The 72,089-nt window shown below is 36.4% G+C and overlaps 3 protein-coding genes and 1 long non-coding RNA gene across 5 annotated transcripts in view; 3 read left to right on the top strand and 1 right to left on the bottom strand.

Moving 5' to 3' along the window:
- Positions 1 to 3,110: 3,110 nt before the first annotated feature.
- bco2l (beta-carotene 15, 15-dioxygenase 2, like) lies at positions 3,111 to 24,058 on the bottom strand. The gene is made up of 12 exons (XM_038274804.1): positions 23,955 to 24,058; positions 22,127 to 22,304; positions 20,362 to 20,573; positions 13,986 to 14,101; positions 13,748 to 13,850; positions 12,532 to 12,669; positions 9,701 to 9,861; positions 8,712 to 8,882; positions 5,598 to 5,735; positions 4,690 to 4,872; positions 4,452 to 4,562; positions 3,111 to 3,657 (listed from the first exon to the last, which is right to left on the bottom strand). Exons 1-12 carry the CDS (start codon positions 23,986 to 23,988, stop codon positions 3,541 to 3,543), a joined length of 1,662 nt encoding a protein of 553 aa, XP_038130732.1. The 5' UTR covers positions 23,989 to 24,058; the 3' UTR covers positions 3,111 to 3,540.
- Positions 24,059 to 30,755: 6,697 nt separating this feature from the next.
- ela3l (elastase 3 like) lies at positions 30,756 to 36,366 on the top strand. The gene is made up of 8 exons (XM_038274800.1): positions 30,756 to 30,913; positions 31,354 to 31,442; positions 31,659 to 31,756; positions 31,984 to 32,112; positions 33,818 to 33,954; positions 34,271 to 34,416; positions 34,778 to 34,930; positions 36,285 to 36,366. Exons 1-8 carry the CDS (start codon positions 30,874 to 30,876, stop codon positions 36,300 to 36,302), a joined length of 810 nt encoding a protein of 269 aa, XP_038130728.1. The 5' UTR covers positions 30,756 to 30,873; the 3' UTR covers positions 36,303 to 36,366.
- Positions 36,367 to 45,422: 9,056 nt separating this feature from the next.
- Positions 45,423 to 55,995, top strand: LOC119776396. Its single transcript, XR_005279777.1, has 2 exons — positions 45,423 to 45,774; positions 54,265 to 55,995. It is a non-coding gene; the product is annotated as an uncharacterized LOC119776396 (long non-coding RNA).
- Positions 55,996 to 70,328: 14,333 nt separating this feature from the next.
- LOC119776429 (protein FAM219A-like) overlaps positions 70,329 to 72,089 on the top strand; it is a 4,808-nt gene continuing 3,047 nt past the window's right edge. The window contains exons 1-2 of one of the 2 annotated variants that reach the window (XM_038274828.1): positions 70,329 to 70,555; positions 72,081 to 72,089. The exon at positions 72,081 to 72,089 is cut by the window's right edge and continues 91 nt beyond it. In XM_038274828.1, the coding sequence (XP_038130756.1) occupies positions 70,529 to 70,555; positions 72,081 to 72,089 (36 nt within the window). In that variant the 5' untranslated portion in view covers positions 70,329 to 70,528. Of the gene's footprint in view, positions 70,607 to 72,080 lie in introns of both variants that reach the window. The other variant, XM_038274823.1, reaches the window with a different exon arrangement.

The following is a 72,089-nucleotide window of genomic DNA, read 5'->3' as shown; positions in this document are numbered from 1 at the left end:
TCCGTCCATGAACGTTAAACAAGACAGGATTTTAAAGCTTGTAGAAGAAATTATACAGTGTACAGATAGAAGAGAGAGATAAGAAGATTTTGGACCTGGAAAGGAGAGTTGAGGATTTGCAGCAGTACACAAGAATTAATGATGTGGTCGTGATTAGGCTCAAGATTAATCTCTGATCATGCGCGCAAGCAGAGACCATTGGCAGCGAAGAGGAGCTCAGCAAGAATTTTTGTAGATTGTCTTTTTTTCACATTGAATCTCTCAGATTCTCTAACAAATTTTTGTCACCACAAAAATGCATTTTTTAACTAATGGTTTTAACCAAACACAACTAAAATAACAAAAAATGGAAAGGAAACCAATGAAAACTCGAAAAGAAAACAAAAACAGATCCAAAACCATGACCGGCCCTTTGTGAAAAATTTACATCTGTGATAAAAAAAAAATTTTTTTTTGTTTAGATTTAATCAGTCACACCCAGGTTCATTTGTCAACTTATCTCAAAAGCAGATCATTATGTTGCAATCTAAGTAAATCCAAGAACAGACAGGTAGCAGTCATTGACATCTATCAGTTTATCCACCATTTCAAAGGCTTTGTGATTCCAGTGAACTACAGTGAGAGCCATTGTCCAAAAAATGAGGAGACATGAAACATTAGTTACATTTCCTATATGGTCAATCTACCAGTGTACTTGGAAACGAAGAGAGAAAACATCAAAAGCTTTGCAGGCCTCACTTGCCTCTGTTAAGCTAGAAGTTTCTGAATCAACAAAAATAATTTAAAGAAAGATATTCTTTATAAAGTCTCAAGGGGAAAACCAATGCTGACCAAAACACATTAAAAAGCATAGCGGTGGCGCAGGCAGTGGTGTGGAAGCCATGTCCTTAGTTTATCCATCCTAGGTTTATTTGCCCCTCTATTTGAACATCTGTCTCACTTCACTCCATGATTCAAGACATTTGTATGTTTTGTTGTTGCTGTGAAACATGTTAACATTGTCAAGAACAGTTGTCCCACGATTCAAGGAAAGAGAAAAGACAGTGGGATTACTCAAAAATAGTTTTCTTCTAAAATGGATCTGCGTCTAAGGCAGGAAGCCCTGCAGAAAGGAAATGCAGGTTAGTGACCACGTCAATCTGACCGAGGATTATGAATGTGTGAGTCACTAACCCGGTTTTATAGTTAAGTCCGTGCCCAGATAATGAGGTTGATTCCATGCAGAATAATCCAAAGGGAAAAGTCAAAGCCAATATCGAGGACGTGCTCAGGATTTAGAACAAGAAGATCATAGGCCAAAGAGGCTCAGAGGGGACATCCACGTCAGTAACAAAAATCAGTTCTAGGTAGGTTAATAGGAAGAATCCGGCAGGAGTCCGAAGACAAGTCAGGCAAACCAATCAGAACAGAAACAGACAGGCTAAGAGGACCAGAAGCAGAATGGGTCAGGATTAGGCAATCAGAACACAATCAGGTACGCTAGAGAGCTCTCAGCAAAGGCATGAATAATCTGGCACTGATGACTGGTTGGAAGGCTGATCAAATAGAAGCTGGAGCAGGTGGATGAGATGAGCGGTAATCAGAAACTGGGCAGAGGTAGGAAGGAGAATGAAATGGGTAATCAAGACAGTCAACAGAGCCAGGATCATGACAGTGATTGTATAAAGGACATCAGCAAGTTTAGTTGTGAATGATTGAACATTTTTGAAGTAGTTTTATAGAAGTCTGGACATCATCTGATTGAAACGTTTTTTATGACCTTAAATAAGTAATTCATGCTTTAAAAAAAACTGTGTCTGAATTTAAAAAGAACAAAAAAGAAAAAAGAGAGGGCCAACATTCAGTCACATGATTTAAAAGACTTGTTGATAGTTATCACACATGCCAGTGCTGCATTTAAGTTAGTTTTTTCTCTTTAACATGGCAATTTTAATTTCAAACTAAATGTTACTTTTTTGTGAAAATTAATTTGAGTCTGAAACTTTAGGTGTGACACAAACAGAACATTGAATTCATCTGAAAAGGGAAAAAGATTTAATATTGTTGAATCTAGAAACACCTACAGTAAAGATACTGCAAAAATAAGCTTAATTTCTTTCCATGCCTCTTTGACTACTCTGACCCAACCTCATATAATAGACATTGGATGAATATAATACTGTGCACAAAACAAACACAAAAAAACATTCCTCATGCATAAGCAGACAAGCACCCGCAGAAGTTAAACATAATTGATTAGATCAGGACTTATGTGCTAATTAATTTGTATCATGGGTAACCCATAAAGCCATTTATTGGGTTACAGAGCAGGAGGAGAGAATAATGACAAAAAAAGAGGTTTTATTAATTCCCTTGGTTTATGTGAAGCTGCAATGTAATTGGTAAATTAATCACAATATCATATTATGGTCTTGCTCCATTCTGTTCTATTCAGTCAAGAGTAGTAGGGTTGGGTTAAAGATTAAACCTCTGTACAACATATATTTTTTTGATGCTTGGAGTTTGCTATGGTAAAATACCATAAACTTACTAAAACTGTAAGTTAAAAATAGTTTTCAAAGCACAGAAAAATGCAAAGGTGATAATATATTCATATATATGCATAACAACATTTATAACACTATTTTTAAAAAAAGGCTTGAAAAGAGAGCAAATATGCCTTAAATCAATTCATTTAAATCAGTGCAGGATAAAAAAAAAGACCAGTTAAGTCTCGGTTTGAAGTACAGAAGTGCACTTTCTCATTACGGGTTGGACCTGTGTTTTTTCTCAGCTCACACTTTACTACGCGCTTCTGTGTTTCTCATATGAGGAAATAAATGTCACTGTGTATATGTCCAAAAGCTTTGTTTTTTGGTTGTTTTGAGCAAGACAAAACACAATCGCAATGCAACCTCCGCCCGACTCTTTGAAAGCTATTGACCAGCTTGATCCATTTGTTTTGCAGCCATTTCAGACCTTGTTCATTTTTATCACATTACTGTGACAGAAATTGAATTTCCACTGATGCATTTTTATGTTTCCTAAGTGCAGTTTTCTTCTCTCTGGGAGTATAGTGTTTCCAGTGGTGTGGTGAGGCAAAAACACTTTAAAAGAAAGAAGGAAACAAATTTCATTTGAAAATGTACATTGATTTTAATGTTTTGTTTTCTAGTGAAAATCTAAATCCTTGCAAGCAACTACAAGATCCTCAGTCCTTTTGTTTTGAAATTGGTGTTACAAATACTTGCCAAAGGAATCAACAAATAACTGCCTTGAATGTATCTTAAAGAATTCATCTATCTAACTGATACACTGGGATCCAGTTTGGAAGTGCATCAATCTCTTTCAAAGAAAAACAAACAAATACTATGAGTCTGCAGTTTTGTCCCTGCTCTTGCTTCTTCTCCTTGGTGCCTATAAGTACTCCTATTTTTTTTTTTATCACAGGCGTGTTTACAGGCAGTGATATCAAGAGAAATATTCCATCCTGTGGATAAAGTAGCTGGCTTGCTGGTTTACTTTCAGCAATTTGCTGCAGAGCTCCAAAAAGTGGCACATCTAGCCCATCTTGTTAAACACTCCATGGGTCCCATACGGGATATTGACAGGGACTTCAGCTCTGCCCAGCTCAGCGAAGGTCTTAGCATCCAGAACAAGGAAGAACGTACTTTTCCCCTGGAAGCAGATGCAGAGGAAATATAATGTGATATGTAAAAATAAATAAATAAAGGGGTTACAAAAAGAACACTCCCACTAAAAGCAGCAGTTCATCCATCCTTGCCTTCAACATTATAAATAGGAGGGACAAAGAATCTTCATATTGTCTTCTTTGCACACTTAATGTTATACACAAAAGCTTTAATTCGCAAAGTGTACTACTCTACAAACACAAAGGGAGAGATAACAGATACAGTTGTCAAAATGTTGGAACTTTTGAAAATGTGGTGTGAATAGTTAGTTATTTTCTTGCAGAATTGCCTTTTGCTTATGCTACAGCCATACATCTTTGATATGCTGTGTGGATGATGTCTGCAGGGGATGTGCAGTGTTTACAGTACATTTTACAGGAAGGCCAAAGAGTTCAACTTTGATCTCACATATCTGAACAGAGCACTTTTTTTCTATATATTTGCAATGTCCCTTACCAGGGAAACCCTATTTCTATTTTCTTTCTTCTTACAACACTGACATTAAGTCTAATGCTTGTCCAATGTGTCAACTCAGGTTAGCAGGCTTGTTTCTGTGGGTCTTAAGTTGTGCCAAACTTTATGTTGAGAATATAGTTTAAACAGTGACATGTTGAAAGGTTGTTTATTGTATAGACTAACCCACCATTATTTTTTATGTTGGTTTTTGTGTAGGTATAATGAAACCCTTAGAAATACACTGAACTTTATGAATACTTTGGAAAGGCACTGTGAGTCGTCAATCAGCACTGCTGTTTCGTGCAGAGTGTTTTGTTAAATTACCTTTCTAGGAGTGATAATGACTGACAGGACCACTCCATCATCTTCCTCAGTAGCATTGGGTGAGGCAACGAAGACAGGCTCAGACGGGTACAAGCCTGGATAGCGCCACACCTAAACAGGGAGATTACAAACTTTTTATCTGAGCAACTTCAGGTGGGAAATTCACCTGAAAGTTATTTTTTAAGCTATTCAATTTCACCACTAACTCTGTCTAAGTAATCTATGGATAATAAAGTACCTTAAGCTCTTTGGTATGGACGTCCATCTTGAGCAATGAATCAGCAAAGACATGCCCAAAGCCACATGCATAGAAGTAACGGTAAGGTCTGCCATTGTACTTGTCATAATTGATCTGAGGGAACTCAAGGCCACCATACTGCAGCAGCTCATCACTGTGAAGCTCCTCATGGGTCACGTAAACCTGTTGGGCAAGAATTTAATGCAGAGGGGAGATTCTTCCTTAAAGGCCTAATATACATCGCACTGGTGTCTTGGGATGTTGAAAACTCAATTCCTGCCTGTTAAAGATAAATGGATACCCGCAGTAAACCTTTCTTTGAATAGAACATAGATCCATTTCTGCATAAACTCTGTTCCAATGAACTTGAAATTATAATATTTTGTTGTTCTCACAGGTTACCAGCAACACATTTCTGTCATTTTCAGCGGAATGTAACACAAGTTCGTCTAAGAGCCAATACTGAGGAAAAAAAAAAACTATTGCTAGGGTAGTCATGACAACTAAAACATCACCTTTTCTTTCTTTATTGTGCCATAAGAAAACTGTGCACAAAGAGTGTGTGCGTGTGTGTGTGGGTGTGTGTGTGTGTGTGTGTGTGTGTGTGTGTGTGTGTGTGTGTGTGTGTGTGTGTGTGTGTGTGTGTGTGTGTGGTGTGTGTGGGCCTCCCAGAAGCTATTAAATGGCAATTGTTCACTGCATGGTGGACATCATTTTTGCCTGTGATAAGTCATGAAATTACTGTCTTGCAGAAAGTAGCTTATCTCATTATGCTGGGTAATTGCTTGGAATGTGTGGGAGAGAATTGCCTGTATTTATCATGATTATAGGTCTGATTTTTTACACTTAAACATATTACTTTGGAACTGCAATGACCATACAGAAATGTGAATACTGTATAATCCCACCTCCTTGGAGTCTGTCTTCTTTGCTGTGGCTTTACAGTTTGGCAGCATGACAAGGTTTTGATCCAAAGGAGTTTGTTCATCCACATTTAGAGGCAGGACATATCTCCTTGGGAGGTTTCTGCACAAGGAATTGTAAAACTGCCAAACAAAAAAAAAAAAAAAAAAAAATATATATATATATATATATATAATTGATCAGACATCAGAGAAAATACAGCACGTTTGGCTACTTCTAATACAGATGTTTTTTGAAAAGTAAAAATCAAAACAAAGTAGATGGAAAAATCAGATTTGTTTTTAATGAAAGATTGCAGCCAACATTTTCAGTAATTTTAAAATCAAATGTTTTACAAGCTCAAAGCCCCAGAAACTAAAGTGAAAAATATTCGAGAACCTTTCATTTTATTTAACAAACATTGCATGAAAGCCAGATTGTTTTGACTATACTGAGAGTGCCTTACAAATGTTAACATGGCAAACCAGATTAATAATGTGTTGCATGCTCTTTAAATACTACAGACTACAGTTACCTTCCAATCTGATTGGACAAAGGGACACCTAGTGCCCGAATACCAAAGGTCAGTGTTATCCAATCTTCTTACCAATTAAAACTCTCACGAGGCGCCATGAGAAACCACAACTTATGTTTGTAGTGCTAATGCTATTACTCTTTTAACAGCTTAGTCCTGGATTCTGATTAAACAGATACGTGTGTTCCTTCCCCAGAGCTGCAATGTTGTTTTGGTTCAGCTGTTAGATCCGCAGCTCTTGCTTTAGTTACAGGTTTATGTTTTTTTATGCAGAACAGCAGGCACGTGCAGAGGGGGGGGGCTAAGGGGGCTTGAGCACCTGCCCCTTTTGCTCCATGATCCCAATGTGCCCTTTTTTTTTTTTTTTTTTTTTTTTTTTTATTTGACACATGTACTGAAATTATTATTATTATCTTTTCTTTTTTTGGCAAGAAAAACAATACAATAAGCCCTCCGGTCACATTGTTACCTTTGACCTTTTGCCGGTGACGACGCACTTGCCTCTCGCACAGTCAGATAAGGCGGCTAACTGCGGAGCTAAAGGTAGCGAACATTCCACATTACACTGTGGCCGCTGCTCATTTGGCCCTAAGCAAGATCAACCATGATCGGACGGATGGCTATGTCTTCAGTCTGCACCGCCTCTCCAATGTCAACCTGAATAGACATGTAAGTGAAACCAAATGAGCCCCATGGATGATGCAGTATTGTTTGATCTAAAACACTGTTTACTCTGTGCTTTTAGTCTTTTACATTGAAAATTATGTTTTTTAATTCACAAAAAACTGTTCTGTAATGATTACAGAACAGTTTTTTTGTGAATTAAAAAACATAATTTTTGGTGAAAATACTGGAGTAGGCTTCCTACTTGTCAGACAACGGAAAACTTTGAACGTTGTATAATTTCTCTACTTTAGCAAAGAGTAGCGGTTTAAACGGAGGAAAGTATAGGACGCGGCGCGCCTTTCTCTGAAGAACTACTGAGCGGGAGGAGACAGCCAGGTGAGGAAAAGCTGTTCTTATCTATCGATTCAGTATTTTTATCATACAGACATTAGGCTGTTGTTCTTGTGCTATGAGCTAGCTGCTAGCTAATGACTTTGCTAGCAAAGCAAGATAACTAAAAAGCTTCCCTGTGTCGTTAATGATAGTAGGACATTCTTCAGTATTACTTATGCAATAGGGGCACATCGCCCGTCAAAAACCTATCATCACCATAATGGATATATGTCTGATTTTCTAATTTCCTTTGCTGCATGATGTACATTTCATTTATTCTAGCGTTAGGTAAATGTATCTTGAAGGAGAAATCATCCAGAACTACCATGATAGATATATGATAGATATAATGTATGAAGCTGGTGAAAACAAAACTGCGCAGCTTATGCAAGGAGGATCGGTTGTCGACCTTCTTTTGTTGGCAATCGAGAAGGATGTGCCAATCATTCACAGTGAGGTTATTAACATTTTTAAAGACATGGCTAACAGAAAACTGCTGCTGTGAACAAAAGAGAACAAAAATACCAAAAATGCTTAAAAGTTGGAAATTTGTTTTTAAACAGTAAAATCACCATGACGGAAAATACGTTTTTGGATCATAATCTTGGATTTAGTTTGGGGGAAAAAGAAAGGCAAGAGACTGAAATCAATAAGACATTGACCTTCACTCAACACAGAAAAGATGAGACAATGAGGAAAAAAAGAAAAGAGAAACTGACAAGAAAAAACGAAGAGGAAAGATTGAAGAAAATGTATATAGGTACTTACAAAATACACTAAGACACAAACAGAGTAGGCTTTTCTCATGGTGACGTGCATTAATAAATTGTTTGTTTTGTTCTTTTTTTTTCTGCAGTTCCACGTTAAAGTTTGATGCAGCAGCTCTGCTTTTCTGAATGGACCGTCTCCATCTCCACTGTCAGTACAGTAAACCAGGCAGACATTCTTTTTTATAGATTACAGTACACTAAAAGGTTGCATTGTGAACTTGTATGCATTTTTAACAGTTTAATTCTGTAAAGACAAAATATGTCTGGTGGTCCAGCTCTGATTTACATCTTTGGCTAAATTGCAGGTTTAAATATTGTAATACTTTCCTATAACAAAATAGACCTGCAGAAAGAAATTACTAATAAAATATTTTACATATGCATAGTTCTATGTTCTATGTAGAGATTTCCCTTAGCTTTGATTGTATGTCTCACAATTTTGTAATTTATCATTGTTCATTAAACTCTGAAAGCTATGTGACTTTGTTAATATTCTGTCCTAAAATGCGATAAGATGTACCCTTTTTTTTTTTTGAGCACCTGCCCCTTTAGTGGTCTCTGCACAGCCCTGCAGAACAGTTACATTATTCCTTGTTTTGCTTACATTATTTCCTCTACTTTTACTGTATACTGTATTAATTCCTTACATTTACACTTGTGACTGAATGAGGAAAGGTTAATGCGCTTAAAACATTTGTATGACACTGTGAAAAAATGCAAACAAACCGCATAAATTAAATATGATTTTTATTTATTTTGTAATATTTGTTAGGGATCATATTATTCTTAGCCCATATTTGAAAGAATTGTTTAACCTTATCCATGTCCTCCCCCGATTCCCGCCGCAGGTTTTCTAGAGTGAAGTCCCCAATGACCACACCATCGTCCCCGCAGCACATGTCCATCACCAGGTAGCCGTTGTCTTCAAAGGCGTTGATCTGATGCAGTGTGAACATTGGTGCTGCTCGGTACTTCACTTCACTCCTCTGTTGGATCAGTCAGAGTTATTAAATAATAGGAGGTGCTGGTTATGCAAAAGACCTTCAGATAAAAAAAACTTGAGGGAAGAGTGCCGTTTCTGTCTGAGGACATTCCATCTTATGTTCTAGTGCACCTTAACTTTTTCAGGAGTGTTTTTCCCTGAGTTTATTGGGTGCGCTGTGTAATGAGACAAAGAAATTGAGAGTAACGATGTTTGAGGAAAAGCTCCAAGCACCCAAGTGTGTCTTCATCAGGATAAATAAGAAGAAAATTGTAATTGTGCTGGCATAGATCTTTGCACAGCCTTCACATTTTTGTTATTACTTTTTCAGCAGCTACGTGATACTCTAGGTTTTATGCTTTATACTTCAATATACTTTTTGAATTAGGTGGGATAGAAAAGGTTTTGGCTTTCTAAAGTGCTTTAACAAATAGGAAAAATGCTGATCTGGGGATTTTTGTCAAAAGGGTTTTTAGATATTATTATCTTCCTTTCTGGATGAAAACTAAAATATATAAAAGATCATTATGGATGAGCTGTTGTAGCAGCAACTTTGACAATTTCAAAACTGCTGCATATTATTGAGATGCAAGATTATTTGGGCCACGAAATGACATCAAGGTTCACAAATAAAAAAAGTTATAGATTTAAAAAAAAACATTGGTAATATGTAAAATCTACAAATGTCAGTAAAGAAAAAAATTTGTTGCTCAAAATGTTGCTTAGCGTTAAAATGTTTCTTTAACTGCATGTCCTCTAGAAATTGCAAGATAACTTTATCACACAAATATTTTCGAACAGCTCAAAGGTATGGTCACAAACCTTGCCAGTGTGTCTGTCAACCAGGTGGAATATGGTGTCATACTCTGGCTCCCAGCTCAGTATTTCTTGAAAACTCTGTCCCATAATCTTGAACAGCATGAACTTCAGCACATTCAGCTTTATAGGCTGCTCCACGAACACAATGTAGTTCTCCGACATGACTGGAGAGGAATAGAACCATGCAGAGAGAAATTCATACTTTACATTCAAAAAACAAGCTGAGGAACTGCTCATGTTTTAATCTGTGTTTAGAGCACATGGGAGTCTCCCAGGCTTCTAAGTAAAGGCTAACTTCACCTTAATATTCAAGTGAGAGGTTTACACATTCCCTTGACCTGCAGGAATGAACTGTTAATTCAGGGCTTAAATAATTCATCTGAAATGATCATATTCGGGTTTATACAGCTTAAACCTGCAGTCATTTTTTTAGGCAAATAAACAAGTTAAATTTTCTATTGTATTTGCCCTAAGCATGTTCAAATATATAGATACAACTCGGTTCTGTAGTCAAATGCGCCTTTAAAAGTTGCAAAGAAACAGCTTTATTTTTATAGAGGAATTAGTCCAAATTGGTAGAGCTGATTCTAATTGATTATTCTTGCAAAGGCCTGTTTTTTTAGCACAGCTTTTATTTCTATGAAACTAGAATTACATGTTTTGAGCAATGGGCAATCATTGAACTGTAGTGTTAGCATAATATATATAGCTATATATATATATATATATTCTCCTTTTGGAAAAGTAAGGTGTTTCCAAGTTGAAACTATGTGCTCCAAATTGCTAAGTCTGTGCTGAAACTAACATGCCAAGAATGGAGCTCAAATATATAGCCACTGTTATACTAGAAAGTGCTTGATGGCTGTAACATGCATATATTTAATAAGCAGCTGTTAAGGGATATTTATCCATATGTTTCTAGAATTTCTTCACATCACTATTTGTTTAGCTTTTACTATCTAAAATAAGAAATTATCGCCTATTGCTTGTTTAAAGATATGTGATGTATTTTATTTGCACAATAAAAGATCTAGTCTGTCATTAAACGTTTGACTAAAACTGTTAAGTCACATAAAATATCTGCAAACAAATTCTAAATCAGTAACCTCTTCTGGAAAAGTCATGCACAAAAGCAATAAAACTGATCTCACTTACAGCAACACCTTGTGGTCTTTGAGGAGGACTTCTGTAGTTGCACATACACAGTCAAACAGCTGCACACTATTCAGTCCCTTCATCCATAACTCTATTATCTTAGTATGCACTTTTTGAAGCTCGGAAACTAAAGGGATCAAAATCAGTTTCCTATGTTACACTTCTGAGGTAAAAGTTTAGAAAAAAAAAAGGATTTCTGACATGGCCAGAAAGGAGCCCGAACACAATTTGACTCCCTCTGACTAATGTAATTTTAGGTTTGCTGTGCAACTGCACAATGCTTTCCTGACTTGTGGGATTTCTCGGTGCCCAGAAGTCTGGTGGGACAGGGTGGTCCGCCAGAAATATAGACTGAGATGTGATCAGGGAACAAATGGAGCAACGCTGTGTTAAATCAGCCAAAAAATGGAGTCTTATTTGGTTTAGCTGACTGGTATTGGCCAAGAGCTTGATTTTTAATGGCTACTTTGTTGCCCCTATGGGTATCAGCTGACCTGTAATGTCCAATCATACGCTGTGCAACCATTAAAACTGACTCCTCCACATTTTAGTCTGCCGACAGTCTTTCAAATGCTGCAGCAACTTTCCGCACTGCCCTAGACTCCATGCTGTGCTCTAAGCTTTTGATACTGCTGAATTTACCAAGATTCGTGTTCCTGTGTTTGTTTGTCAAAGGGTTTATTTCTCCCACCCCAAATCTTTTTGCTGCTTGGATATTGTTTTCTTTTGTTGAGGACTCCCACAAAGAGCAGAGCCTATAAATATAACTGTAAATGATTGTCAGTGTTAATCCCTAGAGAGCAAAGTATGCATACAAAGATAAATAAACATAAATGACAACAAGATATATATAAAAAAATAAATGACTACTTTGTAAAGCATTGGAAATTAGTTCTTGGACTTAAGCCAAGAGGGAGACTACATTAAAATTTCTACCTTTTTCTGCCTTTTAAGGAATTAGACCTATTATATCGAGCAAAACAGTAATCAATATTTACTCCCCTAAATATATTTACATTCTGTCCCACTGAAAGAACTAATTTCAATTCATTTTATTAGAATTTTAGACCATCACAAATCAGTGGCTATCTGATGCCCCTTTTCAAAACCTTCTTCAACCTTTTTGATATCGTCTTCTAACTCAGTATTTAGATCAATTTGCTTTTCCATCAAGGCCTGAGAAGTTCAGCTTTCCTCACTGAAGACTAGCATCTCTGCAGCACAATGCTGCCACTACTATGTTTTATTGTAGGAAAATTTCGGCTGTTGTACTCTGCAAAATTTGCTGCACATTTTGTCTGTTTCGTTTGAAACCTCATCGACAGCTTTATCAAAAACAATATTAATAATGGAGTATTTGTATCATTTTCCATCCTCTTTAGAATTATGTGATACTTTGTTTAGTCTGTCACATAAATCCAGTGTCTCTTAAAGTGGAAGGGGTCTTAATATATTTAAGGCCACTGTAAAATATTAGGAGGGCAACAAAAATGGGGCTTGCTTTATGAATTGTGGCTAGAATAATAGACAGAGAGTGACTTGTGTTTGAGTGCAGCGGGACCTCTCTCTCATTAAAGCAACATTTCCACAGTAATCACCCATTTAAGTTCAGTATGCATCTAAGCTGCAGGTGAGGAACTGAGAGGGTGTCACTTATCATGCCGAAGTGTGCATCTCACCAAAACTGTGATAATAAGAAGGTTTTGTAGATTCAGCTGCAGGGATAGAGCAGATCACTTCAGCTCCAGTGAGGTCTGCTGAGTCTTCCTCAGATGTTTTCTCTAAGGGAGGGACTCGGATGATGGTGTAGAAAAAACCTGGAAGAAGCCCCCCCCAACACAGAAAAAAACCCCAACAGATTTTGTTGTCATGCTGTTGTGCACACATTTGCACAGATAACTTCGAGTAAATCAAAAAGAGTAAATATTAGGCAAGCTAATGAATGACTAAAGCACAGATGTGATTTCAGGTCTCAGAGTTTGCAAATTACTCAAAAGCAATCTGAGCAGATTTACAACATTCTGAATAGCATTTATACCTTTTCAATTTCTTTACATGTTGTAACATTAGAAGAACTGTAAAACATTTATGTAATCACATGGATTTTATGTTTAACACAATTGTGCCTGAGAAGCAGGAGAATTGTTTTTTTTTTTATTAAAAAAAATTGATTTTCCACAAGCTCTGTAGGTAGTAGAAAACATTTTAAGAGAAAATTGCTCTAGTGACATGAGACCAAAGCTGAGCATTTTTTAGCCTAAACGCAATGCACTTGAAAACTAACGCTAAACCCTCCATCATTTAGGGCACCAAGAGTCCTAAGTGTACAACCAATGCTACATTGCAGTTGTTTAGTGCAAAACATATTCATGCATGGAATGCCTAAACCAGGTTCAGGTCTGAATATAGCAATGAAACTGTGGTAGGATTTAAAAATGATGTTTATAAAAGACCCCCCCCCCCTTTCAGTTTGTCTGAGCATGAGCTATTTTGCAAACAAAACCGAAAAAAAGAACTTGCTGATAGAAAGCTGATAGGGACGTATCCCAATAGACATGCAGCTGTAACTGCAGTGAAAAGTACTTCTACAATATTGACTCAAGGGGGGCACAGTTGTCAGATTTCTACTTGTAAACCATTTTGTAAAGAACATATAATTTTCCCTCCACTTCTCAACTACATTACTTTCTGCTGTTGTACCACAAATAATCCCAATGCAAGTATTTGAAGTTTATGTTTTAACATGACAAAATATGGAAAGGTTTATGAATGAATATTGTAAGACTTTGTAACTGCAGGTGTGAAAAGCAACAGCAAAAGAATTGCTTGCTTCTGTTAATGGCTGAGATTCATGGGTTTATAAAGGAAGTGATACAATCAAATAAAATAAATCACCATCCCTGCTGTAGGAGTTGCCCATGTTGTATGTAGCTCCCTGCTGGTCATAGTGTGGGTGTGCTGTAGCTGAGTTAACAGCAATATACTGACTCCAGTCCACCTGACAAAGAAATAACAATAAAAATACCTTTTATCCTTTATCCTTGTCCTATTTATCTTAAGGAAAATCAGTCTCTGCCTTCTTATCAGCTTTCTACATTAAAAAAGATACTTTGTCTAACCTTTAACTACCCACCTTCTCCTTTGTCTCCAAGGTTTGCGGATCCACTCTTCTCATAAAGTTGGTTTCTGTGCTGACATAATAGTCTCCCTTGTACTTGACAAAGTTCACATTAGCGTTATCTGTGGGCTCTGTTCACACATGTGGATGACAAGAACATAAAGTGTTTAAATATAATTGTATCTTTCTCACATACGTCACAAAAAGCAGATTTTTTTAATTTGACTGAAGCTTTAAGTCACAGTTTTCATTCATCTTTCCTTTGCAGTGTACATTCATAAATTTTTCTTCTTTTCTGAATAATGATTATAATAATGGATACAAATGCTTCCTTATTAAGACTTATGACTTATATTCATTTATGCCTGACCTTAACCCAAAGTAAATTCAAATTGTGCCTCTAAAATGACCCCCTAGCGTAAATATGGGAGTCCAGAACAATAGGACCAGTCTTTGGTTCTCACAAAGCCTTTTGGTACTCAGAAGGTTAGTAAATATACCAAAAACAGCCCTAAATAGGTAATATAAAACTGTACTCACACAAAAACACACACTGACTTTCTTAAATAGATGCCAACCTTTCATTATTCCTACTATGCAGTCAAGGGCAAATACAGTAAAATTTAGATAGATCATTTTTATTTTCTCTGACCAAAGTATTTAAACACTAAACAATGTATGAACATAAGAAATATGTGCTTAAGAGTTATTTTTATTTCATTCATCAAGGACATTCCTGGGCTTGAACATTCACCCCACGGAGCTCCCAAGGGCAGCCCAGTAATCTCTCAACACAATCCTTCTTCGCCTCATAGCACCACTTCGCACTTCAGCAACTGATACTAACATATATTATTATTTAATTTTTCTTTTTTCTTTTTTTTTTTTTGGGGGGGGGGGGGTTAAAGAAATGTAAAACAAAAGCAGTGTTCTTTTTAATAAACTAACACAGTCAGAGTGAGCTAAGAGAGTAAAAGTCCAGGCATCAATTTCATATTAAAAATAGGATAATAAATAATTTTACTTTATTGATCTCACATTGGACAAATTTACCTCTGCATTTAAAACATCCCCTATGGGAGTAATGGGCTGCCATCATGGGGCGCCCGGGGAGCAATCAGGGATTACAGGTCTTGCTTAGAGACCCAGAGTGGCAGTCTGTTGGAGTGGAGTCAAACTCAGAACTTCAGGATTCCAAGCTCTATGCCCAAAACACTAGGCCGCCACTCCCCAGGACTGAAAGGAGAAATCATGATGTAAGTGTGCATGATTTGCTTCTAACTGAACTATTATTTAAGAGCACTTCAATACTCTTTACAAAATCATACATCAGAAAACCAAACATATGTCTGATCTGTTAAGTGCCATTTCTGTTCTGTTGGCTCTGGTGTTTAAGAGCAGCCCAGATTGCCTTAAGGCGGCACCTTGTGTTACATAACCTATTTAGTAATGGATCCAATCCTCTCATGTTACAAAGCTGTTTTTTTTGAGAAAACCACTGAGCAATGATCTAAAAAAAAACAACATCTAATATATCTCAAATTAAAGCTACAGTGTGTAATTTTAAGCAACATCTGCAGACTGCAGCAACATGAACCACTCCCCCCATAACCTCTTCAAGTGATAAAGTGGTTGTTTTTTTAAAATTGAAAATGTTATAAATGATATATATACACACACATATATATAAATATATATATATATATATATATATATATATATATATATATATATATAATCTGTAATACTCCCTGCAAGAATTATAATAAAGCTATTTATATGCATAAATTAAGCGGAACACTATCGTGATGGCCGTACTGCTCCACTCATGAAAGCAAAATCTGTTGGTCTCTTTTTGGCATCAAGACAATTATTCTTATTGTCACATTGCCAGACAGGACACCATAAAAACAAAAACAAAAAACAAATCATAAATAGTCTGTGACTGTTTAGGATATACGTTATATATGGGCCTTACTTGCTCCAATGAAGTCTTCCTCCAAACATGGAAGACCTGCTTCTATGTAATTATAATAGCAATTTCTAAGGCAACGCAAACAAAAATATTGAGACTTTCAGTTATGGATGTTAAGAAATGACATACTTATTTACACTGTGTGTCATTTCTGTCGTAAACCCCTGTATTACATGCTGTAGCTTTAAGCTTACACTTGGGTCAGAGGTTATGCAGAGTGGTTAGGTAACATTTGCTTTTTTGTGACGTTGGCAGAAAGGTCATGACTCATTAACATAAGATCCAGCCCCTATCTATGGAATGTGAAAAACAGGATCTTCTATGGTGACAGGTGGAATAAAGAAGCCTCGAAATATGATGTCATAGAGAGATTACAAAAAAAAACACAAAAAAGGGATACTGCTCTTTCACAAATCTAAATAGAAATAATGTGGCAGAGACCAGTCAATGCATTGATAATTTTTGATAGAAAATTAAAGTTTCATCTTCAACACTACACATATTTAAGGTAAATATTATTTGTGGGTCTATGGAGGATTAAGGTGGATAAAATTAAATAAATGAAAAGATTAGTAGAACTAAATGAATAAATACAGCATTAAATAAATAAGTGTAAATGTATAATGGAGCTAATAAATGTACCATGAAAAGATCAAAGTAGAAATTAATAAACGAACATAGCAATAAATGTACCAATAAATAATGAATGTACCATTTGTTTATTTAATACATTGTCAAAGCTTTAATACAGGATGTTCTTTTTCCGGGTTGATCATCAAAGTGGTCCTCTTAATTGTCAGTCATTGTGGTGATATGTTTACTTAAGGCCTTCTTACTGTACATGATCACCCCCATGACATAGTGGAAAAATTGCAAATCTTCTTTTAGAAAGTAAGCTTGTATGAGTGATGCCAGCAGAAAGTTTTAAACAGAGCGTGTACGTAGAGAAATAGGCTAGTGCATGCTCTCAGACACGTTTTTTTTTTTTCACACATTTAATAGGTGATCCCTCTCAGGAGCGGGTGTAGGGTTGTGCTTGTGCATTTTTTTTAAGTGGAGAGGGTGGTTCTTTTCAAAAATTCGCAAAAATCCTGCACTATATCTTTAAATAGTTGCATTTACTATTAAATTGTGAAATGCAGAACAAAATAAATAAATCTGCATTTAATACTCATATATTTCTTTTGAATTTAGACATTAATTAACATTAGTTTTTTAAATATAAATCAGTTGATATATGCATTTCATTATTTTCTCCACAAAGGAAATTATGTTTTCACACGTTTGTGTGTTTGTCTGTCTGTGTACAGAATAACTTGGTGATGATCAACATCAAAATGTGGATGCAGGATTTCTTTAAAGGATTTTTTTTAACAAGAATTCCTGGAAGGCAGCTGCATTGACATTGGTATGCGGAAAAATGTGAAGCAGTACTAGCAGACTTTCATCTGAGAAGAGGATTTGGACAACTTAGCAGCATTACGGTGGTTGCTCTTGCTCAGTATGATACTTCTGATGTCTCGGGTTCTGGGGTGGCAAGACTTAAGGAATTCAACATTTGTTATCAGAGTATTCTTTGAGACAACTTCTCAAGAACTGATGTTGTTGAACATGTCTTTAATTTTCTTTTACCACGCTATTTATTTTTTCATTGCGAAGGCAAAAAAATAGAGGCAAGTGCTATTGTTGTTCTGGGGACCTCACTCAGAAGTCTCACAGGACATGGCTTGACCAAGCCTGGTGATTCAAGGCCATCCCCCAGGGGGACGATTACCTGAAAGGGGAACTATGAGGAAAAGGTGCAAAGAAGATTTGGCAGCAGTTAGATGTAGTGAGCTCGGTAACCTGAACTACAGACACTGCCTCTGGGGGACGTGGAATGTCATCTTGTCACAGGAGCCTGTGGTTGAGTAGGAGGTGGAGTAACACTGGCTTGAACATGTCTGCCTCACCTCCGCACACAGACTAAGCTTTGGATCCCGGCTCCTTAAGAGCTACTGGACTCTTTTCTTTTACATACTGGCTGGAAGGGAGACATGGAGGGCTCTCGTGGGTTTACTTTCTAACCACAGCTGAGTTATCACATGTTTGAGGTTATCCTGGTTAATCAGAAGGTCACATCCCTGCACCTTCAGGGCTCTAAGTACCAGGCCTTCTTAGCATTCCTGGTGGGGTTGCTTGAAATTAGGTCAACCATTCAGGAGCTAATTTCCATCATTCTGCTGAGGGACTTTAATTTTGATTGCGAGGAATGGACCCCAGCTCTGAACATAAGCAGTGTTTTATGGCATGGCCATTTCTGCATTGTTGCCAACTTAGCAACTTTAATGCCTTTTCAGACACGTCTAGTGACATTTTTCAAAAAAGTGGGTAGCCACAAATCCAGCCACTTTTTCCTGTTTTGTTGATGACTTTGGTAACAACACATTTTGTACACCCACTGCTCTGAGTTAACCATCTACCAGTTAGCTTGCAAGCCCCTCTCTCCTCTAAAACAAAGGGAACCAGACGCAGCAGCTGTAGCCTGTGTCTACAGTCAGAGAGCAGAGTAACTCTCATGTTTCCCCATTGAACATGAGTCATATGCACAAAGCTTCCATTGATAACCCTTGAATTTGAAATCATAGTTTAAATATAATATTTAGTATATTTTTTTCTTTAAAACTGTTGCAGTGAAATAGAATACAATATGTGTGGCTCCAGTGGATATGCCCTCAATTTTATATCTTAGTATATTATTCATGTTCAGAGGGTGGGTTTTATTAAAACATGTTTTTGATGCATGTTGGATGCAAGCACGGGGTTCCTCTGTCACTAGTCCTTTTCACAAGTTTTTGGAAAAAGATGTTTAGGTGCTGCCACGGGCCAAAGGGGGTCTGGTTTGTGGACCAGCTAATTTTGTCTCTGCTTGTTGCTAATGTCGTGGTTCTGCTGGCTTCCTTCTATCAAGGCCTATAGAAAGCCAAGTGCAAAGCGGCCGGGATGAAGATCCTCTCCTCCAGGTCATAGTCCTTGGTTCTTTACCAGAAAAAGATGGCTTGCCTTCTTCAGGTTGGAGAGGAGTTCCCTCAAGTAGGAGAATTCCTGGAGATCCCAGATACAAGCAGCTGAAATGAGCTACCTCCACAGTGTGGCCAAGCACTAGCTTAGAGATACTGTAAGGTGAGGAGCTCAGCCATGCAGGAAGCATGAAGTAATGTCCCCTTTCCTCCAATTTGAAAAGAGTAAGTTGAGGTGGTTTAGACATCTGATGCATAAACCTCTGGATGCCTGCTACGAGAGGTGTTCTAGGCATATCCCACTAGGAGGCCCAGGCGACAGGATATAGATGATAAACTCTGTTTCTTGGCCGCTCTGGAACGCCTCCGTTATCCCCCAGTCCCCTAGAGGAGCTAGAGAAGAGAAGGGAAGGGAGAAGGGAAGTCTGTGTGTCTCTTCTGTTGCCCCTGTTGACTCCTGTTGACCATGTCCAATTCCAACTTAGACTCTTCAGATTTTTTGTTTTTGTAGCTTTCCTTCACCATAAAAAGCTACAATACCCATAAAAAGTAATCAAAGACTTATTACAGTTTTTTTTGGCTTCAAATCTATTATGCATAGCAATGCACATTTTTCTCTGAAAGTAAAACCTACTCATTACCTAGAAAGCTATTTCATTGCAAGAGTTTATTCAAGTTGTTAAAATGTGCTTCTTAAGGATACAAAATTATACAATAAGTTAAAATTAACTTTTAATTATAAAAGGAACATATTTCAATGATCTAATTATACTGACGGCATAAAAACTGCTCCTACAGTAAATGTCTATGTATCCCCATATAGTAACAGGTTGTGAAGTTTGCAAAAATCAAATAAATATTGTGCTAAGATAATTTATTCTCGTCGGAAGATGTAGTTTTTAATTTATTTTGTTTTAGTTTTTAAGGAATAACACATGTTGTTTTAAGCAGATCTAAATGTCATTTAGACAGCATTTAAACAGCTTTTATAATTAATGGCAACCAAATAATCATTTATTACTAAATCATTTGTGATGGAGTCACATTTTAAGAACGTTTAACTAAAAAAATGTATATAAAAAATAACTGATTGGCCCCAAATTTTACGCTAAAAGACAAAACAGTATTTTCACTTTCAATAATACAATAAATATTAAATTAAATTTATAAATTAAGTAAATAGTTTCTGTATCTTATTCTTGCTCAGTTTTATACCCTCTTCATGATACTATATATATATATATATATATATATATATATATATATATATATACTTTTTGAGAGTCAGTTAAAACCTTGAAGATCAAATTATATATAAGACTTCCTAGTATTGGGATTATAGTGTGTATATGCTAGTGCTGTGAGACCAGCAGAATTATGCTTCAATTATGCAGAATGTAAAAGAGGTAACACATACGTGGAATCTGAAAGCGGGAAAAGAAGCGTGCAAAGAAGTTTTTGCAGGGATCAGGCATTGCTACCGTCCCAAACTCTGACACCACAATGCGGTTCTTCTCTGAGTTGAGGACATACGAATCACTCTGTAGGAATCGGCTGCTGTAAGTTACACTGCCCTCAGAGATGTGAAACCGGTGCATCAAGGCCATCCCATCAAACCAGTGATTGTATCTGAAAGAGGATAAAAGCTATTTAATTTCTCTGACAATGTTGTTGGGACAAATTTTGAAGTATAATATTGAAAAAGATATTTTATACTGTCAAATCAACTCAGCTGAACTGTAATAATGAAACCCCAATAACAAATTTCAAATGTTTTACAAGAAAAAAACAAGTAGACTAATCAATAAAAAGACAAGGGAGATTTTATTAATTGACAAATAAAAGATTGACTGCATTTTTAGACATATTAAAAGGAGAATTTCTATGTCATAGCACTGTATTTTTTGAAAGAGTAAGGTAATCCATTTTGGTGGTTCTATTCAAATTTAATGTGGCAGTGGTTTAGATTAAAGCAGCAGTAGGGAGTTCTGAGAAAAACATGGACTTAGCCTGAAAATTAGAAAAAACACATAACCCCCCCGCCCTGCTTAGCAACAGCACGTCCTCCACAGTGGATCCTGCTTTAAGCAGTGCTACTGATGAGGATAACAAGCTATTGCATTTTTACTGGAAGGGACAAAGCATCAATTCCAAATTTTATATTTACTGACCACTGCACAGCTATAGTACAACAGCAATCTTGAGCTTGAACAATTGTATTCACAGTACGGTAGAAAGATGTGAGTAGTGCATACACGACCATGACTGAAATTGCTGAGGCATTCCTCCTGGCTTTGACCTGCTGTTTCCAAATAGGAACGGTGTAGGCAGAGGATCTTCATTTGTTCACATTGTCTGTCTCCTATTTCGCTATCAGAACTGGTGACAGTGTAAAAATATATTTATCCAGTATACTTTTTCCAAATGCACTCACTACGCTGTAAACTGTAGATCTTTAAGGAAGTTCAGACATTCAGCTATAGTTGGACACTGTAGCAATAATACACCCTTGAAAAGACAACAGCATGGGCATTAAAAAAATTATATTATATATCATATTACAGAATGCTCAAAAGGCATTAAACTATTAATTGAACAGTAGTTGTGGGGGGAAAAGAACTGTTGAATGAGCATTTTTTTTTAGTCACAGCTGTGAAAACGTCTGTCCTTTAATTTCCACACCAGATCTCAGTCCACTGCCACATGTCTGTAATGTGGTTGATATCAAATATTCTAAAATGCAAATGCTTGATCCTGTTGATATGCCCATGTGTCAATATGGGTCAGAAATGTATGCCAATATTTGCTAATGTATATATTAAGGCCTCTCTGCAGAAAAAGAGGAATTCAACCTCGTAGCACTAGGCTCTACAATAATGGATACTGCTGATACTGGGGATTCAGCTTTGCATGGGTTAAAGATGCAAAAAAAGGTGCAGGAAAATAAGTACTTGATGATTTAAAGGCAAGTTTATAATTTCGGTAGCTCAATTGTTTCCTCAGTTTGTTTGGATCAATAGAGTTGAATATCATCAACATAGCAGCAAAATTTTTAAAAAATCCTTTCAACAATTCACATTGACAAAATAGATTCAATATCTATTAGCATCGGTGTGTCTATAGACTATGATGGTCAAAAATGAGTATACTGTATAAAATAATAGTGTTGAATAAATAAATACCTGTCATCTCCAAACTCAAATTTCCCTGGACCATTTCTCAAAAAGCTCCCATTGATCCAGGCTGGAATAACTCCCTTGATGGTAGTAGGGATTGCCTCAGGGGTTTCCTCCCCTGAATCCACCAAAGGTGCTACACTCTCTAGTCCACAGGCTTGTGGACATCTTTTCCTGCTGGATACTAACAGAGTAAAGATTAATAAAATCAATAAAACTCCTTTAGAAAAACTATGATACAGAACTCAGAAAAACAAATAGCAGGCTTATTTTGTCAGCCCACATTCCAAAAACGGGTTAATTAAATGATATGTTGCTGTGAAGATTGTGTCTCTTTGGATTCTTTTAAACTTCAAAGTGTTGTTCAGAGAGTGAAGTGAGAACAAAAAAAGGCATGTGAGAACGGAAAAATCTGAAAATATATCCCAAATATATAACACCCACCTTTCTTTATTTTCTAACAGTAATACAAAATAGAGTTTTAAAACTTTGCAATCCTTGTGTTTTTTTTTTTTTTTTTTTGTTTTTGTTTTTTCTACATCCCAAAATGCACGTAAATGTTTTTGAAAATCCTTTAAGGCTCAGTGGTAGGTAACATTTTTTGATGAGGAACTGAAAGTCACATACTTTTTAGCTTTTAGGGTTAAATTGCCAGTTTTTATCAGTTCTTTACTGAATTTTCCCAAAAAAACAACAACATTTAAACACTTCTCTATGAAACATTGGAACAATTAAATATATGCACTTATTGCATGTTAAGCAGATGAAAACCACTGAGAAAAAGGCAATGTCTCATGCTGGGAGTTGGTAGAATGCTTTTGTCACAATGTAAATGTTATTGCAAACAATCACGTATTTTTGCTCATCACAACTCTAGGAGTGATACAGACAATAACAATAAGAGCATGCGGTACAGAGATAATATGCTTGAACATCTGATTATGTGTACCTGGGTTTAGAGTGTGATTACTACAACATAGCAAATGATACCTGACTGTGTGCTGCAATTTTTTAGAAAGCTATTCCTGCAGTTTCCAGCTCTAAAAAATAAGTGTATTTTGAACAAAGTGAGGAAAACTGACACTCTCAAACTCCTGAAGAAAAAGAGCTAAGTGTTGTTGTTTTTTATTATATTCACAGTTAAAAACCTGATGGTTTATTGTAATCATTCTTTTTTGTTCATCTGTTTTTTCCTCTAAACTGTCCCCTTTTTTGTACAGCCTTCTATCCTTAATGACATTTTCTTCTGGTCTTTTCATTTCCATCGATCAGAGACCTGTCAGTGATTCATTTTCACTGAACAACTGAGAATGACTAAATGGTCTTGATGAGACATTGTGCAAATTCTTTTACAAGTCTGATTCAACAGGAGTCTGTGGAGCAGGAATAAAAGAGAATGCCAACATGTCTTGTCATGACTGTAGCATAATTTTTTTTCAGCATTTCAAATGTAAAAAAAAAAAAAAAAACATTTGGATGAAATATCAGCTTAATATCAGCTAAAAGGATTCTTAAATTTTTTGAATAAATCAGTTGAGACGGATTCTCTATCTCTGTCATTTCTATTATACTTCAGTTCTGACTGAGAGCATGCATTACTCACACCTGCAGTCTACCCAAGATCAGAAGACATAAAAATGAAAAAAATAAAGAACTTAAGGAACTGATTTTACTGTTAGCAGTAATGGAAAAATAAAAATAATTTTAAAATCTAATACCTGCCAAAAAAAAGCTGGAAATTGATTTTTTTTCCATTTCCTCAAATGGAATCAGTTTGAGTAAACAGGAACATAAACATAATCATGTAAAATGTCTGAAATAACTATGTACTTACAGCTGCAGGTCTGGGACTCTGTGTTTGCTGACATGGCTCCTAGCTCTTTGGATTTCGTTTGCAAAGCACACAGGAATTATATAAGCTGCAATGAAAACCTTTGAACCCTCATTACCAGTCGAGGGAGTGATCCAGGCATTAAACAGCACAGACATAGATAAGACATTTAAACCTCTCATTAGAACCTCTCATTATAAAACTTGTATTTTACTGCGAGTAACATTTATACTCTACGTGTGTACAGCCTGGTGGTCTTTATTCAAATGTAGAGATTTGATCTAATCTCAGAATATTTTGCAGCTTAGCTTTAAAGAGCCTGGAAATACATCTGTTAAGTAGACTAAGCAGCAGACGTTAATCTGGCAGGTGAAAAAAGAATCTGCATCAAAAAATCTGCAAAGACAGCTTTTTTTTCTCACTAGAAAAAAACAAACACAGAGATGTAATATTAATAAATCCATAGTTGTTAAGATTAAGGAACAAAATACACACTTTTTTAGATATAAACAAACAAAAAGGCATTAATGGATACAAGGTTAAGCCTAAAATTATTCATACAGTTGGTATTACAAATAAACAATAATAAGGGTGTAACATGCGGTGAGAGGAAACATTTTAGAAGACCTAAGTGCAATCACCCTAACAGTGGCTCCTAAAAAGGCTCTACATCAGATTCAATTTAAGATTCTCACTTGAAAGTAATGTTCAAACTTTTAGTCAGAAATAAAAGATTACTTTAAACACAGATCTTCCCATAGCAAAAATATGTTTTTAAACTATTTTTTTATATACATCTGAAAGTTATATAAGTATATGTAAGGTTTTAGTAAATTATGCATATTCAATTTTACATTTTAGGACAAAAACACAGATGCAAATGTTTCTAGAATCTAGAACAGGACATTTTAAAACATGATTAAACTTTGGGTTAACCAACTCTGTTGTAGCTCTGGGTATCTTTTTTGTGTGTTTTCCTCCATGATTAAGCTATTTTTAGCACAATCCATCTAACTGGGACACAAGACCTTCACTGAAGAAGACAACTAGGAGTTGTACAACACAGCCCATCAGCATGATGCTGCCACCACCATACTGTGGGGTTTCCACCTCTTAGTATTTTGTACATATGTAACAAAGTTTGGTCATAGTACCTATCCAGATGAAGCGTGGTTTGATTGCAACAACAAGCGTCTTGGTAGATTAATGTTCCAATCACAACGGACCAACTACAGTTAACACCAGCTCCCAGAGTGGATAAATCTGAAAACACCCACTATGACGTCTCTATCGTGATACCCCTTTAGTCTTGTTTGAACAAAGCATCTATTTTAATGCCTGCATTGTCACCCACAGTTGTCCCACCTGAGATTTGATCTCTCCACCTATTGCTTATCTGATTTATACTCTTTTTTGCAGCCCCTATGCCTATTTTAATTTTAAGATTATAGATTAAACAGAGTTCTTTGATGTTTAGAATTGACACTTTTTTAAACGTTTCAATGCAATACACACCTATGTCTCTTCATCCAGATGACGCTGTTTCTTCACTGTGAAGACTATGTCTTCCGACTCCTTTACAGAAAACTGGAGTTATATTAAGGTCAAAGTACAGATGTGCAGACATCAGCAAAGGGACCATTCACCAATAAAGTGACTTCTGAAGGCAATCCATAGCACTAATTTTTGGCATGTATCTAAGTAACAAGGATTAGATGCATATAGGTTTTAGACATTTAAAAGTCAAATATTGTGAATATCATGCATAATATTCTCTATTTTCTGTGATACACAATGCAAAATTCCCGATCAAGGACTCTGAAGTCTATAGTTGCAAAGTGTCAAATTGTTAAGTTCATTAAATATCTTTTCATCAACAACATACTATGTATGTGTGTAATTATACGTACTAAAGTGTTTATGTTATGTTTAAAGCTTAAGACTTGAGATGCAAAAACAAAGTAGCTGCAAGTCTCAGCAAAGATTGCTCTAAATAACCCATTTAGGTGCATAAGCAGAACTAAATGTTTTTCTATAGAGGGATGACCACACCTAGTAATTATAATTACTCCTCTCGTGCATTCTTCTTCTTAGAGTAAAAACGAGGGAAATCCTGGCAAGTGTGCACAAGACATGAAATTATGCCAGTTGAGTCAGAATTTGTGCTTATAAATTTTTATTTAATTAATTGCTCCCAACTTGACAGTACTAGAAAGGGGTAACACAGAATTAGACAGAAAAACGAAATAAAAATATGCATAGACAATCACAAAGAGACAGGAGCAAAGGCGTTCAGTTAACATCAGCATTAGGAGAACAGTGATTGATTTACTTCAGCCCGCTGGCACTAAAAATGCAGGCTGTGGTAAACAAGGCAGCTGCTGTAAAATGCAGTTATAGTTTAGAAAGTTAAACAGTATGAACGTTAGAGGGCTCTGAATGGGCCACACATTAGGTTGTGCGGTGGGACAACGGTGACTGAGGCATGGGGGGGAAATGAGCTAAGAGAAAAACACACAAACACAGCTGGAAGCAGCCAATAAAACTGGTGTGGAATAATAATATTTACACATATTGCAAAATCGTTCTTTTTTTTGTTCCATGTACAGCGTGTCCAAGACCAGTGTTGTGTTTATTGCCTCAACATGACATAAAACGACCATATATGGTGTCATTCAGAGTTCAGCTGCTGTTCTGATAGGGAAAACAGTCTGAAGTGTACCTGCTAAGACTTCCCTAGAGGGCTTCAGTCGATGGGCTTTTCTTCCTGCCAAGCCATGAGAACATGACAGACTGCTTCCAATACAAACATATTTCACCGATAAGTAGCAGATTTATAAGATCAGAGGTTTTGAACTCAGTGAAAGGATTTGGGAGCTATTTTAGGTCAGGCTGACATCTTTTATAGCAGAAGTGTATTAATGAAGATAATTTTTTTGGCTTTTGGTTTCTTTGAGTTTACATTTCACTTCATTATCTTGTGTCAGTATCAAATTAATGCATAAGAGAGTAATTAGAAATAGTGGTGAAAGCGAGATTTGCAGGACAATGTCCTGTACCAGTGTGTCAGTATATCAAAGATCTCTGGATCTTAATTAAATTTCAGTAAACTGTATGTTACATTTGGGGAGGGAAATGTGGCTGTGAGTGTTTTGGACTGTATATTGGTTTTGCATTTTAATAAAAGTATTAGTGCCCATTTGTATTGAAAGCGTATCTTTAACTCAGTCAAATTGGATTAGGAGCGTCTCTGAACACTGTGGAAAAAATCTAAAATCTAAATAGGTCATTTATTCTTAAAACAAATGCATTTGTTCTTGATTTGAGTAGGTAAGTGAGATGCTTTGGTAATCGAACAGACAATTTACATTTAAAATAAGAAAAAACATTTGCATCGTCTTCTTTCAAGTGCATTTTATCCAATGATCTTATTTTAATGGTAAAAATACTCATTCCAATGCCAAATAATTTTATTGACCTACTGTACTCAAATTAAGGGTAAATATACTTAATTTAAGAAATGTTTACTTATTCCTAGATCGTTTTTGCCGTGAATTGAATTGTTTAGGGTCTAGACTTTTACTTAGTAGCTTTTTCAAATAAAAATGTTTGAAGAAGCGTTCCATTGGGTTGTTCTCCTGCTGTAAGGTGAACCTTTGCTCCACTGTCAACCATCTCTAACAGCAGCATCTTCTATGGTGCTTTTTATTTAGTTGCTGCCATTTTCCTATCATTTCTCACCAGCTTATGTCCTTCTATGACTCTGCACACATCATGATTATGTTTTGCACAGAGTGGTGAACAGTAATACCACACAGGCATTTTATTTAGCAATATGCTGCCATGCATACATAATACAGGAGTTGAAAAATTATTAAAGGTGCTTGCTTTCTTTGCCTTCTTTTTCCCCTCAGTGTATTTTTTAATTAAAAACTTAATATATGCTAGTAAGTGGAAATACGCTAGTACAAAAATAATTCGAAAGACAATGTAAAAGCAGAATTAGCTTTTTAAGGCCCGTAGCACTGTAGTTTTGAGGTACCCTCTCATGATCACTTTGGTTTTCTCATTTTAGCTTAGCCTAAAGAGATTTTTTTTTAACTAGCTTTTTTTCTTACTTAAAACAAATAAATTATACATTTTAATTAAATCAATTACCAAATAAATGAATCATGGATTTTTGTTCAAATTAAATCTACAGTCTAATTGCAGAATGGACTATACTTCTATATCTATATTTATAATCTCTCTCTCTCCCCCTATATATATATATATATATATATATATATATATATATATATATATATATATATATATATATATATATATATATATATATATATATATATATATATATATATATATATATATATATATATACTGTGGTGTGAAAAAGTGTTTGCCCCCTTCCTCATTTCCTGTTTTTTTGCATGTTTGTCACACTTAAGTGTTTCAGAACATAAAACCAATTTAAACAATAGTCAAGGACAACACAAGTAAACTCAAAATGCAATTTGTAAATGAAGGTGTTTATTATTAAAGGAGAAAAAAAATCCAAACCATCATGGCCCTGTGTGAAAAAGTGATTGCCCCCCTCATTAAAATATACTATAACTGTGTTTTTAACAGCTGAGTTCAATTTCTCTAGCCACACCCAGGCCTGATTATTGCCTTACCAATCAAGACATCACTTAAATAGGAGCTGCCTGACAAAGTAAAGTCCACCAAAAGATCCTTAAAAGCTACCCATCATGCCAAAGATCAAAGAAATCCAGGAACAATTGAGAAAGAAAGTAATTAAGATCTATCAGTCTGGAAAGGGTTAAAAAGCCATTTTCAAAGCTTTGGGAATCCAGCAAACCAAAGTGAGAGCCATTATCCACAAATGGTGAAGACATGGAACAGTGGTGCACCTTTCCAGGAGTGGCCGGCCGCCCAAAATTTCCCCAAGAACACAGCGACGACTCATCCAAGAGGTCACATAAGACCCCACAACAACGTCCAAAGAACTGCAGGCCTCACTTGCCTCAGTTAAGGTCAGCGTTCATGCTTCCACCATCAGAAAAAGACTGGGCAAAAATGGCCTGCAAGGCAGAGTTCCAAGAAGAAAACCACTGCTGAGCAAAAAGAACATTAAAGCTTGTCTCAATTTTTCCAAAACACATCTTGATGATCCCCAAGACTTTTGGGAAAATAATCTGTGGACCGATGAGACAAAAGTGGAACTCTTTGGAAGGTGTGTGTCCCATTACATCTGGTATAAAAGGAACACTCTATTTCAGAAAAAGAACAATATACCAACAGTAAAATATGGAGGTGGTAGTGTGATGGTCTGGGGCTGTTTTGATGCGTCTGTACCTGGAAGACTTGCTGTGATAAATGGAACTATGACTTCTGCTGTCTACCAAAAGATCCTTAAGGAAAATGTCCGACCATCTGATTGTGAACTCAAGCTGAAACGAACTTGGGTTTTGAAGCAGGACAAAGATCCTAAACACACCAGCAAGTCCACCACTGAATGGCTGAAGAAAAACAAAATGAAGACTTTGGAGTGGCCTAGCCAAAGTCCTGACCTGAATCCTATTGAGATGTTGTGGTATGACCTTAAAAAGGCCGTTCATGCTCGAAAACCCTTTAATGTAACTGAATTAGAACAATTCTGCGTGGGCCAAAATACCTCCAGAACACTGTAAAAGACTCATTGCAAGTTATCGCAAACCCTTGGTTGCAGTTGTTGCTGCTAAGGGTGGCCCAACCAGTTATTAGGTTTAGGGGGCAATCACTTTTTCACACAGGGCCATGATGGTTTGGATTTTCTTTCTCCTTTGATAATAAACACCTTCATTTACAAATTGCATTTTGTGTTTACTTGTGTTGTACTTGACTATTGTTTAAATTGGTTTGATGTTCCGAAACACTTAAGTGTGACAAACATGCGAAAAAACAGGAAATGAGAAAGGGGGCAAACACTTTTTCACACCACTGTATATATATATATATATATATATATATATATATATATATATATATATATATATATATATATATATATATATATATATATATATATATATATATATATATATATATATATATATATATATATATATATATATATATATATATATATATATATATATATATATCTTTCTAATTTGTTTGCCACTTTTGCCTCGGCAGTCAGCATGCAGAGTCTCAGGCTTGCTGCACTTTTACATTTCTGCCTGTTCTCTCAGGTCCTGTCATCCAGATCATCCAAAAAACAGTTTAGGTCTGGTTATTTTGCAATAGATTTGAGTAAACTTTATAGAAGATTGCTGATTTGAAGAGTGTAAAGTTTTGTCACACATATGGTGTTCCTACAGCATAATCTGCCACAAAACTGCATGTTGAAACTATCAACACATTTTCTGCATCAATAAAACCATCTGTGTTTCATTGTCTTTGTTTGATTTTTACAAACACTTTTTTTCATTGTAGAATTCTCAGAAAGAGTGCCAAGAATCCAGATGCTGAGTTCCCATGCAGTTATGTAAGCCTTTGATTTCAGGTGTTTCAGGGATATAATAATAAGATAAATACATAACTTGTGTTTAGCACATATATAAAAAACAGCTGCATTTTAAACTCAAACATAATATTCATATATTCATGTCCAAGTAAAAAAAACAAACAACTTTAGTCATGAAACATTTAGTGATTTAGTGTCAATAATGCAGGAAGGTCATGAGAAATGTCCCAGAAAACACACCTGTCTGATATAAACTCTGAGCCTTCTGTGATTGGTCCTTCTGAACCCTCAGGAGGCCACCGCAGACCAATTGGAGAATGTACTGCTGTGTTCAGAAAGAGAGCTGCCTGAGGTGGAAAGTTTAAAAGAGTGTGTGCGTCCTGCCGTCCCTCAGCAGAAGCATCAATCAACATGATCCCCATTGTGCTGGCCTCGGTGCTCATCGCTGGCGGTAAGAACATCTGGTATATTCTATTCCTGTGGTTAATTGTTTCTCTGTGTTGCATTTGCTCATCAGTAAACAGTGAGCAAGTCCTTTGTGTGTGAATCTTTGTTGAGGATGAAAATGCTGCACTCTGCTTCATTTACATGTATTGAGATATATATATATATATATATATATATATATATATATATATATATATATATATATATATATATATATATATATATATATATATATATATATATATATATATATATATATATATATATATATATACATATTCTGAAAATATGTAGGCTGAAGCAGAGTGTGGCATTTTCCTCTTTGGGTGTGTGTGTGTGTGTGTGTGTGCGTGTGTGTGTGTGTGTGTGTGTGTGTGTGTGTGTGTGTGTGTGTGTGTGTGTGTGTGTGTGTGTAAGGGTCACTTATATCTCTTATTATTTCAGCCCTTGGGTGCGGCACCCCTGCTTTTGAACCCCTGACTTCCCGTGTGGTCAACGGAGTAGATGCCAGGCCCCACAGCTGGCCCTGGCAGGTATGCCCTTGTGCACACATCTGCCTGTGTTTTTATGTTCACTTTAATGACCCTCCTGGTTCAACATCTCGCTGTCAGACATCCAACTCAGTGACCGTTGAAAATCCTGCAATTAAGTAGACATTTTTTTTAAGTGTTAAATCATGAATCCGTACCTTCCATCTAAAGAAGGACAGCCCACCTCTTTGCATATTTCTCCTGATGCCTGTTTTTTAGATCTCCCTGCAGTATGAAAAGGATGGGGAGTGGAGGCACACTTGTGGAGGATCTCTGATTGCTGCCAACTGGGTCATGACTGCTGCACATTGCATCAAGTAGGAACAGCTGAATTACACACAAAACAATTGCAAGGAGACAATCATCATTGCACGTAGCCTACTTATTTCAGCTTCCAAAGGATTAATTCTCCTATAGAGAAATTATTCATCCTATTCTCCTCTCAAAAGCTGAATCAGACCAAATTGATCAAATTGTTAAACTGTTTACTAAATCGTCCAATATGTTTACATTTGGTTTCAACTGTCCTTTTTTTCTTCCAAAGCACCCAGCTTTCCTACAGGGTGTTTGTGGGCAAGCACAACCTGGTTGAGGAGGAGGCTGGCTCCAAGGCCATCCTGCCTGAGAAGATCATTGTCCATGAGAAGTGGAACGCCATCTTTGTAGCTTTCGGGTAAAAGTACAAAGAGGGAAGAAAATCTCATTCTCTCTTTGTCAACACAACAAAGAAAGTCAAAGTACAGACTTAAATAAATCATTTAGACATAAATTCATTAAAACAATCAAACCCAATTTTTAAATCATGTAACAGATAGTTTATCTGTCTTCAAACATGTTGAACTTTCCTCATAATTTCTTGAAATAAATAAAGTTTTTACATTAAAATCATTTGAGCAAATTTAGATATTGTAGTTTATTCTTATGGTTATGTTGTCTGAGCTAAAGTTACCCAAGGATATGTTACTTATGTAGGATATGTAATTTATGTTTTTATTTGTTCCTTTTTTTTTTTTAGCACTGTTGAACTTATTTTGCACATTAAAATAAGAGGAAATGGAATGGAGAAAGGGAAAGATATGCAGTATAGATCTCAATAGATCAGCAGACAATCCTCAGACTGCTTTATTTAGGACTCGGTATATGAGTCTACCTCTACTTTTTCACCGCACCCTACTCATGTTTCATACATTTCTGAATCCTTTAATAGTGGACATAATTAAGCAGTAAAGATTTCGCCTTAAGTCAGTCTAAAGTTGCTATTTGTTGTTCCCTAAAAATACATATCTTTTTATTTGCTGTTCTGGATTGGAGTTTCAAGTATTTCCAATGATAAAGTAAAGTAAACATTCTCAGAATACCGTTCTTTATCTATTTACCTTTATTCCTTTTGATGACATAGGTTGGGCCGATTGTTAAAATTTTAGTCTGACATAACCATATTTGATTTAGCTAGAATTGAGAGAAAAAAAAAAGGTTTTAGGTAAATGTTCCAAAAATTAATGATTAAAGGTAAAGTAGGTAAGGCGGCTTAAAGTTATATTTGACTTCATTGCTGAGCTTCTGTTAAACCAGTATCAAAATTTCTCAAAATAGAAACAATTTTGATAAAATGACTGGAAAATCTTTTCAAAACAGATAGTATATGTAATCCTTTTCTTTTAAACTAAGAATTGATAAATACTTTTGGATTTGATTAGATTTTTTAAATCCCTTTGACCTCCTAACCTCCTCTGCCTATTACTAATATTAGCCCATGGAACAACCAACAGAATAACCTACACTTTGAGTTGTTATGTGTGGCTGAAGCGTAACATACTGTTTCTGAATCATAGACCAGTATGTTTCCAGGGCTGCAATTCATTATTAACAATGGCCTCAGGGTTAAGCAGCTCAGGTCATTACTAAACATGACTTCAGGATTACACCTTTTGGACTATTTTCAGATTAACATACAAATAAAATTTGTAATAATCATTGTGAATACATCTTAATAATATGACATGTAAATGTTTACCTAATGTTAGTGGGATATTGCATATTTGGTATTTTAAGCTGAATAATTTAGTATATAAACTTAGGTCAAACTAAAATAAATTAAACATCCTAACTGTTAGTATGTGGAAATAATCATTAATAGTAAAATTAATATAAACATGTCAGAAGCAGCTTTTTGGTCCTCTGTTAAACGTCATGCAAACCTATGAGAAGCACACTAGAAAGAGCCAATATCTTCAGTTCAAATAAAAACAAAATGTTTAAACGTTTGGCAACCATTGTCATTGCATTTGATTACAGCACTTATTCCCTTATCTGGGTGTCTGAGGTTGTGAAAGTTGATTCTCTCTCAGCCTTTGCCTCTTTGTCTGTCTCCCTTGCAGTAATGACATTGCTCTGATTAAGTTGTCCGAGAGTGTGACTCTGAGTGACCAGGTGCAGTTGGGATGTATCCCCGCTCCTGGTACCTTGCTGGACAACCTTTACCCCTGCTACATCACTGGCTGGGGCAGAGTTTACAGTAAGTTCCTGCGGTGCTCATATTTAGAGCAAGTCTCTGAAAAGTCTTTACTTCTGCTCCATTTGCATGTTTAGGTCGAGTTTAGCTACAGTTGTTGATTCATAAACAGTGGGGGTTAACCTGAACATTTGGGGAAGTTAAGAAGAAAATCACCTGCATAAGATTTGAGCTGAAACTTTTCAGTGGGGGGATTACTTCTAAATTGAAAATTTGGGTCAGACTGTGAGTTTTGCTCTCGGGGAGCTCCTGTAAAGCAGCTTTGACAGCCAGTGAGTTTATGTGTATGACGGTAATAGACTCTGCCTGTGTGTTTTAGCCGGAGGCCCCATTGCTGATAAGCTGCAGCAGGCTTTGATGCCTGTGGCTGACCACGCCACCTGCTCCCAGTCTGACTGGTGGGGTATTGCTGTTAGGACCAGCATGGTGTGCGCCGGTGGGGATGGAATTGTGGCTGGATGCAACGTAAGCGTACACTTTGCATGAGGAGCGAGATGATTATTTTATCAGTTATGTGTTTTGTTTTGTTTAGTCCTTCAAAATGGTTGACCATTACTTGCACAAGCTGGGTTTGAAGACATGCAAAATAAACCCACAATGTGATTCAGCTGAAATGAAAACAGAATATATTTCCCTCTTAAAAAATATTTTCTGTCCTGACGCCAAAAAAATCAACAAATGTGGTTCTTGTGTCGCTGTTTACTGCAGCATGACTCGTGAATCAATCATTTTGATAGTGATTTTCCTTTTTTTTCCCTTGCTAGTCAGTCTTATAGCTCCTTGAGTTGAATTAAACATAAATCTTCTTTCTGAATGGATTGTTCAGGGTGACTCTGGTGGTCCTCTGAATTGTAAGAACTCTGAAGGTGTTTGGGAGGTCCATGGCATCGCCAGCTTTGTGTCTGGCCTTGGCTGCAACTACGAGAAGAAACCTACTGTCTTCACCAGAGTCTCCGCTTTTAACAGCTGGATTGATCAGGTACAACAATGGACAGTCTACATTGCAATAGAATAATTTTTAGTATTCATAACAATTTATAAAAAGCAATATACTGTATATTTCTCCAAAAATAAATAGGGCCTCAGAAAAACAAACACTATTCACAAATTAAATCTTATCATCAGTCGGCTGCTTGAATGAGACTGTTACATTAAGTGCTACTTTACAGAGCACACTTATTTCATTGAACCATATGTTTAACCTAAAGATATTTATTTATATTCTAAGGGAAGAGCTAAAAATATTTAAAAGAGTAAAATGTACCATTACAGTCTACAATTAGTGTTCAGGGTTTGTGAGCATAAGTATTTAGTTGATCAATAAGGCCATAAATTCAACTTATAAGCATATTTATTTTTTCTCAACAAGCAAAAATAACTGATATCTTATTTTTCAATATCTAATTGTATTAAAATGCACAAGGAAGTTTTTTAAGTTTCTGTTAAGGGATACTAAAAGGGGATTTTAAGTGAAGCAAAATACATACTGAGTACAAAAATATTAAAATTTTACAGTCAGAAAACTAGGATTCTAACAAAAATATAAAAGAATTTGAGGTATATTTTTGTTTCTTTCTTTTTTAAACAGTTAGTCTAACCAAAAAACACTTAACATCTTCTCCTTGTTAACAATATTCAGATATGATCGCTGCTGCTTCACAATGTCCTCCCTTATTTTCCAATGCAAATTATTACTGGCTGCAGTGCAGATAACCACCCCGCATAAACATGACAGTGTTTATTCTTTATATTAAGCATAAATTGCTATAATGATGTCCACTACGGTCGAAGTCCCTTTCAGATTAGCTGATACTGTAGGTTCACCCTCCAGGGTTAACAGAACTGGCTTTGGACCAAAATAAGTTAATAAGAGAATAATCAAGATAACGTAAAACTCCGTGAATAATAGTCCTGATTTTACATTGAGGATTCTGGTAAGCATCAAATATAAATCCTTAGATCCAGCTAATGTTCTACACAAAATAATTAAAAGCCCACAAGAAAAGGTTTTGCCTTTTTAGATACACTGTCTATTTTACCTGGACATTTTTATGGATAAGTTGTGAGCTGTCTGTCTACAAAGTTAATTTTTCATGTTTGATGAGGATTCCTTTATTAGTGTCATTGTTTTATTGCATATTTACCATTAGAAATATATATAAACAATAACTAATACATCTAAAAAAAAAAAAAGTGGGATCTTTTCATGTGTCGAGGGACAACAGACACGTACACATAATCCTTAATAGGCATTTTAACTTCTTAAAATAAAATACTATTTAATAAATTCTGTACTATTTTAACACTTAATATTTTTGCCTTCTTTTTTCTAGGTCATGATGAACAATTGAAGACTGTTCAAATGAAGAGCAAGTGAAGAAAGTTAAATGTCAATAAAAGTACCTAAAAACTGCATCTGCCTTGAGTGTATTTTGCAGTTTAAGATACAGTTGGTAAATGCATATTCACATCAAGTGAAGCATATTTAAATATTTATTCTTTATGCTTGCTGTGAGCATCCATATTAAATGAAATGAGGAGGCCAGCCTCCTGGATTGCCAGAAATGAAAACAGTATCAAAAAGTGCCCAGCAGGTGTCCTCACAAACTCATGATAGAAAATTGCTTCTGACAGCTTTCCCAATCGGGATTTTGTGCATGATAACCAATGTTTCTGCATGAAAAAACAGCACCAGCAAACAAATGTGACTCACATCACTTTGCAGGGTATTAAAAAGCAGACAAAAATGAAATTCGAGATTTGAATTAAAGTGTAAGATGAGATGCCAAATAATGCTGAGTTTGATAAGACTGAAAGCTGTGTGCATAAAAAAGGAAATGTGAGATACACATCTAATAATCATGCATGAAACTGACCTGTTTTGCCTCTGAACCCTCTTCCATTCCCATGCAAGGGTGCAAGGTTTATGAAAACCTTAATATTCTACCGCAGAGGAGAATATTTCCTCATGATACCTGGGATCTGAAAATGCAGAAGCCCAATATGACAAGGTCATGATTACTATTTCTATCTTTTCTTACTCTTTATCTCCCCCAATATCAACGCTGTAATGAGATGTGGAAGAAAGAGTAAGTGGGGTGAAGACTGAAAAAGAAATGAAATTGCCTCCCTCTGCTTTCTTCTCGCTGTCTCTCTCTTTCTCTGTCTTCTCTGCTATATTCAGTAAAAATACACACAGGAACACTTTAAATGTACTGGGAGCGAGGAAACATCTTCTCTGACATGAGATGAAGTGATCACACATGACACATAGTATTTGAGTGAGTAATAATGATTCTACGTGTGCGGTGGGATGCATGTGTCTTCACAGTAGAATACATTACGAGCAGCCTGCATAAGATGCATGGGGGCACAGAGCTTCTCTGCATGTCCATTACTGTATCTTTCCCATCTTCTGATACAGTGTATGAATCATTATATCGTAGCTCAATAAATCGCATGTCAGAGGAAGCATTCAGTGGAGTGTCAGTCTCTGTCCACATGATGTATAGTCAGTCCATTCAAAGCTACTGCTCATGAAAAGCCTGACTTATATAGTTTTATTAATGCAAGGCTTTTTTTCCCACAATGCTTTCAGAAAAGTGAATGCAACACTGATTTTAAATAATCTTGCTAAGGTACTTATACTCCATTTGACTGATTTTCACATTTTGATGAAAAAAAAATTGGGAAGGAAACAGAGGTGTCAAAAGTATTAATGTTTTTTGCTCAAGTAGAAGTATAAATCCTACTGTTTAAAATAAACTTTTTAGAGCTTAGAGTATCAACTTAAGCTTTTTACTAAAGTAAAAGTAGAATTTTAAGAAATGCAGGAAAGTTTGTTAAGGACAGGTGCTTTACTTCACTGCCCTATTAAAGGAACATTTTTATACAATTCTGGATGATAACTTCCTTAGACTTCATTTTCGTAGTTTTATAACTAATGGCTACACTATCAAATTCATTTTATCTTGAAAAATGATTTATTTTTGCATATGGAGAACTATTTGGTGTAGCACCAAGTCCAAACACCAATTAATTGTCTGGATAAAACAAATTATTTTGATGGCTTTTATTTTTTCTAAATACCAACAGGCCATAACAAAATGAGCTCTAATGAAACAAGACTAACGAGTCTATCTCTAAAATATGAGGAGTAGAAAGTAGAGATAATTGCAAATAAATGTATGGAGTAGAAGTAAAAAGTTGTCTAAAAAAAATTACTCCAGTAAAGTAGAGCTAGCCAAAATTTCTACTTAAATAAGGTAACAAAGTATTTGTACTTTGTTACTTGACACCTCTGAAAGTAAATGTATATATATTTTTATTAAATAGCAAATCATCTAGAAAATATGCCTACATTTCTTTACTGTCCCATTTAGACACTTTCTGTTAATAAGAAAATTAAATCCAGGGGAAGAAATTGCATTCAGGTATGAATTAATATTAATTTAAATTATGCTGTTTATTGAAGGACTCCTTTTTTCTTTTAGATCTTTTGCAGATAAACAGCACTAAAAAGACCAATCATAGATGTCCTGAATAAAGTTGTAGACTTAGCTGAGGATTACATCTAAAAACGATATGACAGGCTTTTAACTTCTCACAGAGCTCAGTTCAATCCATCATCATAAAGTAGAATCAATATGGCACAACTGCAGCAGGTCATAGCTGTCCACCAAAACTCCAAAGCTGGGATAAGCTGTTGACAGTTCAAATCTAAGTCATGGACTATATAAATCTGCCCCCAGTGAAAAACTGGCTATAAAAAAAGCCATTGTTGTGAAAGAATGTGCTTTGGTCAAAAGGATCAAGAAGACTTTTGTGGGTTACATGCAAAATATAAATTACATAATAATGCTAACAATCCACATCAGCCTGAGCATATTATCAATAATGTTCAACCTGGTGGGAGATGGATGCATACAGGTTACACTGCAAAAACGTCCTGATAATGAGTAATAATGTCTTAAAATAAGTGTATTTACCTTTAATTTCTTTAGGAAAATAAGATGATCTGCCTATTAAATTAAAAATGTTTACCCCTAAAATCAGCTAAATATATTATTATGCACTTGGAAACTGCAGTTGTTTTTTCTTATTTCAAATGTAAATTGTCTTACTGCATTAGTAAAGTGCCCTGCTTACCTGCTCACTTTAAGAGAAAATGCACTTATTTTAAGAAAAACTGACTTACTTAGATTTACACTTTTTGTATTGTTGTTTAAGGGGAAAAAAGTATAACAGGCGGTAAAAGGATCTCATTGGGGAAGAAGTTTGTCTTCAGGAGGGACAATGACAGGAAACAAACTGCAGAGCGATACAAGACAAGTTTAGATTAAGGAATCAAAGCAGAGTCATGTCTTAGAAAAGCTGAGTCAAAGTCCAGACATGAATACAACAGAGAATTTGTGACAAGTGACTAAAAAGACTGTATTGATTCCCTCTAGTTAAAACTAAGTTGTTGTTTTGGGGGGTTTTGTGAACAGGAATCAGCAGAAAGTAAAGTCTCTAGATGTGTAAAAGTGGGACACAGATAATCCCAAGAGACTTCAAAGTTTTTAATGCAGCAAAATCACTTTGTAGGGGTTCTGGAAAGTATTGTCTTTAGGATGTCGACTACACACATTGTTTAGACTTTTCTTTAAGAACTGTTAAAACCACAAGTTATTCCACCTCAGCTTCACATTAGTGTGCTACTACTTTATGTTGGTTCTGTTAAAAAAATCCCATTAAAGAAAATGAAAAAAAAAATCAGTTGAGGAGTGACACAATGTAACACATTAATTTGACTATCAGGACAACATACACTGCTCAAGAAAAGTAAAGGAAACACATAAACGACACTTTTTAACTTCAATTAAATCAAACTTCTGTGAAATTAAACTGTCCACTTCGGAAGCAACACTGATTGACAATCAATTTCACATGTAGGCAATTAGTAAGACACACTCAAAAAAGTACTGGTTCTGCAGGTGAGTGCCTTTGCTTTTTGGCCGAAGTTTTGAGTGATTTCCCACTCATGGTAGCATGAGATGGAGTCTACAACCCACATAAGTTGTTGAGGTAGTGCAACTCATCCAGGATGGCACATCAAGGCTAGCTGTGTCAAGAAGGTTCGCTGTGTCTGTCAGCGTACTGTCCAGAGGCTGGAGGCACTACCAGGAAACAGGTCAGTACATTAAGAGACGTGGAGGAGGCCGTACAATGGCAACAATCCAGCAGCAGCACCACTACCTCCGCCTTTGTGCAAGGAGGAACAGAAGGAGCACTGACAGAGCCCTGCAAAAGGATCTCCAGCAGGCCAGAAATGTGCATGTGTCTGCACATATGGTTAGAAACCGACTTCATGAGGACTAATGGCGTAACTATCAATAAGAAGATACTGCAGTTGCTCAGGGGCCCCCGACCTCTTACAGGCCCCGTCAATGACAGCTGGTTGGCCCCCTGCGCAATCATGGCCTAGGACGTCATAATGGTGCAAAAAGTCCCTCTTAAACTCACCTGATACTACAGTAATTTGTCTGACCGGACCTTATTTATTCCCTAACACATGGCAGATTTCAACATGATGGTGGACTGTTTTAACACAACACCAATAGCAAAGCAGACAGTGATACTTTTAATTACTATATTAATAACTGTGTATAGTTAATTAGACGGTTGGTAAAAAATATACTTATATATGTTTCAAACAGCAATAAACATCTTAAAAGAACTACAATTATATAGAAAGAAGGTGGGGAAGGGGTGTTCTACTTCATATGGGGTCCACCCAGATAATGGGCCCATTGTTGTGTCGTTACGCCATTGACGATTACCATATTAGGGCCCAACATCCACACAGCCCAACAACATGCAGGACGCTTAGCATTTGCCAGCGTCCTCCTAGGTTCCACTTAATGCAGATCAATGCTAGACCTCATGTGGTTGGAGGGTGTCAGCAGTTCCTGCAAGGTAAAGCCATTAAAGCTACGGACTGTCCCCAGACCTGAATCTGATTGAACACTTCTGGTACATCATGTATCGATTCATTCACCAACTTCATGTTGCACCACAAACTGGCTAGATGTTAGCAGGTGCTTTAGTCCAAATCTCGGAGGAGATCCCTCAGGAGACCTTCCACTACCTCATCAGGAGTATGTCTAGGCATAGTGGGGAGGTCAGTGAGGCATGTGGAGGCCACCCACAATACTAAGCCTAATTTCGACCTTGTTTAAGGACATTATATCAAAGTTGGATCACCCTTTAGTGTTTTTTTTGCATTTTTATTTTGTGTGTGGGTCCAAATCGAGGTCTCGATTGGCTAATAAATGTGATTTCCATTGATAATTTGTGTGTCACTTTGTTTTTCAGCATATTCAACTTTGTTCAGAACAAAGTATTCAATAAGAATATTTCATTCATTCAGATCTAAAATGAGTTAATTGAGAGTCCCCCCTATTTTTAGTAGTGTATATTGCAAAAGTATTTCTGAGTACATTAAATCATTGAAACATGAAAAAAAAGTTGAATTACATGTGCCATTGATTCCAGTTGCAACAGGTGCAGTGGTCATATAATTCCCTGTGATCATTAAACTTTAAATACATTTTAGCACATAATTCTCTCAGTTCTTGAATTTAATTAGATATTTTACATTTTGTACTACATTTCATTACATTTATTAGGATAGTATGTCATCAGCCAGCTGTTGGAACGATAGCCACTACATTCAAATTTAATTAAAATGATTCAGCTTTTAAAATATTACGAACATGTGGGGTATAAAATTCTCCATGATAAATGTAAAGGGACTGTGCCCTAGTGAATCCTCTTTCTAGAGTGAGCATTGGGAATGTTGATGAGGCCTTAAAGGAAGCTTTGTCTCTGTCTGAACTCAGGGTCATGGTACTCCCCTCTCCTTTTGCATTCACACACACATGCCTTTCTCAGTCACTGTGAGGACAAAAAGAGTTTTCAGCCATTAATTCCAAACTTAACCTCTAAAACAAACTTAATCTTTGGTCTAAACTCAACCATAAACAATTATAACCAAAGTTAAAATGAAAACTATTCTAAAACCTTCTTATTTTAGTATCTCAGAATACCCCCCAGTGTCTGGAACTAAAATGGGTTCTTATAAAGATAGATGTACAACTGCACACACAGACAAACAAAGGGAGGGACAGAGCTGAATCCCCCAGGGACACCCTGCTGCTGTCCTGAATACCAATGAGGAAAATGGGAGGCAACAAGTGTGAAATTTCAGCAGCAGCTATTCAGCTTTAGGGTCCTTGTTTTAGATGATACAAGGCAAAGAACAAGATTAGACTTATTTAACTTTGCTTGCACATTATACTGTTTAGTTTAACATTTACTGTAGAACATCATTGTGCAGTAATTCGTGAAAAAACGAATAAGAAGCCCTAACCTACTTTCAATGGTATTTTTATGAAATCTGTCATTTAAACTCTTTACTCATGTCAAACGTATATATATATATATATATATATATATATATATATATATATATATATATATATATATATATATATATATATATATATATATATATATATATATATATATATATATATATATATATATATATATATATATATATGTATGTATGTATATATATATATATATATATATATATATATATATATATATATATATATATATATATATGCCACTGTTCAGCAAATCAGCATGCATCTTGAAATCAAACTGTTTCAAATCAGAAATACTTTTAATCATTGCCGAAGATACTGCACCCTAAATGTTGTTGGAGTTCACATTACGTAGATTTCTTGAATAAGGTGTGTAGATAAAGATGGCTGTGGGTAGGACCTCATGCCTGACAGTATAAAAAACCCATCCATCTGACTAAAGATGCTATGTTCTTGCATGACATGTTGAATGATATGATACATTTTGCATTTTATAAAAAATCCTTATCAACCCTCATGCATTCTTACTTGTTATCTGTGAGCTGTGTTGCTTATACCATTCATGATAATTCTCTGGTTAAACAAAATCCCAATTTATTCCTGAATTCATTTGTGGCAAATGGTGATTTCTGAACAGAATGGCTTTCTCCCCAGTATGGCATGATTTAGTGGGTACAACAAGGTAAAAGAACCAGAGTTCTTTGTAAACCTTTAATTATACCCCAATACTTCCCCTTAACATGCACCCACCCACAGCCACACCTCTTTAACTAAGTATACAAGACTGGAGTAAAAATACTATGATCTTTACTAAAAGGGTCAGAGCAGACTCTGCCTGCTAAAAAGTGTAGGGTTTTTGGAAGGAAGGGGCACTCCTTTAGACCCACCTATATGGCATATACACAATAACTTTAGCAGTGTCAAAGTATCACTTTCAGAGTACATTTGGTCCCACTTGGAACCATTGTTAAAATAGAATTGTACATAGTGTATATCTTACTCCAGTTGTTGATAGAATAACTCTTAAAAAGAGTCAATGTACTTTGACACTACATATTGAACACTGTGGAATTTACAGTGTAGTTTGTTGGATTGAAAGCTTAACTACACCTGAGTGGAAGCAATTAGATTAATTCATCTTTATGGTGGCCCTTAGGGGTCAGCAAACCTTACATCTCTGAACTAGGATGCATCCTGATCATAGACTGTAAAGAAACACCTTTAGAAATGACAAACCTTCCCAAGGTGAGACAATAAGCTCTAAATAAAAAATATGATTCTTATGAACTTTAAGATTCGTAGTTTATTTCTTACCTTTTATAAGTCCCCATTACTTCCACATACAGCAAACTTTTCTTATTTTATTTTTTTTACACTGCAGTGCAGGTGGTAGCAGAAAGACGTGAGCGAAAAACATCACTTGTTGGGCAATGCCTCTAATCCCATGAAAAGCAGAGCTCCATTAGTGAAAAACTGTGGCACCCTTGGTGCACCAAGCAGGGTTATCACAGTGTCTTTCTCCCAGAAGTCATTAAGAAATTCAATAAGCTGTCTATTTTTCTGCTGAATACATTCATTATCATTTGTAAATGGTATGTTGCTGTTTTTAATGCACGATTATACATGCACATTTCTAGATTTGTAAAATCAGAATACAAAAAGGGAAATTTTCATTTCTTCTAAGCCTGTGGTTTTCTGATAACTGTAAAATATTTTTTCTTCTATTGCACAATGTCACCATTCTTATCCCTAAATTACCATGGTGTGAAAATAAATTGAATAAAACCCATGGAAAAATAAAAATATTCTGCCGAAACTGTTAGCTCTCCTTTTTTTACAATTCATTTTTCAAAGCTATTCATTTGAAACTGTGACAAGTAGAACATTGAAGGATGGAGCAAAGTAAAACTGTGCTTCAACCAAAGGGGGCATGTTTTTTTGTTGTTGGGATGTGTGTGAGGCTGTTGGTGGGGGGTGGTGGCCCATGGAACCATTCTTGAGAAATTCACCCCTTTCACTGCAAAAAAATCAAAAACTAGATGAGTAATTTCTTCTTAAAATAAGAGTATTTGTTCTTGAATTGAGGAGATAAAAGAGACGTTTTGCCAATGGAACAAGACAATTTACATTTAAAATAAAAAAAACACACAACACAACTGCTTTGTCTTATTTCAAGTGCATATTATCTAGACAAAGATATTATTAGACAGTAAACTTTGAATCAATTTGACGGTCTGATATGGTGAACTGTAAAGTGCCTTGAGATGACATGCGTTGTGAATTGGCGCAAAATAAATAAGCTGAATTGAATGGAATTATCTTATTTTAAGAGTTACACTGAGCAGGCTGCACCGCTGCCTTGCAGCAAGAAGGTTCTGGGTTCGATTCCTGGACCGGGGTCTTTCTGCATGGAGTTTGCATGTTCTCCCTGAGCATGAGTGGGTTCTCTCCGGGTACTCTGGCTTCCTCCCACAGTCCAAAAACATGACTGTTAGGTTAACTGGCCTCTCTAAAGTCCCCTTAGGTGTGAGTGTGTGCGTGAATGGTTGTTTTTGTCCTGTGTGTCTCTGTGTTGGACTGGCGACCTGTCTAGGGTGTACCCTGCCTCTCGCCTGTAGACAGCTGGAGATAGGCACCAGCACACCTTGCTTAATCCCTAGTGGGATTAAGCATGTCAGAAAACGGATGGATGGATGGATATTTTAAGAGTGAATTTATCTACTCAAATCAATGGTAAATACACCTAATTTAAGACCTTTTTTACTTATTTCTAGATCGTTTTTACAGTGTTGACACTTTGATCTAAATTGGTGAACCTTTTTACAAAATAAAAAAATTCTTAGACGTAGAGTAAAACCAATCTGTAGGCTGCTATTTGACCTCGGGTTTATTTATTTATTCAGCTTTCTAAAGCCACTGGTGTTCACGCAGAGCTATTTGGTTTCCCTACATTATTAATAGCCATCGTTTTGGCTGCAGCTCCAACCTTTGACGACTTACAGGGGTGACGAGAAAATACCCTGATCGGATGTTCCAATCAGGAGCGACTGTAAATAGAAAGTCAGTAGTAAGATACAGGGGAGGGGAGGGGGGTAATGATGACGATTATGATGATCAAGCCACGCTGACAACAGCTCCTCCGTCTGTCGCCCTTTTGCGTCTGTCAGAAACCGAGGATATCGCGCCACTTTGACCCGATTAGGACTCTGAGTTGTTCCGCTGAAGCGCAGCGAAAAGTGCGCACCTGGTCAGCGCCGCCTTATCCTACACTTAAAGTTTTTGCTCCTTTAAGTGAAGAATGAAGCTTGGCGTGAGTTTGTTTTGCCTGGGGAATATGAACTGAGCCGTGCAGTGAAATACCAGAGGAAACATCAGGGAGGACAACCGGGTGGGTGAGCTGTGAAATGTTTGTGCGCTTCAGTTTCAGTGCGTTTAAAAGACATATAACATACAAGAGGAAACACTTCAAATGGACAGTCTAGAATGCCTAAAGTGTCAAATAAGCAAATAATATGTTATTCATTTACATTTTAAATTCCTAACTCTAATACTTTGTTCTAAATACTTATTGTAGATGTGCTATAGTTAGGGCTGCAACTAACGATTATTTTAAAAATCGATGAATCGGACGATTATTTTTTCGATTAATCGATGAATCGGACAAAAAATATTTTTTATATTAACCTCTTTATTCCAAAATAAACATTTTAGACAGAACAAACAAGCACACAAGTACAGGTTGCTCATTAACTTTACTGGTGTAATATGAAAAATAAATGTGTTAAAACTACACAAACTTACATGAGAAATGTAGCTGTACATCCACAAAATATAGGCTACTTTGTTTCATAAAGCGCAAAAAAAGACAGGCATTTTTGTTTTTAAAGCCCCTAAGGAGTTCAAACAATAGGCCCCCCCATTTCAACAAATTAGTTTTTTTAGACTAGAAGAGTTCTGCCTTTTAAGACAGGAAAGTATAGCAGTTAAAGTTGCTACTTGAGAAAATACTGAACCATAGAGATAAAAATAGCCCTGTGATTCAAATTATAAATTGTATTTGGAATAAAAATGAGAGAACTAGGGGTGCTAAAAAACACATCCTCCAAAGACAGATATTTACATGGGAATGTGGCATATAATTGACATATTACTGATCTTGCTGGATTTTATTCTGCTTTACTTCCATAAATTGCAGGATCTTCTTTACTTTATCTTTGCCAGAAGATTTAAACTTTAAAAGCCTTGCCCTCATAATTTGCAAGTTAATTTATTTATAAAGTAAATATAAACGCTGCTTAAGCTAATTCAAATGAAATTAAAAGTAAAATAAGTAGCCAACCTTATCACTGTCTGTAACCTACTAACACGGTAAGGAAAGCATCAGATGAGCTACCTGAGAAACTAACGTTACGTTTCCCCACTTTCCCCACTTTAAAACCAAACAAACACTGCACCTGCGGCGCTGACTCGCTCTGCCATATTTTTTTTTCTTCCTCTTTCAGTCAAGAGGCAGTGATGACGGCGCGGCGGATGACGCAATAATCGCGCGACACAACTAATCGATGATGAAATTCGTTGCCAACGCTTTTAAAAGTCGATTTTTATCGATTTTATCGATTCGTTGTTGCAGCCCTAGCTATAGTGCACCAAAATATGTCAAACAATAGTCAAATGGGTATAAAAAATAACTAATAATACTGCAAAATAATTAACTGTAGGTATATATTTGTGTTATTAAATTGCTTAAAGAGTTTTACACTTTATATTTTTCAGGCTGACTCCATCTTTCCTGTTAGAGGTTAAGTGTTTGATACCATTAACAAAAGAAAATGCTGCTCCACCTTAAATGACTTACTTCAATTGGTAAGAAGTAACTGAATCAAGCTGATCCAACGTATTGTTTTATTTCATAAATTGGAAAATTAAATACATTTGGGCAAATTCAATTACCTGTTACCAATTGACACAATATATTTAAGTTGGTGCTGCATTTTCTTTTTAGAGTGATGTATACATTCAATATAGCCTACTCTTTTTTTTATCAAGGCATAGCAGGAAGACAAGTGCTGATAACATAAGTGGAGAAAATACAAGAATGGTACATTGCAGTGGCATAACAGAGGAAAGTGAGGACATACTAGATCGATATTAATGATGTTTAAGTTTAAATGGAAGTCAAGTGAAACTCTAAATAAATGAGAAGGGTTTTCATCCACATTATTAAAAAAACAACAGGATTTTAGCAGTTTTCTGGATCCTTTTTCCATCTTGGCAGAGGATTCAAATTTAATGCTGCTTCTTCAGTTCCGTGGATGCAGACTTGATCTAAACGACTTTTGTGGACCTGAAGGTTGAACTAGCCCAGTCTTTAAAGGAATAGTACACCCAAAACATGATTAGCCTTCATTTTCTACTCACCCCCATGCTGAACAACACTCTGGAGTACTTTTTTGATATCTCAAATGCATCTGGAGATCTGGGAGGCTTCTTGCTGTCTGCTGACATTCAAATAATGGAGGTCTATGGCGCCCGAGACAGAAAGGCCCATAAAAGTCCATAAAAACGTGTCAATATTCCTCCATACTGCTCGTCCAATGTATTCCAAGTGTCCTGAGTGGGTAGCGTCCATAATTTACTCGAAACGAAGTCATTTAGAATGTTTTTAGAGCATAAACAGTAGTGTATAGGATTTCCTAATAGCGCCCCCATGCGCGCTCACGACGCTACGGAAGCCGGCAGACCAAACCAGCGCATTCAGCTCGGCAAAGAACTCATGCTCTTCCTCAACACTGAAGTCCTCAGACATTTTTCTTTCGTTGTTTCTTTCTTTGCACAGGTAAACAGCACATTTCTTCTTCTACGCTTGCATTATCGGCAGAGCAGACGCTGAATGCGCACTTCCTTCCGGTTTGGTCTGCCGGCTTCCGTAGAATCGTGAGCGCGCATGGGGGCGCTATTAGGAAATCCTATACACTACTGTTTAGGCTCTAAAACGTTCTAAATGACTTCGTTTCGAGTAAATTCTGGATGCTACCCACTCAGGACACTTGGATTACATTGGACGAGCAGTATGGAGGAATATTGACACGTTTTTGTGGACTTTTGTGGACCTTTCTGTCTCGGGCGCCATAGACCTCCATTATTTGAATGTCAGCAGACAGCAAGAAGCCTCCCAGATCTCCAGATGCATTTGAGATATCAAAAAAGTACTCCAGAGTTTTGTTCAGCATGGGGGTGAGTAGAAAATGAAGGCTAATCATGTTTTGGGTGTACTATTCCTTTAATGTATTTTTGTGCCAAGCAATTCAGTTATTTCTAAGCTAAGGTAATATAAAGTCTATATAATCTCAAATACAGGGAGCCACTGTATGATCTTTAAAACTGTGGTAATTTTCTCCATCTTACAAAAGAAATGGGTTTCTGATAAGATAAAACCATAAAATCTAAGTGAAAAAGTACTTAGAGTAAATAAAATTATCTGTCAATGCACCAAGATAATTTGCCTTGACAATATGTCTTGAGATTATCGTGTAAAGTTTGTCACTAAAACAAAAAAATTAAGTATTATAACAAGATAAATTATCTTAACAATTGAATCTAAAGTTGTTCAACAGAGTGCACCATGTACAGGTTACAACTTTTGACAGTTAAACCAGTTCAGTTTATAGTAAACAGCAGTGAATCACTATTTACTGTTCTTCCCAGCTACAGAGTCACAGAAACAGTCAGCATCTTTGCCATAAACACTGAATCTGCATAACCATAACAATTTAATCAGTGTCCTTGAACACATACTCCACTTCCTCCTTCCTCAGTAGCAGATAGCTTCATGGTGTTGCAAAGTTCAGCTAGTACATAGTTATTAAACAGTTTTATTTTTTATTACAAAGTAAAAAGGTCTTAATTGAGGAATTTTTCTCAGTTTTTTAGGATCCTACTTGCACACCCAGCCAGATTAAATCTGATAGCCCAGGTGACCCTGCAGGTGACACTTTTATATGGACTCTCCTGTTTTCCATGTGGTCATATTGAGCATACAGCACATTTGCATGCGGAGCCCAAACATGCACATGGATGCATTACATACGAAGCATTTACATCTGATTATTTTCATGTTTACCCAACAGCCATTACATCACACAGTGTCACTATTCATACACAGAGGCTAGCTTTCGTACTATTGTTGAATTACAGTGTTTTTTGTCTCCAGTTTCAGACATTATAGACATCAGAGCATGTGACTGCTTACCGCTGGATCCAATCTTCGTTTTGTCTGCGGCCTTTAGAAGCATGTTTGCATGTGGTAGCAGTGGCACATTTAAACGCTGGGATCTTTTAACCTTTAAATCAACAACATCAACATTTAAGCACTTTCACTTCTCTTTCACTTAACTGGGAGACTGACACATGATTATCAGGAACGATGAGCTAGTTGAAGTGAATCCTTTAGCAACATTGTTTAACCATTACCATTTGAACATTGCAAAGCCTCACTTTTATGAAATTAAAAAAATACAAAAAGCTTAACTACAGTAAAATCTAAAATTCCATTAAACATTTTTTAAGTTTTATCTTTACTAAAATGTTATCTGTGGACAAGCAACCTCCACCACAGTGGAGAATTGTACAATGTATAAATTATTTTCGGGGGAGTTTTTACAAAAAAAATGAAGCCAATCTTAAAAGTGCGGAGTACATTTGTGTTCCAACCTATTAAATTCAACATTTAGTCATAACATTTAATTGTTGAGATTGCTTAAGAAATGTTAAAATTTGGCTCTCTGACTCTGTCCCATTATGTTAAGTAAATAATTAGTCGTATTTGTGCTTTGCAGCCCCGCTCATGGCTACTACAGCTTGGTATGTTCAAGATGTGTGCCTGCAATAGCAGGGCACTAGCTTGAATGCTACTAACTTTTAACTTAATCAGTTCAATGCTCTATATTCATCACCAATTGGACTGTACATGTTCTACATATAGAAAGCAGGAGGGATCACAAAGGCAGGCAAAATGTTCTCTCTGCCTCTTTTTCTCTTTCTCCTTTTCTATGGCTTTCACTGATACAACAAAGAACCATTTTGGCACAACTGCGGTTGCAACCCTTTTTAGATATTCCAAAAGCTTTGCTCTGAAAGAAACAGTAACCTTTCACTATCCCAGCTGTGTAAAATACTGAATGGGGTGATGAATATCAATCACTAAAGTCTTGCCAAAGATTCTTAAAGTAGTTGGACGTAGATAAAAACATGCATACTGATCTAAATCTTTCAAAAGGACTCTGTCTTTATGTTAAGTCCAGTTTTTTCTAGATACCTTTTGAGGCCTCTTTCCTCGCAGATTCTCCTGTATTTAGTACTATTCATAATCCTGACTCTGATTGGTGTAGGGCCTTATCTTAGACATGTAGGAGTTCTTCATTTTTTGATGATTGCTCTGTAAGATGTTCCACATTCTTGATATTTTTTTTTTTAACCAAACTCTCCTTCAAACTTCTATAAACTTTTATTCTTTCAGTCTGGTTTCTTTGTTGGACTTGGGTCGCTGTTTTTTCAGCACTGTTTTCTAACAAAAGTCTTAGGCCTATATAGAGTAGCCTGATTCATACTGAGATTAATTTACACACAGGCAGACTCAATTCACTAACAAGGAGAGTAAAGGGAGCTGACTTCAAATGCCCTTTAACTGCCATTAAATATATATTTCTATAATATTTTAAAATGAGGTTTCCTTTTGCTTATATTTTATTAACTAGATAAGTTTGACCAGGAGCTATGAGTTGTATTAGATTTTATCCAGTGGAATCAAAGGAAAGAACTTTTGATAGAGATGGGCTCCACAATTTGTCATAAGTTAAAACATTGAAAGCCATTTATTAGTTTAATTTAGCTTTATAATTATGCACTAATTTGTGTTTATGCACTGAAGTTTTTTCTTCTCACAAAATGTGGAAAACGTTTAAATGGTATGAATACTTTTACAAGGCTGAATAATAAAGTGTGATTTCTCTTGCGAGTGAAAGCTAATGAGCCTTTTAATGATCCAAACATGAGCCACGATCACTTTGGGAAGTGTGCATTTGCAAAGAGTGCTACAATTTTAGATCATGAATAACTGTGCGACTCGCCTTGTCATGGCCCACTGATTGTTTGAAATTAAAATGAGTGCGCCAACAGCCCTCTGTTTTAATATATTTCTCAAACTCATTGGTTTCCCTCACCTCAACAGTATATACAGACTTTTTCTCATCACCTCCGTCTGTCTGACATCTAATATCATAAACATTTCTCCATAAAGGACGAAAACTGTCATCTCAATATTTAATGTTTTCTCAATTCAGACCAAAAGAAACTATATGTTTCAAAAACTGGCTGCAAAACTGTGAGAACAGTTAAACTGACAGTTTTGACAGTTAGTGATTATGAAGGAAATTTTCCCTCCACAATAATGCCACCAGCATCCTGAGAGGGGACCCATCTGCTCCAAACAGAGAGCAAGTTTAGAAGCTGGCAAGCAGATCAAATGCATCACTGCCACTTTCCACAGCTTAGTGATCCATCTTTATTTGGCTTGGTCATAAAATGCCTATAAAGGGAAGGATAACTTTAAAATGACTCCTGAACATCAGGAGGCGACTTGGACTGTTGCAATATTGCCACCAGTTGGGGAGAAAAAGGAAATATAAGATCTCATTAGAAATGCATTAGGACGGAAGGGAGGAAAGCTTTGAGCTGTAGAGACGAGCTAGCATTCTTTTATCTATTGAACTCGAAGTAGGAAAATATTCACACTTTTCATCTCACTGATGTACCAACCTTTTTCCTCTCTCACTGTATTGTTCTTTCCCACCAATAAACCTCAATTGTCGATTTAATATCAACCACAAAACAAATATTTTCACAAGCTTTTAAGCTGGAAATTAGTCAGTGTCATTCTGAACAATTGCAGCTTTTTTTAACAGTTAAATAACTTTCTTACTCTCCAAACAGATGAAGTTATAACTAAGAGTCTTCTATATCCATATGTTATTTTTACATTTTTATAAGAGTTTTCTTGACATGGGGGTGGGGGAGGGGGTGCAAATGCCACAGAAAGACTACTTTCTCCTTAAAATAACCCTTTTTTACAGCCGTAAAACAAAATGTAGGTTGCTCCATATAAAGTACCTGTTCAGAATAAAGCTCAGAGCCTCGTGACTAACCGTTAGGGAGAAGGTAATCTTTACCAGAGGACTTAGCATGTCTCTGTCACAGGCAGGTTTGCTGTTGCCAAGTGTGTCACTTTCACAGAGTTCCTTGAGAAGTATTCATACCTGTTTATTTGTAGCCACAATGTAAGATATAGTTTGGATTTCATGATCAACCAATACATTGTAGCGCATAGTTGTGCACAAAAGAAATGATTTATGGTTTAATCCATCAACAGAAAATAGCACAGCACAACTCCAGACCTACTAACACAGGGCTGTCCACCTGAACTGACAGCACAGGAAGGAGGCATTAATCAAGGAAGCACCCAGAAGGGCCAAGGAAAGACTGGAGAAGCTGCAGAGATGTAGAGTTTGAGCAAAATAATCTGTCTGTGGCGAGAAGACTTTCATTAAAGGAAAACCAGAAGAGTTTCCTTTTGTGGTTTGCCCAGTGCCAAGTAGGCATCCAGCAATCATGTGAAAGGTGTTGCACTGGATGGACAAATTTAAACCTTTTTTGGCCATATCATCAACAGTAAAAAAAAAAAAAAATGCACATTAACCCAAGTATGGAATATGGTTATGCAAACATTGCTGCACAAATGCTTTCATTAATAAAGACAGAGCTAAATACTGGGCAATCGATTCAAAGACAATGAATAAGAAGACTTCTTATCATCTGGTGCTATGTGTTGTAGGTCAATGGGTGTGGTAGCTTGTTTGACCAGTCTGGAGTTTTACTACACATATGTAAGGTAACATTATTCATTTGGAAAATTTCCATTACTACAGTTTAAGTTAAGGTAGTGGGTAAGGAAAGTTACTAATCTTAGTTTCTTGGCTTAAAGGGATTAGATCACCAGGTAGCAAGAGAAACTGGATTTGCCACAGACAGAGTAGAGTAGAGGAGCACAGCACTCATGTCAATAATGTAACAACACAACTGCTAATGTGACTGCCTCTTTGGGCATAAATGTAAGTGATTTGTAAGACTTGTTGTTTTCGACTTTAATATTAATAATAATAATAATTGAACTTTATTGATCTCACATTGGAGAAATGTATTTCTGCATTTAACCCATCCCCTTGGGGAGCAGTGGGCTCTTTTGCATGGGGGTTAACTTTAAGGAAAATAAAACTTTAGAAGACATCCTTATCCTTAGGGACTCTTTCTTGTTTGTTTGCTTTTTGTATTACAACAGATGTTTACCTTAACATGCATGCATGGCTTTAATGGTTAATACAAAATCTGCAATGGTTAATACAAAATCACCCATTAGAATGACGAAAAATCCAGATCCAACTCTTAAGTGAGAGTTTTCTGCAAAACCTGAGGATTGATGTTCACTGTCCAACCTGTCTCAGCCTATTCTTTTTTGTGAATAAGAAAAAGGGAAAACTTTGTCTAGCTCTGAAAAACTACTGGAGATTTGGAGATGTAAGTGCATTAAAGTTGGTTCTACAAGGTTTTAGGTTTATGGTGCTGAATACAAATACACTGCAAAGCCTTGATTTACTTTGTGTGGATCTTTCACACAAAATTTCAAATATAAATGTTAGATGTTATGTTTATATCGTGAGATCTATAAAGTTTCAAGTATTATGAATATCTCTCTAATGATCTGGTTTAGCTTCTACAAAAATAAATCTTGTATGGCTATTTATATGAATTTCTTTTCTTTCCACTTTAGGGATGATTTCCAGAAATGATGAGAGTAATGGGACACCTTCACTCCTCCTCTGAGGCTTAATGCGAGTGCTGCCCAAGCATGGAGCACGATCTGAGTATGGGTCTGTCTCTTTGGGCAGTCGTGGCCATTGTTTGCAACTCTGTTGTGGGTCTGCTCATCCTCATCCTCTTTGTTGTCCTCTACAAAGCCTGCAAGGTGCCCTCAAATCAAGAGAAAGTCCTGTTTTTTGCTGCAAGGCTGGACCAGAAAACAGCAGAGGAGAAGTATATACTGACTGCAGCCTGACAGAGATCCTGAAAATTTGTTAATATGATGAAAAAAAAGGCAAGTTAGTATATCAGAAGTGGACAAGCCTTTGCAAGCTTTTCAGTTTTTCTCCCCCTCCTTCTGCATTGGGTTTTCACCCTGTTTACAACTCTCCACCATCATCCCCATCTCACCTGTGACATTCGGTAGAGCTCAGAATAAGCTAACTGAGTTAAGATTTGAGGCAAGACCAACAGCAACAACAACAAACGAGGCCCAAATCCTCTTATCTCCGCTGTGCGTCGCTGGGACTGTCCATCTGTCAGTCGGTTTGGCCGGCTCCACACAAGCAGATCTCCATCTCCTCCTCCTCCTCTGCTCCAGCCTTTCTCATCTCTCCACGCAAGACAGCTGAGAGGATGTGGAGATTGAAACAGCAAAAGTGCAATGAATTGCAATATAGGAGTTGGGGTTTATAAGGCTAGTTGAAAAGCAATGCAATTTTTTTTTAGAAAAAGCAATAAAATAAATAGCTGTGTAGCTCCCAAGCAGTTTGCAGTTTAACTGCGGTGCTAATGATGGATGCAACAGAGCAGCAAACACACACAACAGGTAGATACCCCTGGCCTGAAGAAGGAGGCAGGGAGCACAGACATTGCTGCAGGTTGTCTCTGTTATACGACAGATGGAGATAAATTCTGGTTTATATTTGGGGAGAAAGGAGATAAAATTCAAGGGAAGAATTTGAAATAGGACACTTTGATGTTTTGTTGACGGAAAAGAGAGCTTGAGGGCTCTGTTTGACAGTCTCGCACTGATCCAGCCCCCACCGGATTAAAACCCGCCGCAGAAGTAAAACTTACAACACGGTTGCTTATGTTCTGCTGTGCCTTTCTTTTATTCTTTCAGCTCCTATAAAGGCTGAGCAAGATGCTTATGGACAGGCATCATCAAGGCTGACTGAAAATAAAACACATAGCCTCAATTTTCAAAGTAAATGTTATTTCTGTTGTAACAAAGCTTGTGAAAAAGTGCAGCATTTACAGTAGATACTGTTCTTCTTGTTAAACAGGTTTTGTTTTGATATATTAAAGGGCTCTGTGAAGATATGTGAATTGTAACCTCGCATACTTATGGATTTCAGCTCAATGAGACATTTATTCCAGTTGTATTTTTTGACCAGCTCTCTATCCTATTCTTACTGGGAGGAGAATTTCAAGACTTTATAAAATGACTGTTTAGTGATGACTTATTTATTCCATTAATCCATAATACCGAAACATTTGTGGAAATTATGGAACTCAGTTTCAAGTTTGTGTCTTTTTTTTTAAATGAATAATTTAATTCCAAGCCTTATCAGTTAAACATTACTAACTTTTTTTTTAATTGCCAATAAATACAAATGTTAAGAGTGATACTTTGTAGTTTTTAAGCTTGCAATATTATATATTTATACTTTTCTATTTTTGAGTGATTGTATTTAAATAAAAAAAAAAACAAGTCTTAATGTTTCTGATTGTGTTTTCTTTCTAATTTCAAAGTATTTTGACTTGAAAGTTACTTATAAGGGCTATATTCAATGTTACAGGGTTATTAAAAAATTTAGCTGTTCCCCTTATAGAATCCTTACATGATTCAACTGTGTAGGTTCTTTGGACACTATAAACCCTATAACATTGTGTCATTTTTTTATTTTTAAAAATAACTTAGTCTTGTACAAATGCACTCCCCCCCCCTCTTCTTAGCCTCAGCAGAAGTTGCATGGATAATGTAACATCATGTAATAGTAAATCTATTGTAGTTAACTATGAGCTTAAAGGCAACTCCAAACTTTTACCTTGTTTGTATTTAATTATGAACTTAAAGGCAACTCCAAACTTTTACCTTTTTTTCCTCTTTTTTGGCTCTGAAGTTAACTTGATGTTGGATACTTCTAATGATGCATAACCCAAGTGTTCTTGACCTTAAGGTCATCATCTGATGAACACATATTCTATTTCTTGTTGGATAAGAGTTTACATGCCCCTGTTAACAGGAGTTTGAGAATCTTTTTTCCAAAAGTCATCTAGATAACCCAATGTTACCTTTTATGTAACACTGAGTTATCGTTATCGACAATTTACAATTGAGGCCATTTCTGTTTTTTTATTACATAATCATAAGCATTGAATCTATCAGAAGTGTGACTTCCTAAAAAAACAATGTGCTCTTGCAGTATTTTTGGCAAATTGACCTGAAAAGTTTTTCTGCTATACCCTGATATCTTCACTGGTAGATAAAGTGTGGTCTGCTGAAGTCACAAAGGAAATGGCATTTTAACCCTTTCTAGACCAATTCATTGACTTGGTTTCTCAATTGCTCTTAAGGTTCTTTGGGTCACTGGATGATTTATTGCTTCCAGAGATCTTTCATACTACTTCATGTTGTCAGGTAGGTTCTAACTAAGTGTTTTTGGATCCCACAAAGTTGTAATAGGGCATGGATCGCTATTAAAATTGAATGGATGAATGTGATAGTTTACTGTGAATTCATGAATTATTAAGGGGATGAATAATTTTTCATAGCCAGACAATGTTGATTCTGAATCATTTTTCCTTACTCTACAAAGTAAGTATGTTATTTAAGTATTTTTCATCTCAAGGTGTTTCTTCTTTAACCCTAAAATTTGCATTGATTGATTTTATTGATCTCACACTGAGGAAATTACTGCATTTACAAATCAATTTGATATGTAAATTTTAAAATTGTGACAAAAAACAACATAAACTAGAAAACATTTGTACATCTACTAATATATATTTTTTTACATCACTGTGTAATGTCGTTGCAATATTTGCCCTTTGGCTGAACAGCAGAGCCTGAACTAAAATAAAAGCTGACCTCATGTTGCCTTGCACACGGAGATAATCAATGTTCAACATACTGCTTGCAACTGTGACCCAGTTCCTGTTGTTAATCAAGCAGAAGCGCTTAATCCTTATCTTGTAACCACAACCCAAAGTTGTTCTAATGGTTTTGCAAATATAAAAGGCGTATATCCTATTACTGAATGTTAACATCATCCAACAGATAATATAGCAATAAATTAATCATATGTCATCTGATATTGAGACATTAACAATTGTGGATTTTTAAAATAACTTGTGCATATTCTGATCTGGGTTTACTACTGTTTTTATATTTATTTTCAGAGTTTCACATTAAATATTGTCTTAAGACCCTTTGCAGGATAGAGAACAGGTTAAATATAGAAATATCTACTCAATATAGTCCCATCATTCTTACAGTTTCAAAGACACTTGCACATCTCCTGGTTAGATTTCTACCATTTATATAACCATTAAATCAATTGTAGTTAATACCATATCATTAGTAAAAGCTTTTTTGACTAAATAAATTCAGCAGTTTGCATCCAGTCATGATCTGGAGGAATCTCTCCACCTGAATGACTGTAGGGAACGCTGACAGTGTTTTGCATGTAATTGTTAACTTTGCAGTCACACTTTAACCTTAACATGCAAATAGTGACAGAGGGAAGAAAAACAGGAGTAGATCTGGATCAAGGTAGATATATGCTATGATCTAACCGAGAGTTGGAAATTACATTGAAAAGTTTCCCTTGCAAATATAACTCGTCATTTGCTCAGTAAAACTCAGCCTCAACGGCTCTAATTCTGTACTCTTTGACATGCTAAAACTATGCTGTTCAGATGAAAACCTCTGACAACTTAACCATTGTTTGGCATCTTTTTGGTTTTTTAGGCATCAGTCTGAAATATAATTTTGAGAGGAAGTCATTTCTCAGCTCTCAGCTACATCAACTAGGAGCTATAAACCACTGAGCTCCATCTCACATGACTTCAAACTACAAATCCTATTTGTAATGCAATCATTTGCGTCATAACAAAATGTAGATATGTTGTGGACCCCTCAACATTTATACAGCAATCATTTATAACCAAATTTTATTTCCTTTTTTTTCTGTAAAATGAATACTTTTGATAAATATGCACTTGTATAACACTTTTCAAGTCAGTAGACTTGACCAAAGACCTTTACTACATTTAGTCATTCACCCAATTCATGCAAACATTCATACACTGATGGTGGCAAACTACATTGTAGCAACAACTGCCCTGGGGCTCAGTGACAGAAGCGAAGCTGCCGTACACTGGCGCCACCGGCCTATCTGACCACCATCAGTAGGCAAAGCGGGTGAAGTGTCTTGCCCAAGGACACAACGACACTGAAAGCCGGAGTATCAACCGTCAACCCTTCAATTTCAGGGCAAACTCCTACATCCGATGCCACTGTTGCTCCTGTTCTGCACTGCTATAGACATTCTGTGGATGTATTCATTTTGAAAAATTAATCTCTGTTAAGTAGAAAGTTGTAGCCATTACCTTTAATTGTCTTAATCAATACTAACAAATAACCTCAAAGAAAAGTTGTATAAAGTTAATTGTTTTAGCATCAAAGTTCATTGAATTACATATACATTATATAGCATTATCACACTCAGACTGATATTTGTAACTTCAATTCTGTCAATTTTTACACATTTCTGCTTAGACGTAATAAAACAACATTTAAGGTTGAAATTTTATATTAAACTAATAAAATAACATTCTGCAAGGCTTAATTGAAGGTTGTCTTGCTGTTTTTTTGCAAGAGATATTTCAGTTTTGACTAGAGTTGTATGTGTCCCCTTAATACATTTTAACAAATCCAAAGTAGAGGGAAAAATATTTAAAAGTATTCTTTTACAGAGAAAACAGATCCACAAGGCTAACATTATGCAGAGCCCTTGTGCTTAATTTCTCCTCTAACTTCTGAGGTCTCAGGGGTTGTCTTCATAATATCTTTTATGTTTATCTGATTTATCACTGAAGTAAAATTAAATTTGGATCTGCATCAATTTTGCTTACAGTAGAGCTACAATGCCTCAGCTGTGCATTCAGTGTTTTAGAAAACAAAGGATGCGGTACTTTAATGTATTATCACACTGTTTTACGTGTGTGATAAACAAGGAGTTACAGCTCTGAGTGGGTGAAACAGATGGTGGAAGTCTTTACTGGTTTTTTGATTGGAAACTGCTCATCAGAAAGGCAGCAGCACAGCTGACAGTCTGCTTGTCTTTTATTTATCTTCTTGACAGCTACTCTCTTGATCTCCGTCTCTTTGGCAGCCTTTCTCTGTGTCTCTGTCCCCAGCTACCGCCCAGCAAAGCCAGATTTGTGGAAACTCGCTACCACAGATACAGGTATCTTATCAGCTTGAAGGGTGACATGAAGGTCGAGCAAAAGAGGTGTATTCTCCTGATATTCAAACCAAGTCCTAAACAAATACCAAAAACCATAATTATGCACAACTGGAACCAAAATAGCATCTGCAGCTCCAAGGTTCACCTTTCCATGGATCCATCCATGGAGAGTCTGGGTGTTCATGTAAAAGAAGTAACAGATGGGCCTTCCACAAGTGACTTCCCCTCCCACATCACAGGGTAGATGTGGTGGTTGTTGGGAATTGATGCTAGATTGATGAATTGAATCAATTCAGTTGCAGAGCCACAGATTCTCCCTGTATTAAAGTGTTATTTGAAACACACATTCAGCATGGGGCCACATAAGGACAGGGACATTATGAAGAGATTAGCAATAAATGTACGTGGAAACTGTAATCTGAAATTGTACTCGCACCAATGTTGGTTGCATAACACACAGTCGTCAGCACTATTAGTCTCTCCCTGACTGCAGTGGTGTGGTTTTGCTTTTAGATTTGTTTTGTTGCAATCATTGAGGGATAAAATGTTAACCTATGTTTTCTGTTGCTATATGCCCATAAAATGGAACTAATTATGTGCCTCATTTTTATCTTATGTAATATATAATTATTATTTAGTGGCTCCAATAACACATAATAGGTGTGTTTGCTCAAGTACAATGCTTTTAAAAGCTACTGATACTAGTTAAACTTTTAATGAAGCAGCATTAATTTCTTACGCTACACTTGTATATATTATTACAGGCTATAAAACTGCTGAAACCCTTAAGTGAACTTAAATCAAGGTAAGAAAAATAAAACAAAGTGTTTGTGCAGTTTGTAGTAAAACTGTCTTTAACAACCTCTGTTATGCTACTGCAATGTACTTTTCTGTTCTGTGTTTTTCCTTCTCTTCACATTCTCTTGTTACTAGAAGGTGCTATACAAATAATTTTGTATTGCCTTCCCTTACCTCTTATCTATTAATTGATAGACCATAACAGAGAAATGTGCAATTATTAGATGCAAAATAAATACATATAATTCACATGTTTTTACAAACAGAAATCTGTGTGATGGTCATTAACGCTCAGCCTCCTTGAATCAAAACTGGACAAAACAAAATTCAGCTGCATTTTCAGCAACAAGTATTTTAAACTATTTCTATTCTGGTTTTGTACAGGTCATGGCTGATATTTCATTTAAATTTTAACTACAGTGTTGAAGTGTTGCCACAGTTTTTTATTTAGATTAAAGAACAGGCTGTAATCTTTACTATTCAATTGTCGGTCCAACTGCATATTAAAAGGATTTTGGCACTGCTGGAAGGTGAACTTCCATTCCAAGTTTTGTCATCTAGAGGCTCTAACAGTTGTTCTTCCAGGACCATCCTATATTTATATCTGTTAATGTTACTCTAATCTTTCCATCTTCCTTATCTTTGCTGAAGAACAGTTTCCTTGATTCGAAATGCTACCATGACCATGTTTCCCTATGGAGAGGTCATGTTCAAGGTGTTTAGCATGGTTTGTTTCTTGTCAGCATGATGTTTTGCATATCTGTCCAAATGTTTCTTGGTCTTCTTTTTTTACCTGAGCGCCTTCTATCATTTGTTTTATGTAACCTTTATATTCAATCAGGACACTGCAAACCAGGTTTATGGTTTTCTTTTAGAAAATAAGTTTTTCCGTTCAATAAAGAATAGACATGTGGAAGGCACTACTAATAATTAGCCTGTCACCAGGCACATAAGCTGTGGAGCACTACAGCTACTCCAGAGATTCCACTGAGTTCTTGGCTGCTTCTTTCTTGTAATATCCTTGCCTGTCCTTTCTTTTTTGATAAATAACTGTTATAGGTTTTCAGTCATGCCATATTATTTCTAATTTGGTATTGGGAATTAATATAAATCTCCAAAACTGCTTTGAAACTGCCTACAGATTTATTCCTGAACTATCTGCTTCATACCTTGTCTTTCCGATGCTATTCTCTGATAAACCTAAGGACTTCCCAGAGCTGCATTGATACTCATATTTATTAACATATATATTTAAGTGTACAATCAAAATTTTATTAATTTCCAAAATACTTTATTAATTCCATCAGGAAACTAACCGTTGTTGGAATCACATTATAAGGGGCTTCTGCAAGTTGATCATACTCTTTATACTTGACTATCTTCTGTTTAAGTATAAAATTGCATAATAGATTAAAACACCCAGAAAGCTCTGTTCATAAAGTCAGAATATGTTGTAAAGGTTAAAGAATACATTTAAAAGGTACCGATGCATCTCAGAGTCACACATACTGATGAATGAATGAATCAATGACTGACTTTATTTCAGACAAACCAGATAGAAAATACAAATTTAACATGCAAATATTATTATTAATGATGTATATAATTCTTGAAACTATAATTTTGTGAATATGTCTAAAAACATATGTTTTTTTTTTTGTTCCTGCCACAAGTTATGTGTTAAGATGGTTAGCTCTTTACATATGGGTATCTAGGTTCCTTTTCCTACTGTTTAGTATGTGAAAATTGAATAATATAACTCTAATCTTTACTAATAAAAACTCTGAAACATTTTCCTCAATAGGCTAGACCCAGACACCCATCGAATAAATGAGTTTTGAAAACAATTCTGTGTTAACACTCAAATAACGGTAATTCAGTGTGAATGCTCATTTTATCTGCAGAGTTCTAATTATAGCATGTAACAAGCTTGAATAATGGTGTGATGGAAAAAGCATCAGCATGCAAAATGTGGCGAAATCATGGAGACATGATAAGTGTGTGAATGTGACAGAAGAGCAGAAGAATGTGAAAGTTTTTTCTTGAAGAAATTATCCTGTTTGGTTTGCAAATTCACATTTCCATTATTTCTCCAGATTCTGTGTGATTTACCCATGGTTCATATTTGTCAAACTTACAAAGCTTGACATATAAGCATATAAACTAGTCATATCTAATGCAACACATGAGCTTGGGCCTCAGGATGATTGGATTTAGCAGACTGAAATGTAGAGACCTGCTCGACCCTGTGTACATTCAATCGTCATTTAAATTTTACCACACCTGCCAAGTCATTTTCTAAAGAGTAATACTGCCACCCGCAGGTCTTATATAAAACTGCAACTGTTGACTGCATCATTACCAAGAGCTCTCTCCATTACTGTTCGGTAGAGCATGCTGTTGCTGCTCTCTGCTGGCCTTTCTAGGTTTGGATGATATGCAATCAGAAGCAGTGTACTTTACATCTTTCTCTCAACAATTGGCACATTTCACAGATCCAGACTGTCCATTTAGGTTTGAATTTTGAAGCAGGTTAGACCATAAATGTTATTAAAAAATGATGTCTAGAAATGAAAGTCTATTAAAGTGACAGAATCTTGGAAAAGTAATGATACTTCTAAAATGTTTAGGCATTTTGAAACGTTGAAACTACAAATGGCAATGTATCCAAGATAATTGTATGGTCCGAAACACATCAGGTTGTAAAGTGGAATGAAAAGGATTTCAAACAAATATTTATAGAGGCTTCTTTTTCTGAAATTTTCTTCAAATTTCCTATAGTCTGATGCTCCCAGCACACTGAAATTATAGGTAGGGGAATGCACATACAAGCAAAGAGTAATGTAAAGCATTTAGGGCCTGATTTTTTTTTTTTTTTTTGGCTCCAAATAAGGAGTTAAATCTCTTGTGGAAAAAAGAAGAAAACTGCACTTTAAATCAGTAGGTGTTCCAGATGATCATTGAGATTGTCCTGTGCAGTGGATAACAGGTACAAAGCTGATTTTAACTGCCTTTTTAAAATGAGGAAATTGTGTTTGTTACTGTCAGTTTGAAGAGGAGAGTGATTTGAAAGAGGGACAATATTCAGAAGCTATGTAGTTTGAAGTAACAAAGATAACAATCATTACATGAAAAAAAAATTGTAACAACAATATTCAGAATTTAAAAAATAGCTTTATTGCCAGGTGGTGTCATACGCAATTTACAAAATAAGGGAATGTATTATTTGGAATGAAAAAAAAATAAACTAAGTTCTATAGGAATATAATGAGATTGGAGATGAATAGCATACATTCACACATGTGCTGAAATATATACATCTTAAAAGTACTATAATCAAAAGTAAAAAAAAAAGATACAAGAGATTAAAGTTAAAAGGTTAAATAGCAAATCAATACCTGGACCCTGATTTAAACAGCAATATACTGTACCAATGCTTTCATAAACCCTGCTTGATCAAAAACTATGCAAACTGATGTAGGTCTGTAATGATTTAATACACGATCACTGTGCTTTAAACAAGTAGGGATGTGTACTTTCAGATGGGCACCGGAGAAGATCCCAAAGACCTCTCGTCATATTACAGTCCCTGAGTCTATATGTTTACAGGTTTTGTTTATAAACATATCAGAATAGTAAAGTGTTGCTTCTTTTGCATATAGATTGTTTGCTTCCCGCTGCACTAATCAGTACAACACACACATTTATCTCCCCACAAACACTATTCTATTGTTATCTCTGACAGTCCAAATACATCCACATGTGCACAAAATTTCTCCATTTTCTGTTGGTGCAACAAATTTACCTGCAGCCAGTTTCAGCTTTGATCAATCGCTTTGTGGGTGGTATAATTACATTTCAATATTGCTCTACCAGTAATTTTCACATTTAGTCAGCTTTGTACCTTATAAATATTATTTCCTCAATGCTTTGCATGTACTGTGTATCCTCCATGATTGATGTCAAACTGAAAACAGCAGTTTCTGATGGTCTTCCTTAAACACTAATCTATAGGATGTTTAAAGCTTTGGGTAGGTTTATAATGTAAACCAGCTTTATAATTCTTAACAGCTTTGCTTCTAATTTGTCTGCTTTGCTCCTTAGTTTTCTTGATGCTGTTTGATGGTTAATGCTCCGTTAAACTGTGATTTAATTAAACCCAGGCACACACTATATACTAATTAGGTGATTTCTAAAGGCAATTTGTTGAACTGGTTTGTATCCAGGGTATTTCGAGTGACAGGGACTGAATAAACATACAGCTAACATTTTAAAACTCGATGCTTTATGTTGGACTATTGGAGAAAATCAACAAAATACATTACATTTTGCAGCTGCAACTAAATATATTTGTAAAGCAAACTGGGAAATTCAAAATTAAGCTATTTTCCGTACAAAAACATTGCTTTGCAGTGTGTACACCCTCAGCTGGATTCTAACCCATCCTAACCAGACTCGGGCATCTGGTTAGGATGCTTCCTGGAGGCCTCCTGGTGAGTTGTTCCGGGCACGTCCCACCGGGAGGAGACCCAGAGGGGGACACACTGGAGGGACTTGTATTGCAAAATCTTTCCAGTATAGAGATTTTAGCACCAAGAATTGACAAACCGGTTTTTAGTAGCCTTCATGCTTCAGTCCATCTGGGTTTCGTTTTTGTCTCCTTAAAGGTGTTTTCAATTCAATTTTCAATTCAATTCAATTCAGTTTATTTATATAGCGCCAAATTCACAACACATGTCATCTCAAGGCACTTTACAGTTCAACCAGATCATACAGTCAAATTGATACAAAGTTTTCTATCTAAGGAAAACCAGTTGATTGCATTGACTCATTGACTCAAATACAATCCCCCACACTAAGCATGCTTGTAGCGACAGTGGAGAGGAAAAACTCCCTTTTAACAGGAAGAAACCTCCAGCAGAACCAGGCTCAGTGTGAGCGGCCATCTGCCGAGGCCGACTGGGGTTCAAGGAGACAGAAGCAGACATACAAAAAGCAGCTGTAAAAGGCGGCCCCGTCCAGGAAACACACAGCCAGGCAGACGAGCTCCAAGGCAGCTCCCATGCCAGAGGACGAAGAGAGCACATCCACTCAGTCACGGTCAGAGAAACAGGACCAAACAGGCCGATCTCCAACATCTACAAACAAGGGTGTTGATAGAAGCAGCACAGCTGATGTTTCTTTCCAGGATGACGTCACAGCCAAACAGGAACAGACGAGGCAAAGCTACTCTGAGGAAAAGCAGAGAGAGCAGAAGGTTAGAGATTGAACTAACAGATTCTGCAGAATAGGAGAACAGAGAGAGAATGAAGCAGAATGATGAAATGGGGGTCCCTATGTCCTCCAAAAGTCTAAGCCTATAGCAGCATAACTATAGAGATAGCTCAGGATAACCTGAGCCACCCTAACTATAAGCTTTATCAAAAAGGAAAGTTTTAAGCCTAGCCTTAAAAGTAGACAGGGTGTCAGCCTCACGGACTAAAACTGGTAGTTGGTTCCACAGGAGAGGAGCCTGATAACTAAAAGATCTGCCTCCCATTCTACTTTTAGAAATTCTAGGAACCACTAGTAAACCTGCAGATTGAGAGCGAAGTGCTCTGTTAGGAACATAAGGAACAATCAGATCTCTGATATAAGATGGAGCTTGGCCATTTAAGGCTTTATATGTGAGAAGGAGGATTTTAAATTCTATTCTTGATTTAACAGGAAGCCAATGAAGAGAAGCCAGGATAGGCGAGATATGATCTCTCTTTTTAATTTTCATTAGAACTCTGGCTGCAGCATTTTGGATCAGCTGAAGGCTTTTAACTACAGTTTGTGGACTTCCTGATAGTAAAGAATTACAATAGTCCAGCCTTGAAGTAACAAATGCATGGACTAGTTTCTCAGCATCACCCCTGGACAGGATATTTCTAATTTTTGCAATGTTCCTCAGATGAAAGAAGGAAATTCTAGAAACCTCTTTGATATGGGATTTAAATGACAGGTCCTGATCAAAAATAACACCAAGATTTTTTACTTTATTATCTGAAATCAGTTTAATCCCATCCAAATGAAGTGACTGGCTAATCAGTTTCTTTTTCAGAGACTCTGGTCCAAAGACTATAACTTCTGTTTTGTCTGCATTCAGAAGCAGAAAGTTAAGAGTCATCCAGGTTCTTATGTCTTCAAGACATGCCTGTAATCTATGTAATGGGTTAGCTTCATCTGGATTTATAGACAGATATAGCTGGGTATCATCAGCATAACAGTGGAAATTAATCCCATGCTGTCTAATAATTCTACCAATTGGGAGCATGTATAAAGTAAAGAGAATTGGTCCTAGCACTGATCCCTGTGGTACTCCACAGGTAACCTTTGAGCGTGTTGAAGATCTATCATTAACATGAACAAACTGAATTCGATCAGATAGATAAGATTTAAACCAGTCTAGTGCTGTTCCTTTAATTCCAACAAAATATTCAAGTCTTTCTAAAAGAATATTATGGTCAACTGTATCAAATGCAGCACTAAGATCCAACAGGACGAGCACAGATACAAGTCCATTATCTGAGGCCATGAGAATATCATTAGTGACTTTCACCAGAGCTGTTTCAGTGCTATGATGAGCTCTAAAGCCAGACTGAAACTCTTCAAAAAGTTCATTATGGTGGAAGTGATCGCAAACTTGTTTGGCAACTACTTTCTCAAGAATTTTGGATAAGAAAGGAAGATTGGATATAGGTCTATAATTGACCGAGTCATCTGGGTCAAGAGACGGTTTCTTAAGCAGAGGTTTAATTACAGCAATCTTAAAAGCTTTAGGTACATATCCCTGTAACAGAGATAGATTAATCACATCTAAAATGGAGGAGGAGATCAAAGGGAATACCTCCTTAAATAACCTGGTTGGAACTGGATCTAACATACAAGTTGAAGGCTTAGATGAAGACAATAATTTTGCTAATTCAGAGAGTTCAACTGGATCAAAGCAGTCTAAACCCGGTTCAGATTCCATGACTACCTCAGGTACAATCGCGGATAGAGGAGTGCTTATGATCTTATTTTTAATAAGATCAATCTTATTTATAAAGAATCCCATAAAATCATTGCTGCTAAGAGCAGGTGGAATGGACGGTTCAACAGAGCTATGGCTCTGGGTGAGTTTGGCAACTGTATTAAAAAGAAATCTAGGATTATTCTTATTCTCCTCTATTAATGAGGAGAAGTATGCTGCTCTTGCTTTACAAAGGGTCCTCTTATACAGCAGTAAACCATTTTTCCAGACTAGGAAGGACTCTCGCAGGCCTGTGGAGCGATATTTTCTCTCCAGTTTCCTAGCATTTTGCTTCAAAGTACGCAGCTCTGCATTAAACCAAGGAGCAAGCTTTCTATTTTTAACGGTTTTCATTTTCAAAGGAGCTGCGTTGTCTAAGGCAATACGCAGAGAACTAGCAACCCCATCAACAAAATCATCAACCTGTGAAGGGGAATAAGCTAAGCTTTTGCACTCTGCAGCACTGCTCAGTGACACAGAGCAGAGAGAAAGTGAAGCAGATTCTTTAAAATTTATAACTGCACTATCTGATAAAGATCTACTAAAATTGAACCTTCTTTTGGGGGAGGAGAACTCTGTTAAAGTAATCCTGAAGGTTATTAGAAAGTGGTCAGAGAGGACAGGGTTGTGAGGAAATACTGTTATTTCTTCACATTCTATGCCGTATGTCAGCACAAGATCCAAAGTATGAAGATGAGAATGCGTGGGACTATTCACATTTTGAACAAAGCCAATAGTGTCTAAGATAGCATTAAAGGCTGCTCTTAAGCTATCGCCTTCAATGTCAGCATGGATGTTAAAATCTCCCACTATGATGACCCTGTCAGTATTTAATACCAAATCAGAAAGGAACTCTGAAAACTCATCTAAAAATTCAGAGTAAGGACCTGGTGGACGATACAAAGTTACAAAAAGAAGAGGTTTTCTTGCCTTGAAATTTGGATCAGGGAAATTAAGGGTTAAATGTTCAAAAGAGTTGTAGGTATTAATTGTTTTGGGAGTAATCAGTAAGTCAGACTGGAAGATTGTTGCTACTCCTCCTCCTCGCCCAGAACTTCTGGGGATGTGAAAATTTAAATAGCTTGAAGGAGTTGCCTCATTTATGCTCACATAATCCTCTTGCTGCAGCCAGGTTTCTGTAAGGCAAAACAAGTCAATGTGATTATCACAAATCAAGTCATTAACTAGTAGACTTTTAGAGGAAAGCGATCTTATGTTAAACAGACCGCATTTAATTGTTTTAACTTTTTCCCCAATTGGAGTTATTTTGATTTTAATTAGATTATCATGATTTACTCCTTTGGGAATCTTTGCTAATTTATTAGATTTTGGTCGTGGGCAAGACACTGTCTGGATGGAGTAAAGAGTGGGTAACAGTAGAGAAGCTGCAGAGATGTGTGTTAAACTACAACTCTGCTTCCTGGTCTGCACCCTGGGTGGTCAGGGTTTTGGAGGACTAATAAATGTGGCCAGATTCCTAGAAAGAAGAGCTGCACCATCCAAAGTGGGATGGATGCCGTCTCTCCGAATCAGACCAGGCTTTCCCCAAAAGGATTGCCAATTATTAATGTAGCCCACGTTGTTTTCAGGACACCACCTAGACAACCAGCGGTTGAATGACGACATGCGGCTAAACATGTCATCACTGGTCAGATCAGGGAGGGGACCAGAGAAAATTACGGAGTCCGACATTTTTTTGGCAAACTTACACACCGAAGCAACACTAATTTTAGTGACCTCCGATCGGCGTAACCGGGTGTCATTACCACCAGCGTGAATAACAATCTTACTGTATTTAACCTTATCCTTAGCCAGTAGTTTCAGGTAGGATTTGATGTCGCCCGTTCTGGCCCCCGGCAAACATTTTCCTGTGCATTCTGTGTCCAGCAGGGTTAATCTTGCTCTCAAGTTCCTACAAGGCATCTGGCCAACCTCCTGAGCATCATTGTTCACTTTAGGCCTCCTCATAGGTAAAATTAGGGTTCTCCTGGCCACCAGGCCATCCTCCATACCCAAAGCATGTTTTCCTGCAGCCTTATGGCCAACTGAAGTCATTACACTGGCTCCCTTTAGCTCAGAGAACAGACTTTAAAATCGTCAGTCTATAAATCTATGAATACATAACAGATTTGTTGTCAGTACATCAACCTCCCAGACCGCCCAGGTCTTCTAATTCAAACCTATGCTGTACGTACACACAGAACAAGAACCGAATATGGAGAAACATTTAGTTCCTATGCTCCTCTTATCTGGAACAAACTCCCAGAAGACTGTAAAGGTTCTGAAAGCCTGAGTTCTTTTGAGTATAAGTTAAAACCTATTTATTTAGAACTGCCTTTGACTGTTAAAGTTTACATTTTAACTGAGGTATCAATAGTTTTTGGTCCAACTGTGTTATTTGCGTTAGTGCCTGCTTTTATTATATTGTTAATCTTACTTGCTTTTATTGTCATATTTAAATATATATATATATATATATATATATATATATATATATATATATATATATATATATATATATATATATATATATATATATATATATATATATATATATATATATATATATATATATATATACAAAAATTTTAAGAAAAGGGAAAAAATATAATCTGTCAGAGGGAGTTTTTTTTTTCTTTTATTGGAATTTCTAAAGAAAGTTTAGTTTAAAACTCTTAGAAAGGCCCGCTTGTGGTCCACGGGTCGCTTGGGATCCCCTCCCCGGAAGTGGGTGTTGGAGTCGCCGTCATCACACCAGTCAGACCACCGACGACACGGAGTCTGCTGCTGGGATGAGGCTCAGCACCGGAGAATCACAGGGATTGATCCAGTTCCGAGGTTGAACACATTCTGAGTGAAAACGCCGCGGAGAGATCGGATTGTTTTCAGGAGAAGGAAAAACAAACCTGCGCTCCGCCAAGATGATGGAGGAAATAGACAGATTCCAGGTACCGAGCGCGGTGCAGGAGGCAGAGATGCAGTCTGAGATGCAGCCGCTGGTGAGTCTCCGTGGTTGGCTGCATCCGCTGCCTTAATATTATATCACTGCTGTCCGATCATGCTTTTATATTACATACAATTAGATCATAGGAGTGATTACAGGAAGGATGAGGCCTGTGCGCTCGACTAACCCACCCAGGAGTTATGCTGATGTAGTTTGAGCGTCAGCAAGTTTTTTTCATCGGCCCAATAGTAAATGTTAAAAACAAACAAATAAACAAACAAACAAAAACAGTAGTTGAACAGACTCAATAAGGCTGATTCTTTCAGACACAGGGTTCCTTGCTCCTCTGTAGGCACCGTCCGGTCTCCTGCGCAGCATCCGTCGTGAGGCGTAAACAAGCATCCCATCCTGACTCTGCTGCTGCTGCTGCTGCTGGTGCAGCATCAGCATCAGCAGCAGGTTGCTTTTTCCTCCTCACCTCTTAGCACTCTGAAACCAAATATAAAATACTGTTTTGTTAGCCGCATCAGCTCAAAGGGAGGTTTTTAGATCAAATTGAGGACATTGTGCTGGAGATGTGCGCCCCGTGGCCTTTAGCGGAGCCTTGCAATACTGCAGCCTGCAAGGGCGGCCTCCACTGCTCAGTTCCTGCCTGATAAGACCCTCAGCAATCTGATCCGAAATCCGTAGGCGTTCATCGACTTTCATTAGTCACTGGATCCAATGTCGAAACTGAAACAGACTTTTTTCCCCCTCACTCCACTTTAGTTCTGCTCATGCACATTGCCATACAGACTTTATTTGAAATGTTCCAATAAATAACAGATTAAGCAAAAAGTATATAATTTTCTTATTATGTCATACATATTGTGACATTCAATGTTTAATCAACTTATTTCTTTACTTTTTTATCTGTGCTTCATCTATATATATTTTCTTTATTTCTATGCTATTAAAATGATTCACTTTCATTATTAATATCATTTGCTGTATCATTTGTTTTATTATTTGCAATCATGACACAAATCTAGAACTTAGTCTATTGATTGGTGAAAGGTTGCCTGTTTTATCATGAAAGACAGTTGTTTATTTAGGTATTAACCAGCATTGATTCTTCTTTTTTTATTGGCATGTAGCATACAGGCTTTCAAAATACAATGATTTATAATGTGCCTTTGATCAGTTTTGGCTGCTTGCTCTTTGTACAGTTTGGTGACATTTTACTGACAGTAAATTGCAACATATATGACCTGGAGAAGCCAGGACACTGCAAACATTAAGAGAGAACTTAAATAAAGTTATGAGAAGGATTCAGAAGTGCATCTCAATTCCCTTTCTTCTGAAAGTGTTTGCAAATTGCAATTCACAGTTTGCAAAACCCTTATCTGCATGACCAAGAAGTACTTAAAAATCTCAAAGAATCTTGGCAATATGTTTTTATAATGGACTTAAATATATGAATTATCCCCGTTTGGATCAGAAATGTACATTGTGCTCTTCTTTCTGTCCATGGTTTGATTTGACTCCAGGACCCTGCT

This window comes from Cyprinodon tularosa, unplaced genomic scaffold (genome assembly GCF_016077235.1).
Source record: "Cyprinodon tularosa strain WSP-4 unplaced genomic scaffold, ASM1607723v1 ctg1206, whole genome shotgun sequence".
NCBI lineage: Eukaryota > Metazoa > Chordata > Actinopteri > Cyprinodontiformes > Cyprinodontidae > Cyprinodon > Cyprinodon tularosa.
The sequence above is the reverse complement of the archived record's forward strand: the minus strand, read 5'-3'. Positions and strand labels throughout refer to the sequence as shown.

Excerpts from the sequence above, each read along its gene's own strand:
- bco2l (XM_038274804.1), bottom strand. The coding sequence starts at position 23,988 with ATGTCAGCAAACACAGAGTCCCAGACCTGCAGCT. Across the intron at positions 14,102-20,361 it reads TTCCCGCTTTCAGATTCCAC|AGCCCACAGATAACGCTAAT; the intron begins GTATGTGTTACC and ends ATGTGTGAACAG. Across the intron at positions 3,658-4,451 it reads TCATTATCACTCCTAGAAAG|GGGAAAAGTACGTTCTTCCT; the intron begins GTAATTTAACAA and ends ATCTGCTTCCAG.
- ela3l (XM_038274800.1), top strand. The coding sequence starts at position 30,874 with ATGATCCCCATTGTGCTGGCCTCGGTGCTCATCGCTGGCG. Across the intron at positions 31,443-31,658 it reads CCCACAGCTGGCCCTGGCAG|ATCTCCCTGCAGTATGAAAA; the intron begins GTATGCCCTTGT and ends CCTGTTTTTTAG. Across the intron at positions 32,113-33,817 it reads GCCATCTTTGTAGCTTTCGG|TAATGACATTGCTCTGATTA; the intron begins GTAAAAGTACAA and ends TCTCCCTTGCAG.